The sequence below is a fragment of the Vicia villosa genome, unplaced genomic scaffold, assembly GCF_029867415.1.
Source record: "Vicia villosa cultivar HV-30 ecotype Madison, WI unplaced genomic scaffold, Vvil1.0 ctg.000015F_1_1_5, whole genome shotgun sequence".
NCBI lineage: Eukaryota > Viridiplantae > Streptophyta > Magnoliopsida > Fabales > Fabaceae > Vicia > Vicia villosa.
Genome location: NW_026704948.1, coordinates 2170 through 74258, shown reverse-complemented (window position 1 = coordinate 74258; position 72089 = coordinate 2170). Strand labels below are relative to the sequence as shown.

The 72089-nt window shown below is 31.0% G+C and overlaps 2 protein-coding genes across 2 annotated transcripts; both read right to left on the bottom strand.

Annotated features, from left to right (window-relative positions):
- Positions 1 to 39534: 39534 nt before the first annotated feature.
- LOC131621958 (SKP1-like protein 20) lies at positions 39535 to 41397 on the bottom strand. The gene is made up of 7 exons (XM_058893023.1): positions 41338 to 41397; positions 40843 to 41034; positions 40647 to 40757; positions 40463 to 40532; positions 40188 to 40288; positions 39911 to 40029; positions 39535 to 39616 (listed from the first exon to the last, which is right to left on the bottom strand). Exons 1-7 carry the CDS (start codon positions 41395 to 41397, stop codon positions 39535 to 39537), a joined length of 735 nt encoding a protein of 244 aa, XP_058749006.1.
- Positions 41398 to 47555: 6158 nt separating this feature from the next.
- Positions 47556 to 51497, bottom strand: LOC131621956 (probable LRR receptor-like serine/threonine-protein kinase At5g37450). The gene is made up of 4 exons (XM_058893020.1): positions 50866 to 51497; positions 49843 to 50103; positions 48571 to 49443; positions 47556 to 48321 (listed from the first exon to the last, which is right to left on the bottom strand). The coding sequence occupies exons 1-4, from the start codon at positions 51296 to 51298 to the stop codon at positions 47840 to 47842; spliced, it is 2049 nt and encodes a 682-aa protein (XP_058749003.1). The 5' UTR covers positions 51299 to 51497; the 3' UTR covers positions 47556 to 47839.
- Between the last annotated feature and the right edge of the window lie 20592 nt (positions 51498 to 72089).

The following is a 72089-nucleotide window of genomic DNA, read 5'->3' as shown; positions in this document are numbered from 1 at the left end:
CTATTTCGACCGGACGGAACTATTTTGCATTCAATTAGTCGTATTCTACTGGTTTTGCTACTGTTTCATCACCATAATCCTATTGTTTCAATTATAATGCTCATCTCCTAATCACTTACTTTCCATTATCTATATCTATGTATATATTAAGCAATTGTATGAAACATGAAAATAATTAATAGACCATAATGTGAAACATAAACAAAACATTGTAACGACACGTCATGGATATAGCAGAGCAATAAAAAGAAACCAAATAGTAGCCAACAGGACAACATGAAAACGAGACGCCGACCGGCAAGGCACAAGTTCGTTCATGGCCTAAGCTGTCGAACTGCAATAATAGTCCTCAATTTCTTGCTTCCCACAGTATCCACATCATGGGCAATCCACGATATCTACTTCCAGATTCATCAATAATAAATATCGTTAACAGAAACAACAATTCAATTCTAGATTGTCTTGACCCAATTCTATTTTTTTCTTTTTCCAGCAACAATCAACACAAGATAATGCAATAAATCTATACATCCAATTTCCACATTCAATTGTTCATAAGCCCCATTATAGAAAAAGAATATCACCCTTACCTTATCAATTGAAGCAACTCAATGGGTCTCCGATTCACACTTCCGATTGGGCACAATGGATGGAAATCTTCAAGCTTTGCTCATCCTCTCCAAAACTTGCCTCTTCTCTTCAAATCTTGTCTTCTCCAAAAATGACAACTACATTTCTCATCTCTAAATCCCTAATTAATATTCCAATTGGGCTTAGTCTTTCACTTCCTTATTATTATTCTTCACAAACTAATTTAGGCCCAATAAGATAATAACTTTAATTAACCAAAATATCACTTTTATTAATATTCCACAACAATATAATAAATTCCGACTTGTAAATAATATTATTATAAATATTATTCTTCGACCATTCGACTAATATCTGACTTTTAACTTAATAAATCCAAATACGTTCCTTAAAATAATATCGACAAACCCAATTACGACATAATCCAATATTTAAATCCTTCAATAATTTAATTAACCAATACATCACTTAATAATATCCCTTCATTTGCCGACATAAATACTTATTCTCCACAAAATAATTCTCGACCGATAAATTCTGAAAATAAAATAAGGATATTTAATTAAATAAATAATTAAATAACCGGGGCGTTACAAACTCCATTGATTTACCAATTATCTGATTGTATGTTCTAATATTTGGCATCAAGAGCCTTGGTTCTGATCCATAATTCACTGTAGAAACATGAATATCATCTCCAATGATAGAGTCTCCACGAACCAATCAACCCTTGATGCGGAGAATTACGACAAATGGAGCAAGCAAATGAAATTGTTATTTGACTACCAAGATGTCCATGAAGTAATCAAGAATGACGTGAATCCTCTTATCGAATGTGCAAATGATGCAAAAATACTGCATAAAAGAAAGAAAAGAAAAAAGAATACAAAGCGTTGTTTCTAAATTTCAAAGAATTTAGTTGTCGATTTTTTCCCTAAATTATAGAGATTTATTTTGTTTTACTCGTTGAGAGATGAAAATATGTATTTTAAATGAAGAAGTATATCATTCATTGAAGGTTAAACTCAACTAATATATAATACTAAGAAAATCTATAAAACAATTAACCTTATTAAATAAATAAAAATAATAAATTAAGGTGAAAACTTATAATTACCTAAAAAAAATTAGGTTCACTTTAACTTACTTTCTATAAAAGAGTGGTCTAATAAGATATTATATTTCGTGGTTCAATTGTTTTACCCTACTTTCACCATAAATTTCAATTAAGATTAGCCAAATCATTATCGTAAAATCTATTTTAAACCTATAATACTAGGAATGTAAGATTGACGTTTGTTTAAATTATAACAATTAAACCTATTTTAAACAGCAAAACGCGTATTTTTTCGGAAATACATTTCCGAAATGTTGTTTTCAGAGATGTATTTCTGAAATATTTTTTTAAGTGAAAAAAAAGTGTTTTCGGAGTGCATTTTCGAAAGTACACTTTTTTTTAACTTTGAAGATGCATTTTTGAAATAAAGGATCATTCGGAGAAATTCTCCGCGGGTAACAAAAAAAAAAGTAAGGAGACTTTAAAGAAAAACCAACAATATTGTTAAATTTATTTATAAGACTAAAAAAATAACAAAAGGTCATGCAGCAATTTTAAAATTCAATGTTCTCAAACTATAAACAATTTGAGGAAATAATCATGAAAATTGTTGAAATTACTGTCTAATTCAAAAGCTATCATCATTTTATCACTGTTTAAATAATTATTGAATATTTGTACATACCTTCTTGATGATTAAATTTGACAATTTTCATGTAGATCTCTACAACGATCAACCTTTTCTACTGCCAAGCTTCAAATGATCGTCTAAGTGTAAGTAAAACACAATGGAAATTTATTATTTATAAGAGTTTAGAGAATTCAAAAATACATTAAAAAAAAATATAGGAGACATCGAGTTAATGAAAAATAGGTTTCTTCTTATCAAGGGAGATAGGTGCAATTATAATGAAAAGAGGATGAGAGAATGTGAAAGAGAATTGTTGAGGAGGATATTAGGATTTATTTATAATTGAGAAAAAAAAACTATATTTTATTATAAAGAGACAATGTGTACCATTAAATATGCTTTTCTTATTTTATATTAAAAAAACAAAATATCAATTATGTTTTTACTGTACATGTTTAAATAATAAAAATAGTTTCTTTATTAACATTAAATTTTGAATTTTGATTTTTTACCTTTTTTAATTTTTTAAATTTATATATTTTTAAAGAAATTATCGATTTTATATTAATATAAAATATTAGTTAAAAACAAAGTAATTATATTTCCTTTATATAATATATATAAAATATTATATACCATTATATATATAAAATCCTTATATATCACTTTATATAAGAATAGTAAAAAATTTATATAAAAATAAATATTATATATATGAATAGATATTATAATATATATATATATATATATATATATATATATATATATATATATATATATATATATATATATATATATATATATATATATATATATAATATATATATATATATATATATATATATATATATATATATATATATAATATTAATATTTATTTATTATTTTAAACTACAAAACAATATATCAGTGATGCTTTTACTTTGATTTGTTTAACTAATAAAAAAAGTCTATTTATTAATAGTAAACTTCAAATTTTGATTTTTCTTCCTTTAATTTTTAAGTAATTAGCTTCTTTTATTTTAATATAATTTATTTTTTAGCACAAATAGAATATTAATATTTATTTATTATTTTAAACTAAAAAACAATATATCAATGATGTTTTTACTTTGATTTTTTTAACTAATAAAAAAAGTTTATTTATTAATAGTTGTTACGCGAAGATTTTTCGGTGTTGCCACCTCTTGCAGTACAGTGGAACTTTTAATTTATCCTAACGAGGAGGAAGGGGGAAAATCTAAATCTACCCTGGGTGCTTAGGTGTGGAGATATCACCTAATACAGATATAGGGTCCGGGAGGTTGGTTACACAGAGGGGAGATATAAGCTTCGTAGTACTCTACGGGAGCCCTTTGCTGTTTGTGTTTGTTTGTTTGCTGCTTGATTACTAGGAAAGTTTCTCCTTTGTGATAGGAGAGAGAATGAATTGAAGAGAGACAGATGAACTGACTTTTTTTCTCTGTTTTTTTGTTTGCTCACAAAGATTCCTTGTAAATCTCATGCCTACATATCCCTAATGGAAGTCAGAGCTTTTGTAGTTCTGGGAACTAATGGGAAAATAGATTGAATTTTATGTGCCTTGTTCAAAGCTCAAGGTTGAAGCTGGAAAATGATCTATGTTTACAGAAAAGAGACAAGTTGTCATCTTTAACAGAGAGATATCTCTACTATTCCACCACAAACATTTTTTTGAAGTGATAGAAAGGAGGTTCTTTTCATAAGAGAGGGACCTTACTTTGATGAAGCAAGTATGCCAGTCACAATCTCTTGAATGAAAGAATAATTTTTTTCAACCATTATGGAAGGATAACAAGTCTGGATTTTTGAATCAACAGAACATGTCACTTACATCACCTAAATGGGAAAATGATTTGAAAATGATTGATAATTTTTGTTTGTTTGAATGTGGTGTAATAGGAGAAATGTCTCTTCTGTAGAGATGAATCATGTCTCACTTGTGTAAGATAGATCTAAATTTTTTTACTGTCTTGTACAAGGACCCAAACTTGAGGCTTAATTGGCAGTTTGAAACTGACTCTGTTGAAGATGTCTCCACTGGAGATTGTTTTGACTTAAGGGATTTGTATGTGTTCTGTACTAAGCCCAGAATTGAGGCTGACTCAGTGGGGATACTCTATTGAGTGGAGACTGGTGAATTTTGTCTGTTCTATACTAAGCCCATAATTAAAGCTGACTCAACTAGGGAATAAATTTGAAAGAATGTATGATAGTTTATTTTGGTGTCTTCTATAAAGCCCAATATTGAGCCCGGCTCTACTGGAAAAAATCCACAGGTTTGAACTCTTTGACTGTTGGAAGATAATGTTTTTCTGCCTTATACAAAACCCAAGGTTGAGGCTGATTCTTGCTGAGGAAGAATCCAGATGTTGACACAGCTGGGGAAACAGATTCAAAAATTTGAATCCTTTTGACTCTTTTGGGGAAAGATGGGTGACTGAGATTTTCCATATCTCTTAGCCCCAAGGATTGACACAGTGAGAGGGTTTTGAATACTTTAATAATGGTGATTGTGTATTTGAAGGATTTGGATTCTCACAGGAGTCTGGGTAAAGGTGACTAAAGACTTGTCCTATGCTTTTAAGAAGCCTGGGAGTTCTTGTATACCAGCTCAAGAGGAAACTGGAGGAAATGCTTATAAGAAGCATGTGGGTCCTTGCATTGTGAGCCCAAGATGAGGATGATCGAGGGTCCCTGTTATAACATAAGAGAAAGTTGTGTTGGCTTGACTAAATTGGCTCTAGGAAAATGAGGTAAGAGGTTCCACCGGGAATAATTCCTCTTGGGTGGATGTACTCTATTGTTTATCTAAGGGTTTTCAAGATGTTTCACCGGGAATAAATCATATAGTGGTAAGAATCTATGTTATCTAATTAGGAGAGGCTTCACCGAGAAGTAATCCTCAATCCTAGGTCATAGTCCTATAATATATATAGAATTTATTTGTCTTAAGGTTTTTCTATCTAAACAGTATATATTCACAATTTATATTTGCCAAGGTATTTAAAGCAGTAAATGAAAGTTGTAACAACTTACAGTATGAAGAGGCGGCCCAAGATTAATGTATGTACAGAGCCTTATTGAACATTTGAATGTTTTATTGAAAACAGTTGAGTATTTTATTGAAAAGAAAAGGTGTTGGGTCTTATAACTCAAGGAGAGGCCCAAAAGATTCTGAGATGAGAAAGAAGGAATGGGACTTATACTCAAGGAGAAGCCCAAATGATTTAAATTGAAAACATATGAGAAGTTTATTTGAAAACAGTTTGAGAGTTTGAATTGAAAACAATTTGAAGTTTTGATTGAAAATTGTTTGAAGTTTTAATTGTAAACTGTGTGAAGTTTGAAAAAGAAGAAGAGAAGATTGAGGCTTAATTATAACTCTGAAGAGAGGCCCAAATGTCTAAGATCAGTATCACCGAGAATAATGCCCCTCTTAGTACCAGAGTTTTGTTTTGAAAAAACAAATGAAAAAAATAGAAGAGAATGCTTGGGGCTTATAACTCAGAAGAGAAGCCCAAAGGTCTAAGAGCAGTTTCACCAAGAATAATGTCCCTCTTAGTACCCGAGATTTAAAAAGATGAGAAAGTTTTACAGAAAACAAAGTTCTTTAAAACAGAAAAAAAGTACAAAGGATGGGGCTTATACTCGAGGAGATGCCCAAATGTATTTGAAAATTGAAGAAAAATAAAAAGGGTTGGGTCTTACAGTCTTTAAAAATCAAGGGGCCCAATTGTTGATTACTGTTTATGAAAAACAGTTAAAGAAAGATAATATATTTAGAAAGAAATAAGAAGGGATGAGACTTACACTCTATTAGAGGTCCAAGAATTTGAAAATAAAAAGAGTTGATTTGTGATTGAGGGATGTAGGGTTTTGTTGATTGAAAACCCTGATCGTCTGTCTAATTGAGAGTTTGAAGAAAATAGTTTTAAAAGAAAAAATGAAATAATTAAGGTAAGAAACAATATTTACACTTAATTAAGATCTAAAAGATTAGGGTTTATTCACAAAATTATTTACCAATGATTAGGTTTTGAAAAACCAAAGAAAAATTATATTTTTAAAGTAATAAAAATACTAAAAAAAACTTCACTTTTAAACCTAATAAAAATGTCAAATAAATAATATTTTTGTATTTTTTTGGATATTCATAAAATATATATTTAATGAGTAATGTACAAAAAATAAATTGAAAATGATTAAATTTAATGGGTGAATCAATTATGTGGAGTTGGTAAAAAAATGAAACAAAATAGAGGTAAAAATAAGGCTTTGATCTTGCCAAGGCTTGAACCTACGCCCTTATGATCACCATCCCCAAACATAACCAACTGAGCCACGTGCACGGCTTGTTTAGCAAATGCACTCAATTTATTATATTTTAAAACATTTCAGAGAAATCAAAAAGGAAACACCATGGTGTAGCAACATGCCTTAAAATTTACGTTTAAACGAGTCGCCACCCACTATTTGTTTTATGGGCAAGTGAGAAACCCTTACAAAATAAAAGATTTGGGTAAGTAGGTTAATTAGGCAAAGGGAAGGTGTTAGGAACACTTTGCCTCCTTTGTACTCAAGGGGACCCATTTAGTCTTTAGGTTTTTTAAAGAAATGTTTTTTTATAATTGTATAATAGATTAAAAAAATAGGCCTCATATTGGCCAAAAGATAAAACCCCAAAGATTTTGATAGGGTCATTGTAAGATCCAGACAGCAATAACCAAAGGCCATAAGCCGTGTATAGCAAAAATAAAATAAAATAAGATAGGGCCATTGTCAGATCGAGACAACAATGGCCAAAGACCAAAAGTCGTGTGTAGTAGAAATAAGATAGGGCCATTGTCAGATCGAGACAACAATGGCCAAAGGCCAAAAGCCGTGTATAGTAAAAATAAGATAGGACCATTGTCAGATCGAAACAACAATGGCCAAAGGTCAAAAGGCACTTAAACCAAAATATAGCAACAATAAAATATGAGGGAAAAAAGAAGGCCTCATGTATCATCATTGGCCAAAAAAACATTTTTTAAAGGGGGGCTCATGTTAAATCATTGGCCAAAACAATGATTTTAAAATAAAAGAGGCCTCAGATATCGTCATTGGCCAAAAAGGTTTTTGAAAGCGAAAAGGGCCTCATAGAAATCATTGGCCAAAAGTTTAAAAAACATTTTTAAAAAAATGGATGCCTCATATGAAATCATTGGCCAAAAGTTTGAGTTTGAGTTGAGAGATTAGAGTTTGGAAGGGGGAAAGGGTTTGTCGGTCGTTGTCAGTTAATCAACAACAGCAGGTTAGGGTGTTAGGTGCCAAATTGTGTTTATATTTAGTTTAATTAATGGCACCTTTCGACCGTTTTTATCGGATATTCGTGCAATTCCCTGAAGTTTTAGATAATTATTTATAGTTTATAATATTAAGCTTTCATTTTATGTTAATATGTGTTTTAGTTATGATTGTGTAGGTTTTGGCCAATTTTGGGATGTTTGGAGCTTGTCTTGATCTTGACAAGAGATTCCTGGCAGAAGTATGCGCGCGTCGCGCTGGGATGTGGGCGCGTCGCGCCCTGGGCAAGATATTTTGGAGCTTCCAGACAGAGAGTTGCGCGCGTCGCGCGCATGGGCGGTTTATAATTTTAAGTGTAATGGCGCGTAGCGCGCTGGAGGGCGCGACGCGCCCTGGGCAGAATTCAGAAATGCTATATAAAGGGGTTTTCAGATATTTTGTGTTGGTTGGTTGATCTTGAGAGCTAAAGAACACTTGTGCACTGTAGCAAACAAAGAATTGAATATTGGAAGCTTTGATCGTCGATTAATCGCCTTTGATGCTTGTTGATCTTCATCCTTTACTTCTTGAGCAAGCTACCATTCTCATGGATAGCTAAATCTCTTTTGTATCAAGATAAGATGTAATCTTCCTAGCCTTTTGTAGGTTTTTCTTGTGAATATATGTGTATGAACAAGTGATGATCAATATAGATGGTTTAGTTTGTTTATTAAAGCTTTTTCTTTGGTATAAGTGTTTGAGACATCAATATTTGTATCTAGATCTAACTTTATCATCTATCAAACTATAAATTGCAGACATGGATTTAGCGTTTGATGTTTACTTAGTATCGGTTTTAAAACGTTATTTGTATTGTTTAAACGGTGGAGAAATCGTCGGTTAAACAATACGGTAAATCTAACTATATCGTTGCGGACACGGACGATATAGGCGTCGATACGTAATTATGTTGATCGTTACCATGTTCATATACGTATATTTATAAGGAGACATACAAATTTAGGTCGATGAAATCGAATCTTGATACATTTTCTTTAACTTAGAACTTTCATTAATTTACTCTTTGCTACTAAAAGAATTGAATGACCTTTTGCAAACCCAAATTTAAAGTAACATTAACTCAAGACAAAATAGGCTATAGAACGGCGGTGATATCGCAATAATCCCTGTGGATACGATAATAACGAAAAGTACACCACAATACTCTTTCAACAAAATGGCGCCGTTGCCGGGGATTGTTGTTTAGATATTGCAAGCATTGCAATAGTTTGTTTTGTATTGAGTCTTATAATTAATATCTTGTTTCTAAATTTATTTTCCTTGTGTTTGTTAATTTGCTTGGTTAGTTTTTCAGATTACAGTTTATGCGAGGACGTGTACCTGCAGATCAACTCCTTTTTGATCCTAAGATTGAGAGGACTGCTCGTAGAGAGAATAGCAAAACTCGTAGGAGGAGACAACTAGCTAGGGAAAGAAGACAGCAACAAGAGGCATCTTCTTCTTCAACTCCTGTTGAAAACTTGGTTGAGGAAGAAATGGCTGCGGATCCTCCAGCTCGAGGGCCATGTGTTAACAGCCCTCGTCTCAATGCACAATTTGCTCGTGATCAGGCCAATGGAAGAAACTCCGAAATGAAGACGGGGTTACTTCAATTATTATACCAAAATCCGTTCACAGGGGCAGATCACGAGGATCCATTTACTCATCTAACAAAGTTCTACGAGATCGCCGGAACAATTGGTGCTCCGGAAGACCAAGAAGAACAGGTGTTCAGGAGACTTTTTCCTCATTCCTTAATTGGAAAAGCTAAGGAATGGTACCTTGATCAACCTAATAATGTCATGACAAATTGGAACGAGTTAGAAGAGAAGTTCTTGGATCGGTTCTTTCCTCACAATAGGTTCATGGAAGCGAAAACTTCTATTGCGGTGTTCTCTCAAGGGTCGAATGAATCTCTCAATGAAGCATGGGAGAGGTTCAAGTCCATGGTTAGAAAGTGCAAAGGTCATGGGTTTGATGAGTTGTCTCAAATCCATATCTTTAGAAATGGACTCCAACCTCAACCAAAAACTCTTTTAGATGCTACCGCGGGTGGTTCGTTGATGTCAAAAACTGCTGCAGAAGCGATTGCTATCATTGATAGAATGGCTTTGAATGATCATCAAGGGCAACACAACCGTAGTGCATTGCAAAGAAAACCGGGAGTTCTTGAATTGAATACTAGTGATGCAATACTTGCTCAAAACAAGTTATTGACACAACAAGTAGAATTGCTCACTCAACAAATGTCAAAACTCCCTCAACAAATCAAAGAGATAAATGGGAGCCCTTCTAAAAATCAACATGTGATGTGTTGTGAATTGTGTAGGGGTGACCATCAAACAGGTTTTTGTCCTCCACCGGGTGAAGAGGTGAATTATGTGTCTAATCCTAATCAAGGATATGGTGGAAGACAACAACAACAACCTTACAACAATAACCAAGGTTACCAACAAAGAGGTAATCAAGGTTATCAACAAGGATGGAGGCCGGAAGCGGGCCCATCGAATCGTCAAAATCCTTATCAAGGCGGTTACAATCAACAACCTCAACAAACAAAGCTTTCTATCGAGGACACTCTTAGCCAATTCATGCAATTGCAAATTGCAAGCCAAAAGAGTACGGATGCCGCAATTAAGAACCTTGAAACTCAAGTCGGGCAATTGTCAAAGCAACTTGCCGATCAAAACAAAGGTCCTTTTCCGGCTACTACACAAGAAAATCCTCGTGAGCATTGTAAGTCAATTCTAACTCGTAGCGGTAGAAAAATTGATATGGGTGTAGGAGAAATAGTTGAGGAGGAAATTGTTGAGAAAGAAAAAGATAGGGTGATTGAAGTAGAAAAAAATGTTGAGGGTGATTTAGTTGAAAATGAGAAAGAGAAAGAATTAGTGGAAAAAGAAACTCTTGAGAAGGTTGTAGAAAAAGAGAGAAAAAAATTGAGTGTGAGTGAGAAGGGAAAGAAGAAGGTGGATGATTCTATACAAGTGAAGAAATTACCTTACCCTCCCGGTCCGTCAAAGAAAGAAGATGCAAAGCACTATGCTCGGTTCTTGGATATTTTTAGCAAGTTGCAAATTAATGTTCCTTTCTCCGAGGCATTAGAGCAAATGCCGATGTATGCAAAATTCATCAAAGACATCATCACTAAGAAGAGAAGATTCTTGGATCCGGAGGTAGTAACGGTGAGCTCTTGTTGTAATGCGTTAATTCAACGCACTACTCCGATAAAATCGAATGATCCTGGGCGGGTAACCTTACCGGTGTCTATTGGAAATGTTCACATAGGCAAAGGTTTGGTAGATACCGGTTCTAGCATTAATTTGATCCCATTGTCTATGGTGAGAAGATTAGGAATCAACGATTTGAAGCCGACAAGAATGACGTTATCATTAGCAGATAAATCCACAGCTCATCCTCATGGAGTTGCGGAAGACTTGCTTGTCAAGGTTGACAAATTTTGGTATCTTGTTGATTTTATTGTCATAGACATGGAAGAAGATCCTGAGATTCCATTGATCTTAGGAAGGCCTTTTATGAAGACGGCCCGAATGATGATAGATATTGATGATGGCTTAATGAAATTAAGGTACCAAGATGAAGAATTATGTCTTGATCTCTTTGAAGCCATCAAGCATCCTAATGATGAGGATGATTGTTTTAGAATCGATGCTACCGAAAGAGCTATTATGAAAGTGGAGAATCAAATGCACTTGTCAAATCCTCTTGAGAAGACTTTAATGGAAGCTCTCGAAGTTCTCACCAAAGATCAAGAGAAGGAAATCGAAGATTGCTTGAGAAATTTAGAGGCTTGTGAGGAGATGAATCCATTTGAAACTCAAATTGAAGAGTTGAAGGATGAACCTAAATTTGAAGAGCAAAAGGTTGAGTTGAACGTGTTACCGTCTCACTTGAAATACGTGTTTCTCGGTGACAATTCTACTAAGCCGGTTATCATTAATAGTGGTTTGTCTAACAAGGAAGAGCATCGATTGAAGGAAGTGTTGACAAAGAATCAAGAAGCAATAGGATGGGTTTTATCCGATTTGAAGGGTATTAGTCCAGCCTATTGTATGCATAAGATTATGTTAGAAGATGATTTTCGGCCCGTGGCACAACCTCAAAGGCGATTGAATCCAACCATGAAAGAAGTTGTTAGAAAAGAGGTTGTGAAGTTATTAGAGGCGGGTATGATTTATCCCATCTCCGATAGCGAATGGGTGAGCCCGGTGCATGTGGTTCCTAAGAAGGGTGGATTGACAGTTGTGAGAAATGAGAAAAACGAGTTGATTCCTTCGAGAGCGGTGACCGGGTGGCGAATGTGTATTGATTATAGGAGGTTGAACCAAGCAACAAGAAAAGATCACTTTCCATTACCTTTTATGGATCAAATGTTAGAGAGGTTAGCCGGAAGAAATTTCTATTGTTTCTTGGATGGTTATTCGGGATACAATCAAATATCAGTGAATCCGGCGGACCACGAGAAAACTGCTTTTACATGTCCTTTTGGCGTTTTTGCATACCGAAGAATGCCATTTGGACTATGTAATGCTCCTGCAACATTTCAAAGGTGCATGCAAGCTATCTTCTCAGATTTGATCGAAAAAAGCATTGAGGTGTTCATGGATGATTTTTCTGTGTACGGGTCATCATTTGACTTGTGCTTGAAGAACCTTGATGTGGTGATGGAGAGATGCATTGAAACAAATTTGGTTCTCAACTGGGAGAAATGCACTTTCATGGTGACGGATGGGATTGTTCTTGGCCACAAGGTTTCTTCAAAGGGGCTTGAGGTCGATCCGGCAAAAATTGAAGTTATTGAAAAGCTTCCCCCTCCGGTGAATGTTAAAGGCATAAGGAGCTTCTTGGGACATGCTGGGTTCTATAGAAGATTCATCAAGGATTTCTCCAAGGTCGCAAAGCCTTTGAGTAATTTGCTCAACAAAGGTATGGAATTTAATTTTGATGAATCATGTCTAAAAGCTTTCCTAGAACTTAAAGCAAATTTGACCACCACACCCATAATTGTCGCTCCTAATTGGTCGCTTGAGTTTGAACTCATGTGCGATGCGAGTGACTATGCGGTTGGTGCGGTCTTAGGCCAAAGGAAGAACAAACAATTCCATGCTATACATTATGCGAGCAAAGTTTTAAATGAGGCACAGGTTAACTATGCCACTACCGAAAAAGAATTGCTCGCAATTGTATTTGCATTGGAAAAGTTTCGCTCTTACCTTATTGGTTCTAAAGTTGTGTGTTATACTGATCATGCCGCAATCAAATATCTTCTTACCAAGCCTGATTCAAAACAAAGGCTTATTCGGTGGATTCTTTTGCTTCAAGAATTTGATCTTGAAGTGAAAGATAAGAAAGGTACAGAAAATTTGATTGCGGATCATTTGTCTCGGTTAGTGAATACCGAGGTGACAAACAATGAAAAAGAGGTGAGGGAAGAATTCCCAGATGAAAAACTGTACATGGTACAAGAAGTTAGACCCTGGTTCGCAGATATGGCTAATCACAAAGCATCTGGCTGGATACCGGAGGATCTAACTTGGAATCAAAGAAAAAAGTTTTTAAACGATGCTAATTTTTATGTTTGGGACGATCCTCACTTGTTTAAGTTGAGTAGTGACAATCTTTTGAGAAGATGTGTCGCGGATGAGGAGGCAAAAAGCATTTTGTGGCATTGCCACAATTCGCCTTATGGTGGTCATTTTAATGGTTTGCGTACGGCCACAAAAGTCCTTCAATCGGGATTTTGGTGGCCTACTTTGTTCAAAGATGCTTACCACCATGTTGCCTCATGCGACAGTTGTCAAAGAACTGGTGGAATAGGGAAAAGAGAGGAAATGCCCCTCCAAAGTATTGTAGAAGTTGAGGTATTCGATTGTTGGGGCATTGATTTTGTTGGACCATTCCCTTCCTCAATGTCAAATGAATACATCTTGGTAGCTGTTGATTATGTGTCTAAGTGGGTGGAAGCGATTGCTTCACCCAAAGCAGATGGTAAGACCGTGATAAAGTTTTTGAAGAAAAATATATTTTCGCGGTTTGGCTCGCCAAGAGTATTAATTAGTGATGGTGGATCTCATTTTTGTAATGCTCCGCTTGAAAAAGTGTTGGAGCAATATGGAGTAAAGCACAAGGTAGCTACTCCATATCATCCACAAACTAATGGGCAAGTTGAGAGGACCAATAGAGAGATTAAGAGAATTCTTGAGAAAACTGTGTCTAGCTCTAGGAAGGATTGGTCAATGAAGTTAGATGAAACCTTGTGGGCGTATCGGACCGCTTTCAAAGCACCGATCGGTCTTACACCATTCCAAATGGTGTATGGTAAAAGTTGCCACCTTCCCGTAGAACTAGAGCATAAGGCATATTGGGCCTTGAAGCTTTTGAATTTTGACCACAAGTTGTGTGGAGAGAGAAGAAAAATCCAACTTAATGAGTTGGAAGAGATGAGATTGCATGCCTATAAGTCCAATTCAATTTACAAGGAAAAGACCAAATTCTATCATGATAGTAAGGTTAGAATGAAGGACTTTAAGGTAGGGCAATTAGTTTTACTCTTCAATTCTCGGTTAAGACTTTTCCCGGGAAAGTTGAAGTCTAAATGGTCCGGACCGTTTTTGGTCAAAGAAGTGAGAAGCCAAGGGGCTATTGTGATAGAGGACCAAAAATCAAACCAAGAGTGGGTAGTAAATGGTCAGAGGTTGAAGGTGTATCGGGGAAGCGATTTTAATCGTGAAACTTGCGTTTTATCGTTTGGCGATCCTTGATTGCCTTTGACCGTCGAGCTGACCGACGTTAAACAAAGCGCTCTTGGGAGGCACCCCAAGTTGTATATATTCACTTGTATTTGTGTTATTTATGCAGGTGGGATTTTTAGGTTGTCGTCGAGCCAGAAGCGATCTACCGGTATTTTTGGGCGTGCTGAAACAATGCAGTTTTTCTGCTGTTTCTGGTGTAGCGCGCGTCGCACCCATTTGCGCGCGTCGCGCGCTTTGTGAGTTCTAAGACCCCTTCCTGGCAGAGATGAGGGCGCGTCGCGCCGGTTCTCCGCGCGTCGCGCGCTGTACATATTTTTGAAAAAATAAAAAATAATAATAATAATTTTGGTTTGGGCCTACCCATGCTGGGCCCGACCCGGTTTCGTGGCTGAAGAGGTTCTTAGGGTTGTTGGAGGTTTTGCCTCCATTCTTCCCTTTCTCCTCTTTGTTCAAAGAAAAGAAAAACATCTCACACACTCTAGTTCTTAATCTCTTGCATTTTCCTCACTATTCTCGTCTCTCTATTGTCATCATCATCAAAGGTATGTTCTCTCTTCCCTTCTATTTCCATTAGTTTAAGTTTTAGAAGTTTAGGTTTTTAGATTTAGGAATTTTGAAAAAAAAAACTAGGGTAGAAGACATCTTTTGCTGCATCTTTTGCCTGCTGGAACCCTTAGAAGGGAGGAGAAGCAAGTTCTTCTCTTCTGTTTTGCAGAAAAATGAAGCTTTTTTCTGGGTTTCGCAGAGCGCGCGTCGCGCCCTGTTCAGCGCGCGCCGCGCCCTGGGTTCAATTTTGAAATTTTTTTTTATGTTGTCTGTGCTGTTGTATAGGTCTGTTTGATGATTGATGATGACTGTGGCTTGAATTGTGCTGTTAATTTTGAGCATGTGCTAGCTTTATTTCAATTGTTGTGTGTTTTGTTTGAATTGCAATTGTGCAGGAATGGCACCCTTTTTAAAGAGAAAGAAGACTGGTTCTGGTGAGGGATCTTCCTCACAAGCTGGCAGGTTTGATCGGACGAAGTTTCTAGGTCCGGAGCAAGAGGCGAGGTACCATGAGCTTGAAAGCCGCGTTGTGTGGAGTGAACGAACTGTGGTTCCTATTGACCACGGCCTCTTCCAAAGGGCGTGGAATGCTTTGTCTGAAACATGCTGGGACAAGTTGTTCACTCCACCACAATTCTATCAGGTGGAGATTGTCAGAGAGTTTTATGCAAATGCCTTGCCTCCGAGCAGTTGGTCAGGTACTGAAGCTTACCCGTTTAAAACATGGGTGAGAGGTAAGGCCATTGATTTTAGCAAAGAGGCTATTTTTGATTTTCTGGATAACCCTCTTGCTTTGGTAGAAGAGTGTCAGTACCATCCCAGGTTGAATAGAGGAAATTGGGATGCAGACAGCATTAGGGACAGGATTTGCAGGACTGGTTTCACCTATACTCTGACTAAAGCTGGGCTGCCAAAGACTTTTACTCGTAGTCAGTTGACGGAGGAGGCTCAGTTGGTGACTTCGGTGGTCCTTTACAACATTAGGCCACGGAGTCACACTTCTTCCCTCACCATTGATACGGCAGGTTTGGTTCAGGGTATTCTGAATGGTGATAACATTGATGTGTCCAGGATTGTGGCGAATGAGCTGAAAAGAGTCGCCCTGAATGGGACTCTTCATGGAGATGGGGTGAAATGTAAGTTGATTTTTCCTGGTTTAATAATGGGTTTGTGCAGGAAGGCTGGTGTCCGGTTCCCAACTGGTGGGATGATCCCCATGGATGGTGTTATAGATGATATTTTTGCTAACAGGTACTGTTTGCCTGGAGGTCGTCCTTTTGGTGTTGCTGCTGGTGCATCTGACCTTCCCGATGCTTCTCAAGCTGTTCCGGTTGCTGCTGCACCGCCTGCTGGTCCACAGTATGGTGATGCAAGTGATTGGAACTATCAGATGCATATGGCGCATCAGAGAGCGTTTTTGTTTTTGCAGGATTCTATCCGGCAGCTTTCTCTGCAGCAGCCTGTTGGTTCCAGGGATGATTTATCTGCCTATGCTTCATGGCCTGAGGGCAGGCCAGATCCTGAGGAGGGGATGGAGCAGGATGATCCGGAGACTTCCGATGAGGAGTAGTTTTGTTTTACTGTTTTATGTTTTATTGTTTTTAGTTTTATGTTAGAACAATTTTTAGTTACTTTGTTTTTAATGTTTATAGTTTTGTTCCATCCTTTTGGATGAGGTACTTTGAAAGGCTAAGTTTACGCCTTTGGATAGTTAACACCTGTTTGGTGTGGTTTTTATTTTATATAAGTTCAGTTTATTTTATTTTTGCATTTATTTATTTTTAAGTAGTTTATTTTAGTTTAGTGTTTATATTTTAGAAATAATGGTTTGATAAGTTGTCCTGATGATTAATTAGCTGGAACACGAATTTTTGTTGCCACGATGAATTTGGATGATGCAACACAATTTGAGTGGTGATGATATAAGTTGAAAACTGTACGCGCAAGGTACATCCTTTATCATTTTTTTTATCAAGTACCTTCGATTCTGATGCTTTTAATTGTACAAATTAGTTGTCATTAATTTCTGTGGATAAAATTAGTTCAATTGTGAATCACTTTAGCCTAGCTGTAGTTGTGAGGAGACTTTCCACTGTGTATATATATAAATTGTGCTGGATACCAGCAATGTGCGTTTTAACTCGTTTTTATTATGATTAATCTTGCATTGTTATTAAATTGTGTTAAGCATGAAAGTGATCAAGGCGTTTTGTTCTGCACTATGAGAAAAACTTCCAATCCAAATATAACCTACCCGGTGAGTGTGTGAGTATTTGCTAACCACTTTGAGCCGTTTTCCAAGATTCTTATCGGTTAAGCTTATGTTGTATATAGATCTCTATACCGATTTTTGATAGAATCTTGATGACTTTCTTTTCTTTCTACCTTGAACTGTTGCCATTTGATATGGTAAGGATTGATCCCTTTTTGCCTTAGAATAGGGAGCATTCTTAGTGATGTCTTGGTAATATACAAGTTGGGGAGAATGAAATAAAGGTGTACATTGGTGAGGATATATCAAAAGATAGTGCTCAAGGGGTATATATATTTATGTATATAATAAAAAAAAAATAATAATAATAGAGAAAAAAAAAAGAAAGAAAGAAAAGAATTCTGTGACCCTTGAGCAAGTAATGAATAATGTGGTAAACTTGGTTGTTTAGGTTGTGATAATTGAATTTGAATGCTCTCTTAGGTTTTGACATTTTCGATTCAATGGCCGTGAGATATGAGACACTTCCTTGTTAACCAAGCCAAGCTACAACCCGAAAGTCCTTAGTGATTCATGCTTATACACTTTTTATATATCTTATGCTTAGATGAGTTTATAATTAATTCGGTATGTTTGCGTCATTGTCTGGTGAGTGTTAGGATCCTCCATTTTTGTTCTCTCAGTAGAGAAATACGTAGGTGTGATTCATTCTTGAACTTCTTTTGCTTTGTGGAATTTCTGACATAGAATTTGTATATAGGATTAGCATTGCTATCATGGTATTTTGATGAAAACTGGTAAGGATTGATCTTTGTGTACTTTTGGAATTTGAACCATTCAATTGTTCTTGTTTCTACCTTGTTGTTTCATTTGTGATATTTTGTGTTCCCGGTAATTTATCATTGTTTTGTTTGAGGACAAACAAGAGTTTAAGTTAGGGAGAGTTGTTAGGTGCCAAATTGTGTTTATATTTAGTTTAATTAATGGCACCTTTCGACCGTTTTTATCGGATATTCGTGCAATTCCCTGAAGTTTTAGATAATTATTTATAGTTTATAATATTAAGCTTTCATTTTATGTTAATATGTGTTTTAGTTATGATTGTGTAGGTTTTGGCCAATTTTGGGATGTTTGGAGCTTGTCTTGATCTTGACAAGAGATTCCTGGCAGAAGTATGCGCGCGTCGCGCTGGGATGTGGGCGCGTCGCGCCCTGGGCAAGATATTTTGGAGCTTCCAGACAGAGAGTTGCGCGCGTCGCGCGCATGGGCGGTTTATAATTTTAAGTGTAATGGCGCGTAGCGCGCTGGAGGGCGCGACGCGCCCTGGGCAGAATTCAGAAATGCTATATAAAGGGGTTTTCAGATATTTTGTGTTGGTTGGTTGATCTTGAGAGCTAAAGAACACTTGTGCACTGTAGCAAACAAAGAATTGAAGATTGGAAGCTTTGATCGTCGATTAATCGCCTTTGATGCTTGTTGATCTTCATCCTTTACTTCTTGAGCAAGCTACCATTCTCATGGATAGCTAAATCTCTTTTGTATCAAGATAAGATGTAATCTTCCTAGCCTTTTGTAGGTTTTTCTTGTGAATATATGTGTATGAACAAGTGATGATCAATATAGATGGTTTAGTTTGTTTATTAAAGCTTTTTCTTTGGTATAAGTGTTTGAGACATCAATATTTGTATCTAGATCTAACTTTATCATCTATCAAACTATAAATTGCAGACATGGATTTAGCGTTTGATGTTTACTTAGTATCGGTTTTAAAACGTTATTTGTATTGTTTAAACGGTGGAGAAATCGTCGGTTAAACAATACGGTAAATCTAACTATATCGTTGCGGACACGGACGATATAGGCGTCGATACGTAATTATGTTGATCGTTACCATGTTCATATACGTATATTTATAAGGAGACATACAAATTTAGGTCGATGAAATCGAATCTTGATACATTTTCTTTAACTTAGAACTTTCATTAATTTACTCTTTGCTACTAAAAGAATTGAATGACCTTTTGCAAACCCAAATTTAAAGTAACATTAACTCAAGACAAAATAGGCTATAGAACGGCGGTGATATCGCAATAATCCCTGTGGATACGATAATAACGAAAAGTACACCACAATACTCTTTCAACATAGGGTTGTTCAAGAAAACCCTAAGACAAGCCCTCAAAGGGAGAAGAGAAGCGTAGGAAAATTAAAAAAAAAAGTGTGTGTTGGGAATGTATGAAAATTGTACGTGAAGTGAAAAATAAAAGTCCTCCAATAGGATTGTCAAAGGTCCTATTTATAATGTGAAATTTAGGTTAAAAATCCCAAAAGGGAAATAACCCAACCCAAAAGGCCCAATTTGACATTTTTAAAATTGGTAATAAAAATAGGAGAAAAAGTGTGAAAATGCCACTTGTGGGGTTCGAACCCATGACTTCTTACTTGTAACCCTTATTGCTTACCAATTGTGTGATGGTATTTATTTGAAATAAAACCCAATTGAAAGCATATGAAAGGCGAGTAAATATTTGTTATTTAAAAAATATATAAATAATTTACAAGTGAACTATTATATTTTTTAAACAAATTATTAAAAAATCCAAAAATATTGTAAATAAACCGAAAATTTATAAAATCCAAGTTTAAAAATGATTTTGAATTTTGAAATGGGGCCTCATATTTTATGAATAATAAGCCCAATAAAATACACACTTTTATTTAATGTATACCCCCATTTTATAATCTTGGTCAAACTTATATACATATATATTTAAATACATACGTATTTTAAATGATGTGCCAATAAGAAGGGACAGGTCTGAGTGGGTCAAATTTGGGGTATGACACATGGTCGACTTAACCTTGAGCTTTTGGATTTTTAAATTTTTGAACTCTCTCATTTCTCAACCAAATTCTATTATCCAAACATGAAACTTGTTCTAAATTGTCTCACGATTTCAAAAATGTAACTAACATAAATTTATATTAACTATGGCTCTCTAATTTCTCAGAAAATACTAAGAACCCTAAAAATTTAAAATAAAATTAAAAGATGATAATGATGAATAAATGAATGATAATAGAGGGATTTTGATCCTCTCATGATGCTGAACAAGATGGTATCGAGTTTTATTGAAAAGGATACGAGAATCATGGAGTTTGAGTTTGAACTACTAACCTCAGGAATTGGAAATCGAAGGCTATGATAAAGGGCTCCCAACAGTGTTTTGAAGATTGGAATAACTTCTTGGGACCTCAAGGATTCTAAAGGAGTGCTTACTTCACCTTGAATATCTCTGAATGTCTCTACTTGATTCCTCTTGCAAGAGCTTGAAGTGAAAATGGAGGATGATGATTCAGCTGTTACAGAAGTGTTGCAGGAATCTGGATATATAGCTTCCTTAGACCTCAAGGAATATGTTGAGGTGCTCCAATTGGTTTGACACCCTCATAATCCTTCTACCCGACTCCACTTGCTCAAGCTCCAAGTTAAAAGTGGATATGGTGATCCTGCACTTACAGAGCTGGAAAGAGGACTTGGATCACTTCTATATAGCACATATGAAGTGTTAGAATGCTTACTTTCAAGGGAGAAGCTCTGGTTTGAAGAACTCACTTCTTCTTTCCAAGAGATCTTTTGAAAACCATAAGCCAAAGAGAGAAATGCAGAAAGCAAGAACTTAAGTTACTCTGGGTTGATTTTGAATGAAAATGAGCCCTCTATTTATAGGCAATTGGACTAAGGTAGTAGAAGAGTGATGCAAGCATAGTGAGGTCACTTTGAATGAAACTTAGGAATGAAGAAATATGGAATATCTTGAAATGCAATGATGGCTTTTTTGGTTCCAATTGATCCAAGCCCTAGCCATTGATTTAATCTGATCTTGAAGATCATTTCTGATGTTTAGAGGCATCCTAATTGGCTTTGGAAAGATTCCTTTGATGATTCACCAATTTTTCATAAATTTCATTTTGTAATCATTACATAATCACATGTTTTTTTTGAAAATTCTTGTACTTGGTGTAATTGATGCAATGACATATTTGATTCCATTTGATCTCTTATGATATCACATGAATAAAGATGCACCAATTGGTAGTGGTACTTGCACAAAATTGGCAAAATGCAAAGTTGGTCATGCCTTAAAATCTAACTTAAAGGGCCTTACTTCCACCATGCATAACTCTTTGCTCAAATTGATTTAAGAGATTATTTAGGACTCTTTTGAAATCTTGGATGACGTACTTCAATTCACTTGTTTGGTGTTTCCTCAAAATCATTAGGGAACTTGGTGAAAATTGGCCATGATGTTAAGAAAAAAACAAGGGTTAAACACTTAGAAATTTTCTAAGTGTTTTTGGAAGGAACTTCATGAACCCATATCTCTTAAATGGTTGATCTTTTGAGGAAATGTTGTATGTGACAAAGTTGTTTATTGGATCAAGATTTACAACTTTTATGTTTGAAGTTTTTTTTGCAGTTTGTACTTGAAAATGAAGTTACTTGCCCATGAAGTTATGACAAAAACACTCGAAAACACTTGGAATTTTTCTAAGTCTTTGAAATTTTCGACTTTGACTTTTGTTGACTTTTTTATTCTTGATTGATTTTCTTGATTTTTCTTGGTCAAATGGCTTTAATAATCATATGTTGATGATTTTGATCTTCAAAAGCCCATAGTTGACCAAATTTCTAAAAAGTCAAAGGTGATCTCCAACAGTTGACTTTTCCAAATGAACTGTATTCTTGGAGATTTCTAATGAATCAAGATCTCCTCTTTGGATGAGTGATGTGAGTGGATTATATCGAAGCATTAGAGGTTCTTGAGCTATTATTTGAGCCATGGGATCTTATTCTGGTCAAAAGTCAACTCTCCAAGTGAATTAGGTCAAAAACCCTAATTATGGACCAGATGAAATTGAGAGTTGTTGAACTTGTATTGAAGTGTATCTTTTATTAGATATTGATGTAGGAATCATTTGAAGATGGGTGAGCTCTTTGGATCATGCTTTGAAGCTTTATGAATCTTCCCAAGTGAAAGCTCTGATTTCAATCCCTTATAGGCTCAAAACCCTAATCTAGTGCTTTTGATGGACTTGATGTAACGCCCGGAAATTTATTTATTCGCTTAATTTAGACATTTGTGATGTTTATTGAATTTTTTGCGTTTTGGGGCGATTTAGTCGGTATTAGTTCGGGATAGCGGATCGACATTTAATCAGAAATTTTAATATTTTTAGTATTAGAAATATTAATAAGCTAATATGTAGCGTTTTGGGAATTTTCTGAGTATTTGAGATTAGACCGTAAATATGAGTTATTGAGTATTAACCCGGTATATTAAATAATTAGATATTATTTTTTTATGGAATAATAGTGGAATATTATTAGAAGTAGTAATTTGACTTATTTATTTTATGTTAAGGAGAATTTTGGGCCTATTTTATTTAAGTGGGGAATAGAAATATGGTGTTAGTATGTTAAGCCCAAATATGAAATTAAATGGAAAATAGGTTTTAGTTGAGTGTCAAAAACCAGAAGAAAAAAAATAGAGAGAAAGTCATTTGGGAGAAAGAAAGAAAACTAGGGTTTTAAAGGGAAGAAGGAGGTCAAAGGAGAGGTTCCATTCAAGTGCTATTTTTCTCAAATTTCTCCAAGAATCCATTAGAGCTGCACTCAATCATCCAAGGTAAAGGTGGAATTCTCTTCCTATAATGGGGCTTATGAAACCTTATATGTTGGGAATTAGGGTATGAAGTTGTCGTTAATTGTTTCTTTGTTATTGCTGTAATTGTTTTTGCTGTATTGGGTTTGAAAAAGAAAAATGATAAAACTGTTGATGTTGCCGTATTGTATTAAATTTAAAACAAGAATTTAAAACTGTTGCTGTACTGTTATTGCCGGCACAAGCCATTTGGCGGTCGGCACTTGTGTAGACGGACGACAAGTGCTGTTTTGGTTTCTTTTATTATTATAATAGTATGTATAAGTATTTTATTATTATAATAGTATGTATAAGTATGAAACACTTTTACCTGCTATTTCTAAACATGATTGCCCTGCTATGCCTCATTATTTTATATGGGAACACTTCTAATTAATTTTATATGACATTCATATGGGTAGTATGTATATGTATGAAACACCCACCTTGCCATATGAGCTCATTTAGTTGGTTCGGCTACTTTATATTTGCTTGCTGTAAGTACTATTTTTCATGTATTTATAAATCAAGATATATATAATGGTGTAAATGATAGAAATAGATCATAATGATATGGAATATACTTAGAAACAGTAGGATAGGATGTGTGTAATATAGGATTAATAAAATGCAAAACAGTCTTGTTTGATCGAAATAGCCGAATTAAGCGGTATAATTAGTTGTCCGGAATTTGATGAAAATTTACGTGATAGCTAAGCTTAATTAGTACATGAACGTGGTGGTGTTCTTTTGTCTAAATTGTGATATTAATCGGTCGATTAAATTAATAGTTGAATTAATTTTTTTATAACCCTATTTAATTGGAATAAACTTGAACTTATATTAACTATTCGTTTTAGCGGTAAATTACGGTATCTTGTGAATTTGACCATGAATGTGATTGCTGTGAATATCTTTGTGATTCTTTTGCTAATGGTATCGTCCGTTAATTTGATGAATTGTCGGAATTGTTCTGTTGTTGTGTGAAGTTGTTGTATTATGTGTGAAGTGTAGTACCTTTAATAATCGGTAATATATTGTGATATGGGCGTGTGCCTTGTGATGAATATTTTTGTGAAGTAAATGATGATGATGGTGTTGTGTGATGTTTGGTCCATCGAGTCGCATACATTTGCATATATATTGTGACGGCCTGGATTGGCAAAATAGTGACGAAGGCTTATGCCTTGTGCCTCTGAATTGGGCAATTGGTGACGGGGGTTGAAGCTCCGATTGGTACCACATGCATATACATGAGTCATGTCTCATGTGTCTTATGTGATTTATACATTGTGACGTTTTGTGAATATATTGTGATTGTATCTTTGTGACTTGTTATATGACGGAAGTATGTGAATTGTGAATTAATGACTTTGTGAATAGTATGATGATATCGTACTTCTTATGAATGTGATTAACCGCATATGTCTAATTTCCAATATATAGTTTATCATGTGCCCGATTGTATGAATTGATATCTCAACCTTTCTTTGTTTCCCTGTTGCCTTTATATTGGTAACATGCAGGTGATTCGCATTGAGAGGAGGTTAGTCGAGTTGGTCTTGAGTCGTTGTCGTTCTGATACGTAGCACTCGGGGGGGCGAACGTGTTGATTTACTTGCTTTTGAATTATTATGTTTTGGAAAATACTTGAGTTGTCTTTTGAAGATTGCCACTTTAATTGTGTTAATTGTTGAATTATGATGCTATGAATCTTTGAACTAATTGTTGAGTTTCCGTTGCACTTCTATGGAAGTTAATTCATGTTAATGACTATTATTTGATGTTTTCAGTCCTTCCGTATTTGTGAATGCTATGTATCCGCTTTATGCGACGAGGTGAATTGTTTTTGAGAATGATTATGTGATACCTCAATTGTTTGTTTGTGAATTTTTATACTCTGATTTTGTTAAATTTCGTGGGTAGAATTGGGGTGTTACACTTGAAGCTTGATGCCTTGAGATTGGGGATCATGAAACATTTTGAGCCCTATGATTTTGTTGAGGATCAATTCAACCATTGATTGATTCTTTGCCTGAATTTCCTGGCTTGAAACCCTAATCTGAGTACCTGGTGAATAAGTGACTGCTCTGGATATCTGTTTTGAGTTGATGGAGTGGTTGAAAAGTTTATATGAAGTGACATCTCAGAGGGGGGTCAAAAATTTGGGTATGACAAGAATAAAATTCAAATTTTGGATTTATATAAATTCTTAATTTCCAAAAAAAAACAAATTTTGAAATTTTGCCTTTAATTTTAAAGTAACTAGCTTCTTTTATTTTAATATAATTTAATTTTTAGCACAAATATATATATAATTTTTTTAATGGTATATTATATATACTATTAATATTTTTTATTAAATATTTTTCTTTACCAATTTTTTTATTTTTAAATAACTTGACGTGTTTCTTTACAACCAAAAGAAAAATAGCTGTATATATAAGGATATATATAGTATATATTTGTTTCAATGGTATATTATATATAAGAATATATATTTTTCATTAAATATTTTTCTTTACCCATTTTTAATGATAATTTTTTTATTTTTAAATATCTTGACTTATTTCTTTACCAAAATTATATATATATATATATATATATATATATATATATATATATATATATATATATATATATATATATATATATATATATATATATATATATATATATATATATATATATATATATATATATATATATATATATATATATATATATGGGAGCATATCAAGTGAGAGTATTTTATAATGAGAGATGAGAGAAACAAATATTAATCATTAGATTCATCAAGAGAGAGAATGTTAATGCATTAATGTGCTTATTAATTTCTCTCTCTTGATAAATCCAATGGTTAGTATTTATTCCTCTCATCTCTCATTTTAAAATGCTCTCACTTGATATGCTCCTATATATATATATATATATATATATATATATATATATATATATATATATATATATATATATATATATATATATATATATAAGGAAGACGGTCCAAGAGTATGAACAATCGTAGAGGAGAGGATAGGTTAAAAGGGGTGCAGTTACCGTGCATAGATAAAAATCTATGCACCGTGCATAGATTATTATGGACCCTTGGATCATTGGATCAAATTTTAGACATCAATTATTATTACTCAATACTTAATACTCACCACTCAATAGTCAATACTGGATTAAAAACATGATCCAATGGCTTATATAGGCTTATGCATGGTGCATAAGGAAAATCCTTATGCATATTAGCCAAAGCCGGCTAAAAAAGGTATTAAGACAACCATTGCAATAGCAAATAATTTGTTTATTTTCAACTTTTCTTGTATTGCTCCACCTCTAAATTCTTTATTAATTAAGATTAGAAAATTTCTTCACCCACCTCCTAAACTTCTTGCTCACCCCTGGTGAATTTACCACACTACCCCTTGTTTCGAAAGTTCATTTCCGAAAAGGTACTTTTTTTGTTAAAAATTGTGTTTTCGAAAATGTATCTCTGAAAACGTGTTTTTTTTAATATAAAATATTGATTTCGGAGATGCATCTCCGAAATAAAGTTACTTTTCAGAAAATGTGGTGTTTTCGGAAGTTCATCTCCGAACGCACCCCCCTTGGAGGAATTCGGAAATGAACTTCCGAAATATTCCAAGAACAAATTGGTCTTGGAATGTTTCGGATATACACTTCCGAAATAATTAATAATTATTAAAAAAATTAAAATCAAGGTGAATCAATACAATTAATAGGTATAAAATCAAGGTGAATCAATAAAATGAAGGTGAATCAATAAAATCAAGGTAAATCAAAACATCCTAAACTATTTGAAAGTTAAAAATTATTTTACTAACTTATATAAATCAAAAACATTTTAATTCCATAAGTAAATTTTGAATTATATAGAATTAAATATAAAATTTATTCATTAAATAAAATTAAGACAAAATCTTTTTTTAATTTTTTTAAACTAAATAAAAAATTATCTCATTTTTATTTATGAATCATAATAGAAATATATAAATATATAATAATTATTATTAATTTTGTAAGTGAAATATATAAATATATAATAATTAAAATATAAATATATAATAATTATTATAAATTAAAACACTCATTTTTTTTAATTTTTATAATTATTATATAAATATATAAATATATTTATAATTAATATATAATAATTATTATATAAATATATAAATATATAATAATTTTTATAAATATATAATAATTATTATAATTATTATATAAATATATAAATTAAAACACTCATTTTTTTAATTTTTTTTGTAAATACATAATGATTATTATAAATATATAAATATATAAATAAAAAATTATAACTCATTTTGTAAGTGAAATTATTTTAATTTTTTTAATTAAAATTATTTTAAATTTTAAAATATGAATCAGAATAGAAATATATAATAATTATTATTCATAACTAATAAATTATATCAAAATATATAATTATTATTATTATTTATTACTCATAAATTATATCAAATTTATAATATATAAATTAATTCATATCCTAAAATTAATTTTTGGAATTTTTAGATTTTTTTGTTTTTTCGGAGATGCATCTCCGAATTAATCAAAATCTCAATTTTTGAGATTTTTTCGGAAATGCACTTCCGAAGTCTGAAAAAATTTAGAAAAAAAATATATTTCAGAAATGCATGTCCGAAGCAGGGGTAAAATGGGATTTTCGCTGGGGGTGACCCCCATAGGGAGGTGGGTAAAGAAAAAACCTTAAGATTATTACATGTAGTTTGAACATGCGTTTATAAATTATGGAATTCTCATGGTATTCACTTTTGTGATTCAATTTTTTGTTACTAGGCTTAACGTCATTGTTGTTATTTTTGTAAAGGAGATATTGATTGGAAATATTAAATCATTACAACTTACAAGTTATTTTTTCTCTAAGGAGAATTGTTCCTCGATTGTTCGTTTGGTTTTGACATGGAGTAATTTTATATTGGTGTATCTATGGAAGTATTTTTAAATTGGAAAAAATGTGTGTTTAAATATGATTTCTTTGATTTTATACGCTTCCGTAGATGCATCTACAGAAGAAATCAAATTTTTTTTTAAATATGAGGTGTTTCCAAAGATCGATCTATAAAAGTTGGGGGCAAAAATGAAAATTCCTATAGTGTGTAAGAAATCCATGAGATTGGAAGACAAATTTTCTACTAAGGTATATTAAAAGGAATGTAAACCAACTCACCCATATTTGAGATAGACCTTAAAATTATTTATTACTACTATTATTGAATTCAAAAAGTATTAAAGGTGATTGAGTAGATATCAGGAAAAAATTAATTGTAATACTCTCAAATGAAATTATAGTCATAACTATTTTATAAAAAAGTAAGTTCTTGTAAGTGAGAGGATTTGGGTCTACCAAAAGTGACAAAACTCTGGCAAGTCAAGTTTCAAATTTTAAAAAGAAAATTTATATTATCGTCAATTACATCATACAAAAGACTATTAGAGAACAAATTGTAATATCATATAATTTACCGCACGCAAATAGTTATGTTTTGATTTAAATACCTTCTATAATTTTGAGGTATCTCTAAACATGTAAAAATTAGAATGGTAAAAAATAAAAAACTTTTATAGAATGTAATTTTTCCATCAAGGTAAATAATTTTTTTAAAATGGAAGTAAATTAAAATACGTCTATATATATATATATATATATATATATATATATATATATATATATATATATATATATATATATATATATATATATATATATATATATATATATATATATATATATATATATATATATATATATATATATATATAAAAGTAAAAATAATAATAAATCATATAATTTTTTAGTAATTTATGCTTTTTACATTAACATACATACTACTATTTTACATTGATAATCAGTCATAATCATTAAACTGTTAATTATTTGGTGAAATTTTAACTATTTATAACGTAACACATACACTTTCATACGATATTTTTGACTAATTAATTTTTACTTTGATAGTTTAGGAAAATAACACCAAATAAAAACCTGAAACTATGCTAATATTTCAAATATTTAGTGGAACTCACATTTTGTGTAAAAAGTTAAACATGTGAGTAAAAAGTATGATTTCAATATTTGGTTTATTCAATGAAAGACGATTGTTAAATTTTTTTTGTCTAAAATAAAAATATTAAAAAAAACAAAAGGTCATCCAACAATTTTAAAATTAAATTTTCTCCAACTTTAAATCAATTAAGAAAATAATCATGAAAATTATTTTATCACTGTTTAAAATATTGAACTTTTTTACGTTCCTTCTTGATGACTGAATTAGACAATTTTTCTGCGGATCTATACAAAAATAAACTTTCTTACTTCCCAGCTTCAAATGATCACCTAAGCATCAAATAAAAGACAATGAAAATTAATAATTTTTAAGAATTTAGAAAAGACAAATATAAAGAGAAAAGAAAGAAGACAATAAATTAAGAAAAAAAATAGATTTCTTCTTACCAATGGAGAATTGTGCAACTATAATGAAAAAATTGAGAGAGTTTGAGAGTGAATTTTGAGGGAGGTAATAAGGATTTATAGGAAATTGAAAAAAAAAAATCATTTAAGACAAATTTACCATTAATTTCTTAACTTTTTACAATAGAAAAAGAAATATATCATTTATATTTCTATTTTGAATTGCTTAACTATTGAAAATAATTTACTTATTAATACATTTAAAATTTGGACTTTTTATCTTTTAAAATTATTTTACAAAATTTATATTTCATTTAAACTAATTACTATTTTTATCATAATTTGATATCTTATTTTACAACCAAATAAGGAAATAAGGATATATAAGGATCTAAGGATTAATAAATGAACATATATAAAGATATTTTCTTATATTATAATAGTTTTAGTTATCCTTATAAATTCTTATATCCGTTATCCCTATATCCTTATATTATAACTTAGTCATCCCTATTTTTATCACAAACTGGATTTCTTTTTTATTGCGGAACAGACGATTGATCTAAACCGAACTCCGCAATGGTATTGGCATCAACTTAATGTAACAGGCTTCTGTGTTTATCATAACCCGAATAATCTTCCAATCATTTGGGGTTTATGGAATTTCAATTGGAATTGTAGGCATCACTGGCGCAGCCCCAAGATAACTATGTCGCCCCTAGGATGTTCGTGGGAGATTTTAACATAATCTATGGAATCACATCCGTTGTTATTCTTCTTTTCGACATTTCTCGTATCATCATATAATTCTCATTAATCAGGAAGGACGAAACCATATTTAATAGTCATTACTCATTCAAATTCGACAAGACTTGGTCTTCCCATGAAGATTGTTTCACGGTGATTGCGTGCAATTGGAACAAACCTGTGGAAGGAAATATGATGCATCAAATTATATCTTAGATTCAAAGGTTGCAGGGAGAACTAAAACGATTAAGCAAGACAAATTTGAAAATATGGATATGCAAGTGGAAAGAGCTTTAGATGAGACCCATCTTATTCAAACTCTTATGGACATTGCTGATTTTGATGATTATCTACATAATATGAACATTCATGCGCAAACTAATCAATTTTGATCGACAAAGACTGGACATAGAAGATTCGATGAGGGTGACCATAAGACTGCTTATTTTCATAGAATTACAAAAGTCATAAGCTTTAAGAGGATTATAGATGTTATAAGAGATAGCAATGTGATCCTCTCACACACGAGACAAAAGTCACTCGGTTCTTAGTGCTTTTATATTGTTGAGTTGCACGAGACATCGCCTACGAGACAATATGATTGTTCTCTCAACTCTGCGCTAGACATGACCTGGTTGTGAGCGATACGTGATGATATTGAAATATGATTTAGATTGCGTACAATTGATCAGTAGACTTAAGTATATGATGGGTAGTTGAAATTCAATCCCCACGAGTTCTCTTTTCTTCAAAGAATGTTTTCTTTTTATGTTCATATTTTGCTTTCCGCACTTTAAGCTTTAAACCATTCAACCCAAGCTCAGAAACGCGGAAAGTTTTGAACGGCATTCTTTCCCTCGCACCAATCCCTGTGGAGACCATAAAACTCGGAATATTTCCAAATCTTTTGCTTGACGCTTTATTGCGTCAACACATAGTCAAAAAATATAATAATTTTGTTTATATTTCCTTTTTTTAATCCAATATTCTTTAAAAAAATTAAATCTTCATTATTTTATGGATGAGAGACAAATTCACCAAAGGTTAAAAGAAAAAAAATCATCTATTTCAATAAGGTTATTCACACCGTCTTAGTAAAATTTAATGAAATAACTTAATGATTAGAGAAATAAAATACAAAATTAAAAAGGTATTCTTCAAAAAATAGAGAGTTTTATCTTAGATCTTAATTTTCACGATGATAATTGATGCTCCCTTCAAGGTCTTAAGTTCAAATCTGGCTAGACACAAATTGCCTATTGAAAAAAAAAACGATGATAATTGATTACATAAAATTTGAGTCGTTCAAATGTAAAATTTTAGTATAAATTTTTTAAGATTGATACTTTATTTTTTATTTTATTTTAATATTTTAAATATTAATTTTAAAATAAAAAATGCAATGCATGCTCTAAAATTTTATAAGGGTCCGCTCTTTCATTTGGCGGAGGCTCTACAAGTTATATTTTTTTTATATAATATTTTGTTATATAGCTTGAAATTGAGGTATATATTGGGTATTATCTTTAAAAAAGGTGGTATAACACTAAAATAATTGTATGTTAGTAGCAAATATATTAACAAACCATATAATATTACTTTCTCATACCTAGATTTAATGATTTGCTAGATCACTGGCATGCTATTAAAATATAATCATATTAAGGATGGGATATGAATGACAGACGACCTTTAAACCTTAAGGTGAAAATTATGAGTGGAGAGTGATTCTCTTTAAATTTTCAGGTGATCAGTTTGAATGAGAAAATAGTGGTCTTTCTTAAAGAAAATTTATAATGTCAAAACTAAAGAAAAATGTTAAAGTTCATATTCAAAGATTGAAGTTTTTCACATGGGCCAAACCTAAAGGAAAAACAAAACACTATGACCATTTTTTTATCCACCCCAAAAATTTTTAGATATAAAATTTCTAAAACGCTCTTATATTTTGGAAGTGCATCTCTGAAGTCATCAAAAATAGTAATTTCGAAGATGCATCTTCGAAATCATTTTTTTATTTAAAAATAAAGTGTTTTCGGAGATGCATCTCTGAAAATATCTTCGTTTTGCAGTTTAAACAAAACAGCCTCCCTCCTTTTCATTTTATCCTAAAACACAAAATTTCCAAAAATTTCTCCATTTCTTCCTACTACTACATTTAATTTGACATCTAAAATTGCTCTACAACATTCAACGACTACTTAAAAGGTTACATTCAAAACTTCTAATTTGTAAGTTTTACAACCTTAAACTCTGGGATTGAAATTCATAGTAGGGTTGTTAGAAATTAGCAAAATGTTATAAGGTTTAGTTATTATACGTCAATGTGTGTGTTTAATTAGGAAAAAATGGATTTTGAAGCATTCATGGAAGAAATGGGTTTCTGCAAAAAAATGGTATTCGGAGGTTGTTTCCTAAGTACATTTCCGAAAACACCTCTATGAGGCGGGTCAGTGATGCGGTCGTTGCGGTGGTGTATAGGGGGCAGAGGAGGTCTCAGGGAGTTAGGGTTAGGCATACTCAGTAGCAGTTGCCTATTTATATTTTATTCTTGACTTTTTTATATTCGGGTTGTATTATATTGACACTTAGCACTTACTCGTACAACTATTTTTCGTATTTATAATATTGCTATTTTATTCATATTTACGTGTTATATTTTATTCGTATTTATTCAATTCTATTTTGTTGATTAATGTAAAATATGGGATTAATCCTTGATTTGAATAAAAAGAAAAACTCAAAGCATATTTCGGAGATGCATCTCCGAAATAATGGAAAATGTGAAAATGGGTGTTTTCGGATATGTATTTTCGAAAACACCCAAAAATTAGTGTTTTCAGATATACATCTCCGAATTTTGAGAAAATAGGAGAAAAAATGACTTCAGAGATGCATCTCCAAAGTCAAGGATATTATAAAGTTTCCTGCAGTAATTCTCACCCTAGGGGTGGATAAAGAAATGGTATGGACTTTTTTTTTTCGACGGTCTTGGACTCAGAAATAGAAGGATTAATCAATAGTATTTATGTACATATTTTAAGAAAATTCTTGTTTTATTATGTATTAGTAGATTAATGCTATTGCTTATAAGAAGATAAAGCATATTTTCACTTGAGAATAAGTCTTTTTTAAATTGGGGATAATGATAAAGAATATTATGAGCCTAAACAATTAGAGGTTTCATACTTAATACATTGTCTTTGTTCCATGTGATGACACTTAGGGTGTGTTTGGTTGTGGTGAGAAATTGAAAAGAGAGAAATAAGAAAGAGAGTATAAGAAGAGAGAAAGATGAGAAAAATATAGTAGATTTGAGATATTGTTTGGTTTAAGAGACAAAGAAGAGAAATAGAAGAGAGAGAAGTGTTGATAAAATTTGAAAGTACCAAAATATCTTTTTATTAAAAAAATTCATTTAGTTCACTTTTTATTTTATATTTATTAATTTCAGTTAATTAATTAAATTATTTAACTTAGTCTATGTATTAGATAATTTAAAAATATAATCAAATTAATTAAACTATTTTAGATCATTTATTTTATTTAAAAAATAATTAATTTATTAAGAGTTAAATTAGTTTTAATCACGTACAGAGGATATAGAAAAGTAATACATCAATTTAGGTGGAAAAAAAAAGTCATTAATTTACGTTGAAAAAAATAAAGTAGAAATGTGTACTCTTTATGAATAACAAAGCAAAGGAAGGATAAGGATATGTATGGAAAGTGGAAAAAAATTAGATGCTACAAAAAATCTTCGCTTATTAGAGGAGAAAGGAAAAAGTAGTGGGTTCCAGCATGATTCTATCTCTCTTCTCTATTTCTTAGCATACCAAGCAGGAGAAGTTTATTATTTCTCTTAAACTTCTCTCTCCTTTATTTCTCTCTTCTCTATTTCACTCATACCAAACATAGCCTTGACCTTGTTGCATGTTAATGAAAATTTAACTTGCATGATTTTAAAAGGGCGAGTAACAATATTAATATTATTAGATGAGATACATTAGTCCTCCGCTACAAAATAAAAAAGAGTTTCGTGATGATTTATTTTTGGTTTTATAGAGATTTTAACCGGTGAAACACCAGATATTTAAACTAGTCAATCAAGCTTAGTTTGATAAACTTTTTGATCTCTTGCATTTGTAAATAAGATAATCAATGTGCGGACGCTCTAGAAAACTTAAGGTTGTTTGCCTGATTTCACTTGGTGGTCACCCTCCTATTGTAATTAGAGAAGGCCTTGTTAAAAATAGGCTTGGTCTTTCTCACTATAGCTTCTTGTAGGTGTTGGTTTAGCCCCCTCCTCCTTTTGTATATCACTTTTTGTTTCAATATATTTTGGTTTTGGATCTCATTGAGTGTACCATTAAAAAAACAGCCGCAAACCCGTGGATGCGGCGATTTTTCGGATTGTTGCAAAATCATGTAAGACGAGCCTGTTTTGTGATGGTTTGAAAAATCGTCACCTCAATTATTGTAACATATTGAGGCGGTAATAAAATTACCTCCAAAATATAATTATGGCAATTGTTATCATTATTAACTTTTTTTACATTTTGTTTTTAAGATTTATGACGAGGGTAGCTAATTATCTAAAATATGAAATTTTCACAGTTCAAATGTTTCGTAACAGTTTAAACTTATGTTAAATTTTAATTTTAATATTTTTGAAGATAGTTTTAACTCTTGATAAAATTGTTGGCTTTTTTAAATATTTATAAATTATCAAAAGTTACAATCAAATAAATAAATAATTTCATAAAACTAACTAACATTCAAAATATTATATATTTAAAAAGGTAAATATTCATATATCAAACTAAAATAAAATTATTAATACATTTTTAAAATGAAAAATATATAACTATAAATTATGAAATCTAATTCATATTATATTTCATTCAAATATAACAAAATTTATACCATACACTAAAACAGTAAAATTCAACCAATATTTAGTAAGAAGTCTTTCACGCATTCACTCTTGTGTTTCAAATAAGCCATTAGTAGGTTTGTTTATTCTACTACATGGAAAATCATCTAGCATACATATTAGTTTTTCCTTCCAACCATCACCAAAAACATGTAAGTTCCACTTTTCACACCGAACTACACCATTATCTACAATTCTTATATTTTATTTATTACTCTCAACAATACTTGATGGCCCGACAAATTAACTGGTATGTGCATCAATCTAAATTGATCAAAACATCATTTCAGCACACACCAAAACGTATGAAAATTTAGTTCAACATCAAAAATTGCAACAAAAAAAAAAACAAAACTCGGGATGTGAGACAAGATTTATACACAATCCATATTATAGAGGAAAATGTGAAAGCTTGGAGTATCCAATAGCCTATTTTTAAAAGTCTTATTAGAAAATAAAATATGGAGAAATTAATATGAATTACAACTATATATACTAGCATCATAAAGAAATTTACTTGAGGTGTGTAAAGATTTGCAATAGTGAGACCAACGAATATATCACTCTTAAATTTTGAAGATTATAACTTCTCCTCTTAATTTTTTGGATTATGGCGTGGGTATACAAAAGGGTTAAAAAAAATTTTACTTTGTTTGGGTTTTTAAGGATCTTAGAGTAATCATCAGCAAAGAAAGATTCTTTAACAATATTTTGAAATTCTTTGTATTATTTCTGTTTTGGAGGTCCCTTTGCTTGTAAAACATTGAAAGCACTGCAACAGAAAATACACTATTGAAGATAACTAATTAATTGCCTAAATGACATGAAAGATGATGCTAAAGAAACATAGGAAACATAATAGAAATATAGAAGTTGAGGAAAAATGAAATGACCGAAATCAAAAATCAATATCTAATAAGACTACTTGAGTTATGTGCAATTGGTGCGTGCAATCTTCATGAACCTCTTTATACACTTCCATCCACATCAATTTGAACAATAAATTAATATGGCATCATAATCAATGGTCTAAGTTTTTGTTGATGGTGTAATTCTTTTTGTCGAAGTAGGAATTCGATAGAGTCTATATTAGCGGTATTCGACGGAGAATAGAATACAATAAGTAGTTATTGAAATGCATGTAGTGGTCGAAATGTATAGTTGTTGAAGGAGCTAGCCTCGAAGGAATTAAACTTAGCATTTTTGCATGTTTTAGCTGAGTTAGTTAGTTAGTTAGTTAGAGATATTTTGGTGTACAAGTAATCTCAGCTATAAATAAGAGAGGTGATTCATACCCTTAATGCGTGGAAAAAAATTGAGTAAAATTTCCGTTTGAAAGTAGAGAGAAACTCTGCAGAATCTTCTTTTTCTTCTCATTTTCTCTCAAACCCTAATTTCTCTTTTCTTCCCCAATTCATCTTTATTTCTTCTAAAAATTTCTATGAAGCGTGAATCATCTTGCAACCAAAGTATGGTTGATTCATTCGAGTGAAGAATGAAGAATAAAAGGTGCAATCAATTAGAAAGATTAATTCTTGTTCATTAAGATTGATTCGAATCAACTCCTAAATTGGGGTTTAATTCCAACATCTTGATTGTTGGGTTTCAAGTGTTAAAGCCTCACATCAAATAGGAATGGGGGAAAAGTTGGGTTTATAAAAGAGGTGATTCATACCCTTATTACCTTAAGATTTTGGGGATATATGGTGTCAATATCTATTGTAACCATGAACGTTTTGCCCATTGACACTTATGGGCCTTGCTCCTTGGACTTCCTCAACTAGTGGTATCTGAGTACTAGTTGAATCGATTGGGGAGTGGAAGTGGATCCTAGTTTGGATCAAGACTAATGATGTGGGTGACTCATAATTGTGGGGGGGATTGTTGAGTTTCAATTATTCAAGTCTCATATCAACTAAGAATTGATGAAATGTTTGATTTATAAGATAGGTGGCCCATACCCCCCATTACCTTCAAGTTTTTGGTGGATATGTGGTGTCAAGGTCTCTTGTATGTGTAGGGTGTTAGTAATAATTTGTATGTGTAGGGTATTAGAAATAATTTTAGAAAATAAAAGACTTAGAGTTATATTTTGGGGATAGGGATTAATCAAGAGTGAGGTGTTTATTTAAGCTATCTATAATAGCATGGAGTATGTGTGGGTAAGGTGGTGGAGAGAAATGAAATTTATGAAAAGTGTTGAAAATTTTTGAATATTTTTATTTTTCGTAGCCTTCACACTAAAGCACAATATTGTAAAACTATGTGAAATGAGTTGACACAATTTAGAATGATGAAAAAAAATCCAAATTTAATGTTTTGATTGAATAAAACATAGGTTAAATATACGATACCTCCTTGAAATGTAGGCGAGTTTTGCTTTATCCCCTACAATATTTTATTGAATTCCCCCCTAACCGTATAATTTGAACACTGAATTTGGAAGGCGTAAATAAATAAAAATATATATTACAGAGGGATAACTTGTGCACCTAGAGTGCAAAAGGCATAGACTTTTAACATTTCAAGGGGGATTTAAAAAAATAATTTATAGGGGAAAACCGAATCTCGCCTACATTGCAGGGGATATTGTATATTTAACCCTAAAGACATTAATACAGATTTAGAGATTTGTATTTTCTACTTATTATTACCTCAGTCCTAAATATAGGATCCCTTTTACAAAATCACTCGAATTAAGAAAGCTATGTCGTGGCGCGAAAAATACCTAAGTATAAGGAACACTCGAAAAATAACAGAGTCGCCACCGAACTTTATTTATTCTAAAAGGAAAGAAAAAATATAAATAAAACCCGCGAAAGAAATGATAAGAAGGTCATCGCAACCAAATTAGAGTTCGGGAGTCGGTTATACAGGGAGAAGGTATTAGCACCCTTCACATATATTGTACTCAACGGGACATATTTAGTTAGCCTCGTATCAAATGTTTGCTTATGCTTACGTTATTTTCTACTCATTATGCGAGAGAGAAAGGAAAATGTTATTGGTATTTCATTAATGGGCCTGACGAGACTTTGAATCTTGCTCCTATGTATCTCCAAGTGCGATGGAAAACTCAAGGCTATGTAGTTCTTAGTGAACTTACTTGTTTTTGTTTTAGGTGACAAGAACGAGAGTCTAGACCAACACGGACGAGTGTTGAGTAGAGGGTTCGCGCTTGGGCGAAAAAGGGGATTTGAAAAAGGAATCGCACTTAAACGAGAAGGTAAATAAGCTCACACTTGGGCGAAAGGTGAAAATGCTCGCACTTGGACAAAAGATTTTTTGCTTTTTCTAAAAGTTGGCCAATAATTTTCTTAAAAGGGTGAAAAAAGAAAAAGGTTGTGTGACGAGACGTTGGATCTCGCTCATATGTATCCTCAGGTACAATGAGAAACTCAAGACATACGTAGTTCTAGGAAACTACACTAGATTGGTTAGGTTTGAAAAATGGCTTGATAATGATCAAATGTTTTGACTTTTTGAAAAATGGTTTAGTTTGAATTTAGTTTTCAAAATGGGCTTGATAATTATCAAGAGTTTGACTTTGTTTGGTTTTAAAAGTTGCACATATATAGGCAAAAAAAGTAAAATAACAATCGCACATGGGTGAGAAATAGTTGATTGATTAATTTTTTTTTAAGTGAATGATTGCACTTGGGCGAGAAAATGAAATTTAATCGATGGTGCATTTTAAATTGAATTACGAAAAAGACTTACTGTTGGACCAGGGATTGAAAATGAAAATGATTTGATAAGTATGAATTAAGGTGAGTAATCAATAAGTTCAGTTCAATTAAATGTATACAATGGTTCAAATTAAGTGAAAAGAAAATTTATGATATTAATCAAATTGCTTTTGGTATTTTTGAAAAAGGATTATTTTAGTTGTTTTTGGTTTTTTACTAATTAACAAAAGCAAAATAAATATACATGACAAATACTCACACCTCAACCGAAACCCTAAATCCACTATTTTTGTATCAGATGAAAGTAGTATTAAATTCGCAAGTAGTTGATATTGTTTTTACATGTTTAATTTGTGTGTGTGTGTGTGTGTGTATGTGTGTGTGTGTGTGAGAGAGAGAGAGAGAGAGAGAGAGAGAGAGAGAGAGAGAGAGAGAGAGAGAGAGAGAGAGAGAGAGAGAGAGATCATGTTAGCATTTATTGTTGATAACAAAAAATTATGTAAAATAAATTAGGATGTGTTGGTAAAAATAATTAACACGTTTAAAATTTAAACAGAGTCTTATAGAAAAGAACAAAATATTTCCCCAAAAAAGTGTAATACAATAACTCTAGAAATAATACAATAAAACTACATTAAAAATAAAGATAACTAACTAGCTTCAATTACATTTTTCAATTTGAGTGATTAAATTATGCTCAAACAAGCGCATTCAAGTTATAAATGAAGAAACATCAATCTCTGAGTAACTATCATTTTATTTGTAAGATTCTCTTTGTAAAACATGTTGAACCATTTGATATCATAGATAAGGGTGTTAATCATTTGGTTTGTCCTAAAGGTAATATTTTTATCCTTTCAGACCAATTTAAATTTAATAGCCTGGTAAAATATTCCACCTCCCTGTATATATAAAAACATAATAATTAATAAATATATAATAAATAAAAAAATTAACAATTAAATAACCATGTATTTCCTTACAAAATTAAATAAATATCTGTTTTAAATGTTATATATATATATATATATATATATATATATATATATAAGGAATCTTTTTCGCCTTTTTAGGCGATCACACATGTTGGATGCTCAAAAATATTAATTTTAAAGTAGAAACATAGTTATATGGACATTCATTTATTCGATCTTATTAAAAAATAATTAAAGAACTAAAAGAAGAATGTAACTAACCTGTCAATTTCCTTCTTCACTAAAGGATCTAAATCATCTTCAGAATCTTCTTTAGAGTGTTTCATTAATGGATCGAAATCATCTTCAGAATCTGCTTCATTGTATTTACTTGAAGAGGTCTTTAATGCATTACATGAACATTGAAGATGAATACAAACAAAAATTCTAGGTAAGACCATGAAAAATGTTGATCTTAAAATGCATTAAAATGAGGATACCTCACATGCAAACATTCTCATAAGTTATTCTGAAATATAATATATGGTAAGAGTCTAACCTTATTATTGTTATTATTTTCTATTGTATCTTTTGAAGAAATATCTTTTGTTTTTCCCTCCTTTCTCCTAATCTTCTTTTTCTTCTTAATTGTTGAAGTACCTATCATATATGTCAATTTATTTGTATCTTTATGATAGAGAAAATAAAAAATAAAAATTATAAAAGTTTTATAATCTCTAAGGAGACTTTAATACAAAAAAAATAGGAATGAAAAAATGGAAGAAAAAAATAGGCTATAAAAAAGTGATTTCTAAGGAAAACATTAAATATTACCACAATCTGGCCCATTAATATATTTAAGTAAATCATTAATCGAGCGTTCATCTTTTGGTTTCTCCACAACCTTAACATCATGAAACACAAGAAGTTTTATTATATAATTTTCATTAAACAATTGTAAGAGAATATATTAATTCAATTCTTTAGAAACGTATGTAATTGAAAAGATAGAACATGCCTTCAATGTCTTTCTCACTCGTAGTTCTTGATTCTTTATTTCAGAAAATTTCTTGAAAAGTAGGATCCGTGAATAACCAGTCATATTTTTTATATTATCAAAATTTTCCTCCTATCAAAATGTCCAATAAAAATTTAAGAAACATCATAGTTTTATTTAAGGGTCACATAACTAGATATAGGTCATATCCACATACCTCGTCAAGGTCATCATTTAGATGAAATAGTTTAGAAACTTCTTTAGGAGTTTTTCCTTTAGTTTGTTGAGCAAGTTCTTTGCAAGTCAAGTCAACCAATGGTGTTATTTCCAGACTTACAGCAGCAGTTCCTAACTCAATCAAAGTCTTTACATCTTTTGAAATAAAAGTCTCGGCAAAAGCTTTGCAGTCCTATAATTGTAACAATCACGTGAAAATACTTGTAGTGTAAAATATTTTAACTAGAATATCTCTAATTATTAGAAATTAACAAAAAGTTAACAAAAAGTTAACAAAAAATATATATATTTATTCGTAATTTTGAAATTTCAAATGTTTAGTGACATAATTAAATTTGAGTTTAATTTTTTTTCGCTTGTCCAATAATTTGAATTAAACTTTTTTTTAGGAAATAAATTAGGAGGACTGAAAAATTATAAATTTCTTCTCAAAACAAGAAAAAATTGAATCATGAGAGTTAACAATATTCCATACCTTTTCGGGGCGTCCTATTATTTGATAAGATCGACAATAATCAAGTATTAAACCAAACATCGTAGATGTAACACAAGGTGGAAGAGATACTGCAGAGACTTTAGAAAACCCCTTATAATTTTGAACAATTTCTCGACAAATGATTGGGCAACACTTAGCCACCGACTTCTCTATTTGTTGAAATAAACCATCCTTAGTTTGAATCCATACATATGATTCCATCTAAGAAATATAACCAAAAAAAAGTTAGTAAGCTAAAAATTTATGCAATCATGTGCATCTAAATTTACATGCATATCTTAGATTTGAAATAATTTAGTCGTCAATTTCTTCTCTAAATTATAGAGATTTATTTCGCTTTACTTGTTGTGAGATGAGAACATGTATTTTAAATGAAGAAGTGTATATGCATTGAAGGTTAAACTCAACCAATATATAATACTACTAAAAGACAATCAATAAAATAAAAATTAACATATTAAATAAATATAAGTAATAAATTAAGGTGGAAACTTATAATTACCTAACAAATTTGGTTCACTTTACCTTACTTTATATTAAAAGAGTGGTGTAATATGATATCATACCTCATGGTTCAATTATATACCATAAATTTCATTCAAGATTGGCCAAATCATAATAGCAAAATCTATTCTAAACATATGTTACTGGAAAATTTAAGATTGAGGGTTGTTTAATTTATAACGATTACGTTCCTAAGTAAAAGGTTGAAAATGAAATTAAATATTATCAACATTCAAAATAAAATTTTATTGTTTAACAATCAATCAAACAAAACAATAATAAATCCTATATAAGTCGTTGACAATCAATCAAACAAAGCAATAATATATCACATATTAGTCATTAGTAACACATTTTATATTTTTTACATTGAGAATCAATCATAATCATTAAAAACTTTAAATTATTTGATGAAATTTTAATTTTTTATAATGTCACACATACAGTTTCATTTGATATTTTTGACTAACTATGTTAATATTTCAAATATTTATTGTAACATGCATTTAGTTGACTAAATAATCCTAAACTAAAATTTAGAACACTCCAACGAAATTATATTTTATTGAGTATTTTTTTACAATACTTCAAAAATATAATAATCAATTTACTTTTCCAGAATTACATGTAACTAATTCAAAAATATTAAATATTTTGTGTTAAAAGTAAAACATGTGAGAGAAAGGATGATTTCAATATTTAGATTATTAAATGAAATAAGATTGATAAAAAAAATTCTGACAAAAATAAAATAAAATAAAAACAAAAGGTCATTAAACAATTTTAAAGTTCAATGTTCTCAAACTTAATCATGAAAATTATTGGAATTCTTTTTTATAAGCAAGCGTAGGGAGTACAAGAAGTAGTCGACCCAATACAAAGAAGAAAATAAAAATAAGACAAAACTATAAATGAATTGGACATCCAAACATCTATCGACACCCAAGTTAAAGTTTTTGCTACAAAAATAATGTCCTGTTTTATCACTGTTTAAAATATTGATTATTTTTACATACCTTTTTGATGATTAAATTTGAGAATTTTTCTTGTCGTAGATTTCTTGTAGATCTCTACGACAATTAACTTTTCTTACTCCCAAGCTTCAAATGATCACCTAAGTGTCAAGTAAAACACATTGAAAATTTATTATTTTGAAGAGTTTAGAGAACTCAAAAATACATTAAAAAAATAGGAGACATTGAACTAATGAAAAATAGATTTCTTCTTACCGGAGGAAGATTGGTGCAACTATAACAAGGATGATAGAACGGGAAAGAGAATTGTTGATGGATGATATTAGGATTTATTTATAAATGAGAAAAAGTTATATTTTATAATAAAAGGATAATATACCAATAAATATGTTTTTATTATTTTAAATTTAAAAAACAAATTATCAATTATGTTTTTACTTTACATGTAAAATAATTAAAATAGTTTCTTTATTAACATGAAATTTCAAATTTTGATTTTTTACCTTTTATAATTTTAAATTAATTTAAATATTAGGTAAAAACATATATATATATATATATATATATATATATATATATATATATATATATATATATATATATATATATATATATATATATATATATATATATATATAATGATATATTATATTTAAATTATATGATTAATTGAATATTCTATATAAGGATATATAAAATAAAAGAATGAATATATATATATATACATATATATATATATATATATATATATATATATATATATATATATATATATATATATATATATATATATATATATATATATATATATATATATATATATATATATATATATATATATATATATAACATATATTTTTATTTACCTTTTTCAATTATATAAATATATAAGAATATATATATTTTTATTTACCTTTACAGTATATATTTTTATATACTATAAAGAATATATTCTTATATATAGTACATAAAAATATATTCTTTATATACTTATAAAAATATATCTTTATATGCTTTATATTTTTATGTATATAAAAATATATTTTTATAAGTATATAAAGGATATATTTTTATATACTATATGTAAGAAAGAAATATTTTTATAAGTATATAAAGGATATATTTTTATATACTATATATATATATATATATATATATATATATATATATATATATATATATATATATATATATATATATATATATATATATATATATATATATATATATATATATATATATATATATATATATATATATATATTCTTATATATAGTATATAAAAATATATTATATATATATATTATAAAATATACATATATATTTATATATATATATATAAAAGAATTTACTTTTATTTACTTTTTTAAATTATATATATATATATATATATATATATATAATATTAAAAAAGATAAAGTATATTCTTTTATATATATATATATATATATATATATATATATATATATATATATATATATATATATATATATATATATATATATATATGTATGTATAATATATTTTTTATATAGTATATATATAAAAGAATACATTATATATACTATATATAAGAATATATACAAAAGAATACAATTAGAATACATTATATATACTATATATAAGAATATATATAAAAGAATACAATTTTATTTTATATATGTATATATAGAGAGAGAGGGGGGGAGGATTATTCTTATTCCATGAGTAAATCATTAAGATTTACTCCACATCTTGACCATTAATTCTATTTAATTTAATGGCTAAAAATAATAAGTAATTAAATATGGAGAGTAAAAATAATACTCCTTAATTTTAACCATTAGATTGAGAAGAATCAATGGTCAAGATGTGGAGTAAGTCTTGATAACTTACTCTTAGAGTAAAAATATCCCTCCTTTATATATATATATATATATATATATATATATATATATATATATATATATATATATATAAATGAATCACGACCATTAAATTTTGATTTTGTTGATTTTAATGGACTGGATTGGTTTCTCTTTCTATGTTGATTTAAAATAAATACTAAGGATTATAGAAAGAGGATTATACTAAGGATTAAATACTGATTATAGAAAGAGGATTATACTAAGGATTAAATACTAAGGATTTAACCCTCCATATTTCTTATCTTAGATAGAAATTTTGTGTAGTTTTGTGACACGTTCGACATTCATATATTATTGTTGCAATTGGCTCTCATACGCTGGTTGATGGTTGTGGAGACATTCATTCATATTCAATTTTTCAAAATGAAATATGTGTTTCACATTCTTAATCTCTATTGAACAATCATATCTCTATTCTTAAGCTTACGGAGGATAATAATTGTGCATTTTTTATTTTATAATTATCCTTGTAATTTTCATGATCTTGCAATAGAAACATGGAGGGTTATATTATCTCTTTGATGCATGAACCGGTCAGAAGATGTTGTTTTTTGCACTTAAATCTTAGTCATAGTCTTGTTCTGTCTCCCAAATATATCTTCAACAGAAACATCTTGGTCGTCCTTTTTATCTATTAAAAGAAGTGTATGTCATGCTAATGAATATTATTAGATATTATATGATGTGCTTCATTCATTTTGTGTGTTAAAAAATTAGTATAAATGTATCGAATTGTGTTACAATATTTTTAAACTTAAAAAATTATTATTATTTTATAATTTGAAACACAACCCCCGAACTCAACTCAATCCCAGGGGTGGCCCTGAGCATGGGCTCGTGGGGCGGGAGCCCAGGGCCCCATTATTTTAGGGGCACCAAATTTTTTTTCTCATCCCTATATATATTAAAAGAGAATTTTCTATTATAAAAATACTTTGCTTGATATTTTTTTTTTTAAAAAGTACTGATTAACAAAATTATAGGGCCACTACAAAGTTAACATTAATAAAAGAATGTAATTTCTCATAAATAAAATATAAAGAAGAATAAAATCAATTAATTCTTCTAAAATAATATCAATTAATTTATCTATAATTTTAGCAACTACAAAGTTTGATTGAGGCACTAAAATTAAAATAATGATATAAAAAATACTTTATATTATTGATCCCCAAATTAAGAGTGAAGCACTACTTCAACTAGTTGAACAAGATAATGATCTCAAAATTAAGAGTGAAGCCGAATCTTTAGCAACTCATGGAATTAGAAACTTTGAATTTTCAGTAGCTGTGATTATTTGGTAGCTGAATCTTGAGTCTGCTGAAGAGTCTTTACGAAATCATGATTTCTTATATATTGTAGATCAAACAATATGCTCACTTGATAGAAGATTTAAGCAGTATAGCACATGTGAAAATATTTTTTTTGGATTTTTGATTAGTATTAAAAGGCTTAGATCATTAATAATTTTGTTTGAAGAACCGAAACTTATTTGAGAAGTGTTAACAGTTGAATCAAAATTAAGCTATATAATATTGAGTTCTTTGAAGACTTTTAATTGCTTTCCTAATGCATGCATATATTATAGAGGAATATTGACTACTCCTGTCAGTGTTGCATCTGCTGAAAGAAGTTTTTCTAAATTAAAATTATTAAAATATTATTTGAGATCTACTATGTCACAAGATAGATTAAATAGTTATGTGTTAATTTCAATTGAAAATAATTTTTTGAAGAACTTTGATTATGAACAAATTATTAACGATTTTGCAACAAAAAATGCTAAGAGGATGATATTTAAATAATTTTAAAGGCTTGGTCAATTTTTTTATAGGAAAAAAAGACCGGATCAAGAAGAAGAAGAAGAAGAAGAAGAATATGTCTCTTTATTGTGGTTTATATTTTGATGTAGTATAAATATTGAGTCAAAGATCCATATTTCTATTCTTTTTGGACAATGTCAAATGAAAATGTGTTTTTTATGTAATTATTTCTTTTATCTTTATGTATTTATTGTTTAAAAAAATTATAGGAGCACTACTTTTTTGATTCGCCCAAGGCACCAAAATTCAAAGGACCGGCCCTGCTCAATCCAACCCATAAATGAATGGGTCGGTTTGAATTAATTTTGATAATGAAATTGCAGTTTTGACGGCGAATCCAACTCATTGAAGTTTGAATGGGTTGGGTACCGGATTATGTTATGTGATGTTGATAAATATTATTAGATATTATATGATGTGCTTCATCCATTTTGTGTGTTAGAAATTAGTATAAATGTATTGAATTGTGTTACAATATTTTTAAATTGAAAAAATTATTATTATTTTTTAATTTGAAACACAACTTCCGAACTCAACTCAATCTAACCCATAAATAAACGGGTCAGGTTGGGTTTGATAATGAAATTGCAGGTTGGACGGCGAATCCAACCCATTGAAATTTAAACGACTTGGGTAACGGATTAGGCCAAATCCGGTCCAACCCAACCCATGTACACCCCTAATCTCAAATATATGAAGATAGAAAGCTTTGTATAGTATCTTCCTCCAAAAGAGAAGCAAAATCACACTGAATCTCAAGAAATAAATTACTCAAGACATCATAAGTATAAAATAGGCCTTACCTTATAAAATTATGCATAAAGGCTTCATAAATTGAAATTTCAAGATAGCAAATCTAATACAGAAAAAAAAAATGAAGAGGGAGAGGAGGAGGAGGAGGAGGAGATAGAAGAGTGCTTTTACTTGTTTGCTCTACTTGGTTGATTGCAAAAGAGAGATTCATAATAATATGCATAAATCATCACAACTAGTAAAAATAAACAATAAATTAAAGATCTAACTGATGTTAAGAGTTTTCATCATTGGAAGAAAAGAAAAAAGTGGGAAACAAAATTCCCTTCCCTAAGCTACACAACCTAGCTACTATCCAACACATTCACAAAAGCTAGTCCTTTAGTTAAGGACATAGAACAATGTCATGTTCATACATTAGAAAATCATCACCATCACAAACACTTTCTTCATAAGTTACCAAACAACATAAAACTTAGGTGTTAGTGATGGTCAAGAGTGTTTTAGACTAAAACTTAAATCAAAGACAACTACTACAATTGGCAAGTTCTTGAACAATAGCTTCCATAGTTGGCCTCTCAAAGGGAGAGTCATGGGAGCAAAGCAATGCCATTCTTGCGAGTTTAGCCGCCTCGTATTCGAAGAATCTTCCGTGGAGATTCTGGTCAATGAATTCTTGGAATTTGAAGGATTCTGCGGCGAGGCGCATTGAGCTAGTTATCTTATGCTTCCCAGTGAGTACCTGGAAAAGAAGGATCCCAAATGCGTAGACGTCGCTTTTTTCGGTGAATCGGCCTGTGGTAGTGTATTCTGGAGCTAAGTAACCTTTTGCAGCACTACCCTTAAGTGAAGAAAAGACAATGTCGTTGGTGAGAAGCTTATATAGACCAGAATCGGATAGTACTGGATTCTGTCGCTGATCGATGAGCACTTTCTCGGCTGAGATGTTTTGGTGAACAAGAGCTGGTTTGTTTGCTTTGTAAGCATGCAAATATGATATGCCTGATTCACAAATCAAGATTTTTTAGTATACATACACCTATGAAACACAGACACTGAAAACACAACACCAACTCTGACACGACACCGATAATAATTTGAAAAAAAAAACGAATAAATGAAACGTAATCACAAGTGAGTGTCGGTTTCAAACACCAACGCTGACCACTTTTTTTCAGAGGTGTCGGTGCTATAGAGGTATACACATCAAGATTGAAAATCATTCTAATAAGAGAGGAGAGAAGAAGTTACCTTTAGCAATTCCTTTTACGATCGAAACTCTAGTTGACCATTCAAGGACTTCACCCTCACCTTCCTTAACATCAAGGTAACCCGATAAGTTTCCATTTGAAACAAAATCGTAAATCAAGAAGCATTCCCCTCGTCCCCTCGAACAACAAAATCCTCTCAACTTCACCAAATTATCATTCCTCAACGACGTCAAAATGTTCAACCCCTTCAAAAATTCAGATTCATCTGATTTGCAACTAGTTTTACTAATGCTCTTAACAGCAACAATAGATCCATCTCTTAGAACTCCTTTATATGTTGCACTAAAGTTACTCTTACCCAACAGATTCAACTCTGAGAAATACTGAGTCGCGGATTCCACTTCCTCCAAGTTGAACCGGAAACTCGAGAACATATCTTGCTTATCTCCGTTGAAATGTCTACTATCAGCCAAAGGGTCCCATCCATTAGCATACTCAAGACTGACCAAAGGAGATCCATTTTTCCGATAAATACTTCTGGTTTGATCGGTGCTTAGACGGCTTTCAGTGATATCAAAGGCACTACCAAGCTTTTGCTTCCGCCGGCGATACATTGTGAAAGCTAGAATGCCTACTGCTGACACTGCAATTGTCGCCAGAACTAGGCCAACGGTAATAGACACTGTTTTCTTGGATTTTGACGAGCTTTGGCACCGAGTTGTGTTGCAAGGCAACTTTATATTTGCAGTTTCTGGGATTTCTTTAGGCTTAACATCAACTCCTGCTCCATAAGGTTCAGGCCTGTTTGGATTGGCATGATCTGAGGCATTGCAAGCTTTCAAGGATGAAAATCCATCTCCACATAGTCCCAAATTGTATTCATACACAAATTTATCATCTAGTCTCTTCAAAGCTTCAATAAAACAAGGAAAAAATGTCAGCGGTATTTATGTTACACAAATTAAATGATTAACGTACGATAAAAAAAAACAAAAGCGACTAATCCGGTATAATTAAATATCGAGTAGACAGACATTTTGAGTAGAAAGTCATTTTATTCCTTGAATGTGAGTTGTTATAACCAAGATTTTAAAAAAATATCTGTTACCGCGAAACAAAACAGTATCGGAAGGTGTCGATACTGATACTGCTATTCATCATTTTTATGATGAAAAAATGAAAGCAACAACTTGGTTATAACAGTTACCTCTTCAATGCATCTTTCTATTAGTCAAATACAGCACCAAACATTAATGAAGAAATAAAAACAACCGGTAAAATAGCATCAATCGAATAGTAGCAAATTTCTTACCGGGAGGTACATTTCCAGAAAGAGTATTGTTGTGAACATCAAGAACTTGAAGAAAAGGAGCATCAGCAAGTCTTGTTGGAATTGAACCAAAAAGATTATTAGAGCTCAAATCTAGCCTCATCAACATTCCTAAGCCACCTAAACTAGCAGGGATAGCTCCAGCTAATTTGTTCGACTGAAGAGCAAGAACACTAAGTTTCTTCAAATCGCCGAGCTGAGTAGGAATGCTTCCTGTTAGTTGGTTATAACAAAGCTGCAAAACTACAAAACAAAATGCATTTGCAAAAATAAGTATACTCCCAAATCAGAAACAAAAACCTTAAAATCAGTAGAAAAAAAAGAGCAATTTTTTAGTGGAGACTTGAATCTCATAGAACAAAAATAGAGAGAATGATAACAAAAAAAGTACATGGATTTTGAAGTAATTTTTTAGATAGTGATAGTGATATATTCAGATTTCTTATGAAATAGATTTCAGAAAATGTTCATTTATACAGAAATAGTGTAAATCATTCATTTCAAGAAAATACTATATACTACTTGAATATAGTTTAGAAAAGAAAAACAAAAGGAACAAGAAATTACCAAAACCTAAAAGTATAGCTACCCTCTTAACTCATTTGTTCATACCTACCTCTTGCAATTAAAGCACAAGCCATTAAGTAGTTTTAAATTGGATTTCAAGTTTCATAAAGTGTCTTCTAGAGCAGATTTCTCTTCAAAAACAAACCATAACTAGTGGTTGCAAAAAGTAATATATGCAATAATTTCCTTTCTTTTCCTTTCCTTTCTCAAAAGTATCTATTTTGGGAAATTGTAGTTCAAGAGAAAACACCATTAGATGTTGGCACTGGAAAGGGAGATAGAAAGTCAATCATATGAAGAGAAAAAAATAGCACAAAGAAAAAACAAAATATTAATACAAACATAGTAAAAAAAACAAACTTTCAAAACATTAAGCAAAACCCAGATGCAGAAAACAAAAAAGTTCCAAACTTTACAACAAAAACAGAATTAACTCACCTTGTAGACTCTCCATTTTGCCAAACTCAGAAGGGATTTCACCAGACAAATGATTCACATTCAAGTACAAATCACTAAGCTCAGTCAAGTTAGCAATTTCTCTAGGTATCTCACCATATAGAGAGTTGTAATGCAAGTAAAGTCCTGTCAAGTGCTTGAGATCACCAATGGCTGGTGATAGTTTACCAGAAAGCCCTTTTCCTTGCAATGAAACATTTGCTACTTGACCTTTTTCATTACAAGCAACACCTTCAAAAGATTCATCACAAGGGTTACCATTTGTTGACCATGAAGACAGAAAATGCCCTTCTGGATCTAAACTGTGTTTCAAATCCATAAGTGCTTTCAGCTCAGCATTTCCACATACACCTTTTGAGCTTAAAACTAGAAACATTGAAGAAAAAACTAGTAACATAAATACTGAACACCCCATTTTAAAGTACTTGGATGAAAATGGTTGTGTGGATTCAAGTTTAGAAAAAAAACTTGTTTTTTCTTAACTCAAATTTGTGTTCAGTGTTTGTGCTTAGAATGAGTTATCTTTCTGAAAAAGCTTAAGAAGTGATGGTGGAGGAAGTGACAAAAGTTTGTAGAGAAGTGGAAAAGTCAGAAATTAAAGAGAGCATAGAAAAATAAATATTAGAATAAATAATCACATAAAAATGATTATTATAAAGAAAAAATGTGAAAGCTGAAAAGTGGTGTACATGAAGAAGGGCATGCAATATGTGATGGAATATTGACCGTTGGATTAGTTGTACTTTTTGATTGTTTTTGAGTTACATCTTGTTCAACTAGTTCAAAGCATTGGGATGCTACTTGTGAAGTGTGACATTTGTCTTCTAATGTTTATGTATGTTTTTCTCTTTCACTTTTTTTACTTTTTACTACTATTTTCTAAATTTTGTATATATTTTTAAAATATACAAAAGTTTAATGGGGTTGTATTTAATGTAAAAATTTGATTGATGTATATAAACATCATTGCTTTTATTTTATGAGTGAGTGCGGTAAAAGCAAGGTGGAGTGTGCCATGCCAATATGATATGGGAGCATTATTATGGAGACAAGATCAAGAGATTATGCCACTACTATAGTAAAGATCAAGAGATTATGCCACTACTATAGTAGCTAGGAAAAGGGGTGATAATAATTGTCTCCATTTCAATTCAAGCTTTTTTTTTTTACAAAACCAAAATGAATTATTTTGTAGATCTTGTTATTTTTTGCCATTAATTCTTCTAAAAGCACAAATTAAGAAATTAAAAAGTACTATAAATTAATTATTAGATGATATAATATTTAAAATTTTAAAAGTTAAATACGTAATTTTTAAGACAAATAATTCATATTTAACTTATATTTTTACCGCATAAATTAGCATTTTCTTATTTATATTATTTATTACAATATTTAAAGGCAGCAAGAAGTTCATATAAAAAAAAATTATGAGACTGAACGAGTATAAAAATAATAATGCATTAATAAAAACATATTATATTTGAAATTTGAATAATATAATTTTTACAATGATAAATTATTGCATTTCTACTAACATTGATATGCTAGAGTATATGGAATTCGACTAAATCGCATAAGTCGTTGGACTTTACTCCATCCGGTCTTATATATAAGCAATTTTATAAATAAATAAAAAATTCATCCTTTAAGAAAAATGTCTAAATGCATTAAGTCGAACACTCTTTCTATTTTTACTCCTACTTTTTGTTTTAGAAATCGTTAAAAACATACAAATGTGGAAAAAAAATAGAGTTATATTTGGAATAATAACATTGAATGTAATAATTATAGTTGATTTTTGCTTATATTTAAGACCAAAAAAATTTATTTTTTTGTTGCTTATATTCGAGACCAGAGGAAGTACTACTCAATGCATGGTGTCTCCTTTCATGACAAGTCCATGGGAGGTCGGAATTATCTTTTTAAAATATAGTTATAAGATGTAGATCACGAAATCTAAGTTTTTTTATGAAAAGATAGTAGAAGAGTTGTGAAGATTATTACAAGAGACTCTGATTATCAAAATTTTGGGGAAGATAATTGGTTGCTTTGTGGAAGATAATAAGGATGGCTAATTGTATACATTCTCGATACCCCCAAAAAATATCTACAATAGGTAGAGTAAAAACTTCCAAAATGGATACGAAAATGGGCACATGTAATTAGTCACTAAAATAAGTGTGTATGGACGTGGGTACGTGTAGGGGTGGCAAAACGGGCCCGGCCCGCGGGGAAAGCCCGTTTTACCCGCACTTTTTTGTGGGGCGGGGCAAGGTTTTAGGCCCGCTCTCTTTAATGTGCCCGCCCCGTTTTTTTGTGGGCTTTTGCGGGCATTTGATTTTTCATAGAATTTTACTATTTTTAGGCCTAAAAAGCCGAAGGCCCGCGGGCTTTTCCCGCCCCGCCCTCACTTTTTTGCGGGGCGGGGCAAGGTTTTAGACCCGCACTCTTAAAAAAGCCCGCACCGCCCCGCCCCGTTTTTTCGCGGGCTTTTGCGGGGCGGGCTTAAACGGGGCGGGCATGCCCGTTTGCCACCCCTAGGTACGTGTGTTGCAATTAATAATAATTAATTACCATGGGTGTGCTCTAAAATGATAAGAAAATATGCAAGTGAACACTATTTTTTAAAATAAAAAATAGGCAACACTCATGAAGTGTTGTAGTAGGCAGTTTGAATTTTGAATTCGGAAATAGGTGACGCTTCTAAACTGTTGTTGTAGGCGAAACAATGTACTCAAAAGTGTCATGCACGTCAATGTTGAAGTTGATCAAGAAGGTTGAACATAAAAATTAAAGTGAAGATTTGAGAGAAGTGAACATAACCAAGATGCTCATTGCAATTCATACTATACTACTTTAAATTGCTCATAATTTCATCTCTCATTCATCTAAAACCTTCTTGAATCATCATACATGATCATCTAAAATCTCTCTACATCTAATTCTTGTGAGAAGTGTTTTGTACACAAAGTTGTGTGAGAACATTGTGATATTTTTTTGTCTTCATGTTGATTATATGATTGATCATTAGCAACGAGATGAATGAAATTTTAGAAACCAAGAGGTTTATAACTTATACATTCAAGATAAAAGATCATGGACTAGTTGACACTCCTTCTACGATCAAAGTAAAGCGAAATAGTGGGGGTTATAAACTTAGTCAAACACATTGTTGAAAAAACCTCCACATTCAAGATGAAAGATCTTGGAAAAATTGTAACTCTTTTAGGAATTAAAGAAAATCAAAATAGTGGGGTCATGAATTTAGCCAAACACATTATATTGAGAAAGTACCTGATAAGTTCAAACACTTACGTTTGAAGGAAGTAAGCACTCAATTTGATCCTAGTGTCAAAATTCAAAAAAATAATGTAAGATTTGTGGCTCAATTGAAATATACAAGTGCAATTGGTTGACTAGTGTATTTGATGCAATGTACTAGACCTGTCATAGAATTTGTAGTTAGTAAAACGAGTATATTTATTATAAATCCAAATGGTGAGCATTGAAAGACCGTCACAAGGGTTTTTTATTATTTTTTAAAAACTAAAAACATTTACCTCAATTATGGTAGGTTTCTTACCATATTAGAAGGGTCTACTGATGCGAGTTGGATATCGAGTGTTGGAGATCATAAATTTACAATTGAGTGGATATTCACATTAGTCGGAGGTGAAATTTTTGGAAGAACAAGAAACAAACATGTATTACTATTTCGACGATGGAATCAGAGTTTATGGCTCTTACTTCTGCTAGTCAAGAGGTTGAATGGTTAAGGGACCTTCTATTGGAAGTTTCATTGGAAAAGACAGTGTTTCAAAGGTGTTGATACAATTTGATAGTCAAGCCACTTTAGTTAGAGCATTCAGCGAAGTGTATAATGGAAAGTTTAGGCACATATGACTTAGACATTCTTTTGTAAGAAAATCGATTGAGGATGCAATCATTTCACTCACATATATAGGGTTGAGCTATATTTGGCTGATCTATTTACTAAACCACTAGACAGAGATTTAGTAAAGATTACTTCAAGAGGTATGAGATCGAAACTCCTTGAATAAGACTTCCAATAACGGTAGCAACCCAATATGTAGTTAAGAAAATCTTAACCTAAGATTTAACAGGTACCAACTAGTCGTTGAATTCTATGTTTGTGAAACATTATGTGACAATGTTGACTATTGCATATTGGGGATTGAGTTTTCTAACTCTTAATGAAGTTCAATGTCGAGAATATGCATATAAATAAAGATAGATACAGTATGAACTTCACCTATGTGAATTTCGAGATGATGTTGTCTCAAAATAAGAATTGGAGTTTCTCTCACGAAAAATTCATAAAACAGGAAAAACACATTGCCATAAATAGTATTAGGCGAGAGATGTAGACGGAGAACCATAAAAAAGTATGTGTAGGATAGCATCGGTATAATCACATGGAATAACGGTTCAAAGTATTGCTACTTAATGTTCCGATTAGGCTTTGTATTGTCCTTATTAAGGTTAAGTTCAAATCGAAAGATACTTAACCGTATTAACATTCTTTGTTTCCCTTTTTCTGAAATTGATCTTGTCGTTATTAGAATACGTGAGGATTGTTGTAACTAATAATAACTAGAATATAACCCGCACATTGCGCAGATTTGTTTAATCTATTTTTTTTATTTTATGTAATTGAAATAATTAAAATGATTTTTTAGATATGACTTTATTGATGTAAAATAAAATTTTCTCTAAAAAAATATAATTGTTTAGTATAAATGATTTTTTAGATATGATTTTACTAGTCTAAAATAAAAATGACTATTAAAGTATAAATTTTATTATTTTAATGTTAAAAAATTGATACTTAAAATAATATATTTTTGCAGAATGAGTTCAAAATTAATTTTAAAACAATATCTTTCAAAAAAAATAATATTATAATAAGAATAAAATGTTGTAATGAGTTGAATTTTGAACATGCTTTTTATATTTAAGAAAATGATATATGCATTATATTATATTTTAATATTTGCAAAGCAATTTTAATATTAAATCTTAAAATTATTAATTGAATTGTCATAAGAGTATTCTTTATTTTATTGTAAATAGTATGATGAAAGAGTGGTATAACAATTTGTTTTTAAATAAAGAAAGAAGCTAAAATTATTTTAGACATATTATATGTAAGAGATGTGTAAAATCTCTTTTACATTAATTTTTACTACTTCAAAAATAATTGAAAGGAAAATAGAAATATTATTTTATAAGTTTTATGAGAATATGTAAATATTTATTAGGTTAATATATTTTTTATTTTTTAAATTCATAATTAAAAATTAATTCTAATAAAAATATAAATATTACTTTATAAGTTTTATAACACTATGTAAATAGTTATTAGATAAACATATTTTTTGTATTTTCAAGATTCGAACTCGTGACCTCAAGTACAATCTTTATGTGATTTTGACTTTTAAAAAGTGAAGATACAGTTTAGAAAATTCCACATAAGATTATGAGTGATGTGGCAAAATTGATTTATGTGACAAATTTGATTTCGTGTTGCAAATATGTTGGGAGTCTATTTTAATATTTATAACAGATTAATCGCCACATGTGTGTTCTAAAATAACAAGAAAATAGGCAAGTGAAGATTATTTTTTGAAATCAAAAATAGGAAACACTTGTGAAGTATTGTAGTAAACAATTTGTATTTTGAATTCGAAAATAGGCAGCACTTTTGAATTGTTGTTGCAGGCAAAATAGTGCATCATTTGGTAAAAGTGTTATTGTAGGCGAAACACTACAATATTTGATAAAAAGTGTTGTTGAAAGTGTGAGTTTCATCAAGGTTGCAACTTTTTGAACAACACTACTTTGGCCTATAAATTGAGCATTCTAGATTCATAAAAACATATTAGAAAAGTCTATCCTCTTCACACAAAATAATGGATTTCATCTTCCCTACATTCGAGTTTTCATTGGTCTTATGCAAACTTGAGTATAGACTGAATTATCCTGAGTATTTATGCGTACAAACTCTACAACAATTTGAGAATGCTTAGAATACTATAAGTAAAGTAATTCATTTACGATTCTAGTCTCGATTCATTTAATTTCGAATTACTTTTCCTAACAACGGGTACCTTAGTACTCATCCCGCCCCATTCTCACACAAGATATATTTATATATTTTTACTTTATTATTATATACACATATATGCTTATTAATTTTATTATATACATTTTTATTAAACGTGTACGCATTTTAATATAAATGTTTGTTTATTTCTCAAATCAACAATAATATCTTTGAATTTTTTAAATGTTGTTAAAAAATTAAAATGGCATGATAAATTATAATTGATCGATAATTTTTTATTATAAATTAATATTGACATGGATACTTAGGTACCATACGATACGAGTACAAATATAAATATTGATGTGCACGCAGGTATGGATTTGGGTACGGTGATTTTTTTAAACCGTGGGTATGAGGACGAGTACTTTAGTATCATACTCAAACCCTTTCCATTGTCACCCCTATGTGTTAATCAGAAAATCTCTTGTGATGGTGTATGAGCAGTTGATTTTTCTTTCTTTAGTGTTTGTTAGCTGATCTTGTAGAAATGTCTTTTATTAGAGTATTGCCTTTTTTAGTCTTTCTTTCTCTCATATAACAAAAAATAGTTGTTGCATTTTTTTTTTTAAAATAACTTATTTATATTTTTAAAAATGGTTAACTATTTTTTTTTGTTCTATAATTTTTTTTCATTTATGATTTTAATCTGTTCAGTTTTATAAAATATAATGTCTTCTAATTTTTTTTAAATTTTAAATATTTCTGTTATTAAATTTGAGTTGTATTTTTTTTAATATGATATATGTTATATTGGGTATGAAATTTATTTTTAGAGTTTTGCAATTTTATCATTTTATAGTATTTTAGGTTTGTCAAAAATTTACATAAAGATATTTAAACCCTCTTAATAGGTATCATTCCATATTAGGAGATAGACTTTAAGAGAATCGTGTACTTTTTTTAGACTTATTTCATATCGTTCAATTAGTGATGAAAGAAACGCCAAGATTTCGTCATTAAGTTGATTTATTGAAGTTAATTCAAAGTTATCTAAAATGAATTGAAATGTATATCAACCATATTTTTAGAGAGGGAAATTCTTGTGTGGACATCTCAACAAGAAAATCATGTGTTTTTCTAAACAGTTCCATGTCATTTAGTTAGTAGCAAAGGAAATACCAAGAGTTTATCTAATTCGAAGTTATGTGGTTAATAATTGAGGGGTTAATAGTAATTCACCCCTATAATGTTAGCGAATTTTGTTTTTCTCCCTCCTTATCTTTTGGCAACGTTTTTTTCAAAAAAATCGTTGCTAAAACCTGCCTTTAGCAACGAGGGTAAACCGAAACACGCTCATATTACAGGGGATAAACTACTATTAACCCATAATTTATTAACCCATAATTGAGACATATTTATGAACGACATTCTTGGAGAAGAAAACTTTTGTACAAATAATCTTATCAAATTAGGTATTAATTATATGAAATCTTTTGTGATGAAGGTGCATGGACAATTGAATTTTTTTTCGAGCATTGTTGGGAGATATTTGTACGAATGTCTTTTATTAATTTTTTTATCTCATGTATAAAAAAACAAAATTTGTATATCTTTAAAAAAAAGAATTTTTTTATTTAAGAAAATAAAATTTAACTACATTTTATATTCCTTATTTTGCACACATTCATGATTAATTTAGTCTTTCTCATTTTTTACATTAAAAAACATGATTTCCTAATTATTTAAATTTTATAAATATTTTAACCACTAAATTTAAGTTGTATTTTTGGTAATGTGTTATATTTAATATTGGGCATGTAGAATCTCACTTGTAGAGTTTTACATTTTTACTTTTTAAAATAAAGGTGAATTATTGAATAAAAAAACAAAAAACGAAAAAGATAGGGACATAAAATCTAACCCATCAAACATCCAGCAAAAACGATAGTTTGGCATGCCCAAATTATCGCTAATGTTTTTTCAAAAGTACAAATAGAAAGTGAATCTCACTAGATATCATAATCAACAGCAAAAATACGCATTGACTAATATATTTGCACATGCATTTCTCTCTCTGAAAATGTGAGATATCTTGAATCTAAAAGAACATGCACGGATGACCAACATTGAGTCTGTTTCAAGTAAAAAAATTCTCTGATTCCTCTTGTTAACATATTCGTAACAAGTATGATTTCATACAATTCAACCTGAAAGGAGATGCAAACTTCAATCTTAGCTGAGAAATCTTCCAATAATGTTCCTAAATATAAGAGAGTATATCAACTAAACATAGATATGTGATATTTGGATAGTTAGTTAGGTAGTTAGTGAGATAGCTAGGGAAGTTAGAATATGTAACTAAATTCAAGTTAAGGCGTGTAACTAACTTCATGATCATCATGTATAAATGTAAACCTTAAGTCATCTCAAATGTAATGAACAAATATTATCAAAGCAAGAAGATATTGCACAAACCCTTTTTCTTATTCATTGATGTTCATTCCATATGGTATCGTAGGCCTAGAAGGGGCCTATTCCGCTGCATATTCATCCTCTTCATTTTCCTGGTTGAAGATCTAATCTCCATAGAAGTTTCATCTCTCTAGTTTCAAACTCTCTAAAAAATAAGTTATACATTAAGTTTCAAAGAAGCTTTAATGACAGAATTATATAGCTTTGTGATTGCACCTTCCTATTAGATATTTTGTATGATATCAAACTATGATATTTTATTGGACGGTATCATCTGAGTCTTAATGTACATTTTAATATTAGGGAACTTAGACTGCATTTAGAAAATTTTTTATGCATCGAAAATCATGTTTTAAATGAAAATTGGGCTTATGTGTCAACATATACATGCTATGAGTCCACGCATGTGGATAAATATTAAAGCTTGTAGGCTATACTTGCACGAGTCGACACATATGACTTACATGTCGACGCATACTGCTCATTTTTAAAGCATGTAGCTTTTGTTTCTCATGTGTCGATACATGACTTGATATAGGTAGACACATGCATTAATATGAGTCGACATATGACTCGTATGTGTCGACACATGCAGCAGAATTTTTGAAAATTTGCATTCTTTTATAAACTTCTAATTTCTCCTTTTGCCTCCAACTTGCACACATATAAATACCTCATACATTCATCATCTCTAACAATGGTACTGGTGAACTAAGTACCATTGTCAGAGATAATTACTCCTAATCATCCAAACTTACACATCATTTGTTACCAATAAAATGATGAACCATCTTTGCAGTGATCTTGGAGACAACCTTTACATCCATACATTTAATGAGACAACCTACCCAATGATCAAGAACTTTAGTTGGTTAGGTGCCATTGGAAAAGAACCTAAGATGTTTATGCCTCATTGATAAAATGGTTAGGGCGACATGATGGAATAATGGATTTTTGCGGGTGCATGGTGTAGATTAGTGTGCCTTTGGAATTTTTCATATCTCCTGATGAATGCATCATCGTCTTTCATTAAGTTGGTCCAATAGTAGTCGTCGTGAGTAACTTGTGGGCTAATACTCGCCTGCCAATAAGGGTACCACATGTCCCTCGATGAACTTCTACGAGGACTATGGTAACTTCATGTTCTCTTAGGCATCTTAACATAGGAGAGTATCTCCTTATTTTGTAAAGCCTTCTAGAAATCATCGTATAATTTTATGTATGATTTTAAATCATTTTTTCAGCCTCAACTCATGGGAACTCGTTTGCCTGTAGGTAGCGCATGATAGGTGTCATCCAGCTGGTCTCCTGAGCGACTTTAAGATTTTGGGTTTCACCCACTTCGATGTTGAGGGCGGCAAGAGTTTCTTAAATTATAGTGTGGTCATACCCTGTCTTTTTTATGCGAGCAACATTAGAGAGAAGGCCAGCCCTGAAGTTATGCTCCTTAGTCATATACGTTATTTTAAAAGTTTTAAAGCGTTCAGATAAGTCGTGTACCTTTTTCAAATATTTGATAAATCAGTGTTCTTTTGTCTGATATTTCCCGGGGTCCTGATTGGCCACCAATTAGGAGTCACTTTTGGTCTTTAGACTCAAAACACCCATCTCAAGAGCGAGAACTATGTTAGGGGTGAGGAATTCATACTCGGATTTATTATTGCTAGCCTCAAATTTAAACTTAAAGGCTTATTGATCAATAGGTCGTTACACCTTTTAATACTATCCCATCACCACTTCCTTTTTAGTTCGAAGCAGTTTCTATAGACAATATCCATGTGTAAGGGCTCCCCTCTCCTACTGGAGAGATGAACTTTGCCAAAAAAAGCGAGTACCTACAATTTTATACTCCCTCTGGATATGTAGTAGATATCATATTCAGATAATTCGAAAACCCAAGATACCATTCTTACTGCTAAATCTAGCTTATTTAGAATTTTTCGAATGAGGTAATTGTTTTTTACCATTATTCAGTGTCCTTGGAAGTAGGGCCTAAGCTTTAACGCGACTATCACGATTGTCATAACCAACCTTTCTGTCTTCTGATACCGGGCCTTTACGCCCTTAAACAACTTGCTCATAAATTAGTCAAGTCACTCAACTTTGTCCATCTCTTGAACGAGCACATAACTCATGAAATGTTTACATATCTACTCATATTTTTCAACTAAATACCCAAATAAAACAATTTTCCAACTAAAAGCCCAATACACCCAACTTTGAAACAAAAAAAAGGGTGTGCCAAAGAAATTGGCCAATGCTCTTAATTTTAATAAGGTGCGTCAACTGCATCGGCGCCACTGTGTTTTTTAGTTATATCTACGATTATGCGGATTTTCTTGCAAAATATATGTATTATTTACTTAGATAAAACTTTTCACATAAAAATTCCTAGAAAATGTGAAATCAATGTGAAATGTAAATAAAACTAGAAAAACACAGTGGCATCGATACAATTGGAGGGTCCAATTAAAATTAAAAGCACAAACCAATTGCTTTGGTACACTTTTTTGTTTGAAATTAGCTTATATTGTGATTTCAGTTGGAAAATTGGCCAGCTTTGGGAATTTGGTTGAAAATCTTGGGTACAATGGTAAATATTTTTAGAACTTATCGCCTGGTCAGTGACAGACAAGTAAAGGTAGAAGGGAGAACCAACTATTGGGCGTGTTAAAATGGATGTGATGCCAGAAGACCTTTAAATTTACAAATGCCTCATCGCACTCGCTTCCCTATTCGAACTTCTCTATTTTCTTTAAAGTTGCAAAGGAACGAAAAACCTTGTCACTTGCATAAGAAAGGAAACGAGCGAGAGCAATTAAGCGTCTTGTTGATGATGATTTGGTACTTATATGAGTTTGCCTCTATGTCTCTATTGGTTAACATAAAACCTTAAAACTTACCTCATTGCATGTTGAATGAGTACTCAGCGGGATTTAGGCGCATGTTGTAGTTCTTGGATATCTTCCAGATCTGCAGTGTGGCTTTTCCCCTCTGATGTATTCACTATTATATCATTGATGTAAACTTTTAGGTTGTGTCCTATCTACTTTGAGAATATTGCACCCATGAGCCTTTGATAAGTGGCGCATGTGTTCTTTAGCCCAAAAAACACGACGTTGTAATAGTAATTACCATGGTTGGACATGAATGAAGACTTGGACGCATTTGCGACATCCACCTAGGATCCCAACTTGCGACATCCACCTCTCGTGTGTCTTGCTCTAGGGAAGCATTTGCGATGATATACTCCTTTATCATCTCTAAACTATTTTGATAACACTCTTAGAAGACTTCTTGGTCTCCCTCGACCACTCAAACTCGTTCATTGGGTAGCGGATACTTCAGGCTCAAATGAAAAGTAGACAACACCACTCCTAACAAGTTAAGGGGGGCCTCCCCATGATGGTGTTGTATGGGGACAAGCCGTCCACTATAAGATATTTTACTTTGTTCGTTCTTGCACTTGCATCTGATTCAAATGTAGTTTCAAGTGTTATGTCACCTTACACTTGTACTAGTTTGCCTAATAGATCCACCATAGAGCCTTTGAATGCTTGGAAGTCCCTTGGGGCAAGTTGAGGCCCTCAAAAAGTTCCTAACAATAAGAAATATGTCGAACTCTCATGGTCGTTAGTACTCACTCCATATCCCAATCATCATATTGCACTGCGATGACCATGTGATCATTATTGTGAGGGAGAATATGTTAATGAAATCTTTTTCGGAGAATGTGAATTTGGACCCTGATGCCTTTCTTTGAGTTTCATTGGCGTTGGTGGGTATGATGTTTTTCGTTAAGACTCGCCTAACATATTTTCTACAAGAATGACTGGATTCTCCTTTACCGTCGAGCCCTCTAACAATAATGGTGACATTAAATTTCAAACCTCATTCTTGCATCATATGGAGGAATGTGACAAAAACGAGAGGTGATTGATGATGAGCGTGACCGGTTTCATTTTTACTAAGATCCCATGGTGGACGCCAATTATACTTTTTAAAATTACAATACGTGACAACCTATATGAGTTGTAGGATTGTCAGAGGTTTTAAGGTTGTCGTGGTGATAGAACTATCTCACGCAAGGAGGTGAAAAACTCCATATACTAGTGTTTTTAGGTGATGTTGATGTTGTTTTCTCTCAACTTCAGGGTCATAGTATTTATAATTATAAGAATTCATGAAACTTGGATCCTAGGCTCCAACGAAGTATTACTCATTCTCTAGAGCTTGGAAAAGTATAGTTATTTCCGTGTATTTTATTAAAACTACTGGTGAAGGTTAACACGGTGAAGCAAATTAATTGGTCTATTATGGTGAACTAAAAATGACTTATTATTATAATATTGACTCAAATAAATATTTTATTTATAAATACCCAAAATATATAGATAATTAAATATTGACTCAAATAAATATTTTATTTATAAATTATAAATATTAATTTATAAAAAATTAATAAAAAATTAATATTAATAATAAATAAAATTTTAAAATATAAAGTTAAAAAACCTAACATCATTTTTATCTCAGAAAAGATATAGTATAATAAAGAACATGGCGGAAAAGTAAATCCTACTTTTTATTAATATTAAAAGAATTGTTTAATCATGTTTATTTTTGCTTTGTTTGACTAAACTTTCTAATACTATAAAACTAGTTTCTTTTCTTCCAAAATGTTTATAATAATTTAAAAAAGCAATAAAATATAATATATTTTTTTGTCAAATCATAAGTATTTCTTAATAGTTTTATATCTTCTATTTTTAGTCATTTTAAATATCAAAAAATATTCTGACAAATTATTATTATTTATTTATTTCAGTTCATATAATTACTCTAATAAAGATATTTTAATAAATAAACATAGCATATCTATTTATTTTCTTAAAATTATGTACAAATTAATAGGATAATATAAAATAAAATGGTTGGAGTTCTACATATAATTTGTGTAATTTTTTAAAGAAATTGAATAATAATAATAATAATAATATATATTTTTATAAGATTGCTATCAAAACCAAATAAAATGCCAAAGTGTGTATGTGCCTCTAACTACTTGATTAATATGTCATCCGTAATCAATCTTGTCTATTGAATTCGTTTAATGTTAAATTAATAATTATTTTAATAGTTCATCCTGATAGAAAAATAATTCAACTTCACCATTTTATCCTTCAACTAAGTGCATGTTTGGTTTGGCTTTTGAAAAGGCCAAAAGCAATTTTAGAGGTGTAGAATCAATTCTGTGTGATTTTAAGATGTTTGGTTTGACAAAAGTAGAATTGATTCTGTCTCCAGAATTGATTCTACTTGAAGCTAGAATTTGTAGCTTCTGTCTCCAGAATTGATTCTGGATGATTTTTACATTTATTATTCAACTCACTTTTACAAAAATATATTCAAACATAAATTAATTCTGTTAAACTCAATTCTGCTAGAATCAATTCTACCAAACTCAATTCTACTAGAATCAATTCTGTCCACCGCCAATCCAAACACACCCTAAAACTACTATAAAATAACTTATTGTTTAAATTTAAAAGAATTTTTTTAACAAAGCAGGAGAGAGGTAGTATATTTAAGGCCATAATTATAATTTTGTCCTTTTATTTACGAAATTAATCATAATATTGATTTTGGGTCAATGTGATTTCATCAAGGACACAGTGCAACTGCATGTATCAAGAAATAATATCTGTCAGAAAATAACGGACGTGATTTAATTGTCTGGTTTTGTGGGTCCCAATACTGGCAATAAGCCACGCAGGCTGTTAGGAGAAAAAACCACGCGCCATCGACGCGTGCATGACACTGTCGCATATATTCCCTCGTTTTGTCATGTCTTTGAAATTCAAATCGACAGGAATATATTCCCAAACATGTCCTTGCACTATCTCTCCAAATATCAAAATATTAATTTCAACTCGAAATAAAAATCAAATAATTTCTCACATAAATTTGCTGACAAAATTTGATCAACAATAGTTCCATATATAACAGTTTTTTTTAGTTACTAAAATGTTTTAAAATATTTATGGGAAGGAGAAAACTGGGAATTAGTTGATTTAATTCAATATTTAAATATTTACCCGAAAAAGTAAGTTTTGGTAAAAGTACTTTTTTACTGCTTTTTATGGAGCTTTTTTTATCTAAGGAGGAGGTTGTTGACTCTGACACCTAGTGACACCCCATCACAGTTATTGCATTGCCCAACACACAATGTTTCCATTAATTTGCTCTATTATAAAATTAATATTCTTTTGGGACAAAATATAAGAAACTAAATTTGAAATCAAGCTTATATTATTGTATTTCTTTAGAGTGTGCCGACCGTTAGACTCGCAATTTAAATAAATTTTATGTAATATTGAGGATATTCATTTGAATATAGGATTATTTTTTTTATGGTGTGTTTAAATGTATAATCAAATTTGAGTTTAGATATATATTTGATCTTTGTAAATTTTGTTTTTTGTTTTTATTCTTTTTTTAATTTTGTAAAATATATATTATTTTGCTTTTGATCATTGTTATTTTATTTAAATTATTATAGAATTTATTTATATTAAAATAATTGTAAAATGATTTATATTTGAAAGGATTAATTTTAATATTATATACATATTACATAGATTAAGGTAATATAAATTAATTTTATAAAAATTAAAAAAAATAAATACTAGTAGAATCAAAATTACGTTTTTATGTTATGAATAGAAATCATAAATAGGTGGAGATTGCAGAAATAGAAAGGCTTAGAGTGAGAGCAAGTGATGTTGAGAACAAAAACATTAAATATATGTCTTGTCACTAGAATGTTTTACAAGATCTTTCTCGCATGTAGCCCTGGATCTCCAAAGTAGGGTGTGACACTGCACTTCAGGGTATTCAAGTGTACTCCAGTTTTATTGTGATTGTTGGACAAAAGACTCCAAATATAAGAAGGAAGGTGAATTGTGAAAAATTTAAAATCTTTGATTAGAAACAAAATCTTTGAGAAAATCAAAATTCAAAATCATTTGTAAAAAAAAAAGCAACAAAAAAAAAAAGAAAGATGACAAAATAGCGAAAAAATAAGTGAAATGGATGAACCCACAAAATCTAAAATTTTCAAATCCAAAAATTAAGTGAAATTTAATGGATGAACTGGAAATGGATCCAGAAATTTTCCTAAGAACCACCATAATGGATAAATAAAGTGGTACCATTATAATGAACCACCATAATGAAATGTTAGTTGTAACTTTAATCTGCACCAATGAGGATGATGAAGAATTCGAGGGTTTGCTCTGATTGCCATGCAACAATGAAACTCATCTCCAAGTATGAGAAGAGATAAATAAGTGATTGGATATTTTCTAACAACAAAAAAAGTTCATGAGTTTGATCCAAAAAATGAAGATTGCATTGGATGCTGCAACAGGATTCGAATATCATTCATAGTTTCATATTTTTATAGTTGAAAAATGGAATTGTTTCTACAAAGTTAGATGTGTATGCATTTGGTGTGTTGTTGAAGGAGGTAATAAATTCTTCATTGCAAGGAAATTTTGATTGTGCCTTCAAAAACATGTTTGAATTTTCTGAGTTTTCTTGAAACTGAATAGATTGGGAAAGAAGATGAAGATCAATGATTAAAATTTAGAAAAATATTGTAGTGGTAGTTTCTTCTGTCGCTAAATCAGTCACAAAATTTGTTTAAGCTACATGACATTCCACATTAGTGCCACATAAATTTAGATATTGACTTTGACTAACAAAATGAACGAAAATAACTAACGTGATCCAGTTTGTAGAGTTAATGGATTAAAATGGTCTTTTTAATAGTTAAAGGACCAAATTGGATCCGAGTCAAAGATTATGGGCGAAAATTTGTATTTAGCCAAAAAAATTTAACTTTGAAATCAAGTTTGAATTTTCTCTTGTCTTCTTAGGTCCAAAGGAAAACAAGTTTATCTACTGTTTCACCATTTGACATAGTGAATAGTGATAAACAACCCATTGATTATAATTTCCCATAATTCAAGATTGAAACTTTCAATGAATATTTTTATTCTAGCTTTCCATATATCAAACCTATCACCATCAAACGATGAAGGTGTGTTTATGAAAGTCCTTATGTTACAATAAATGTTAGAAGTCATCATCCTTCTAAGACGATTAATCCTTAAACATGAGTTATGCTTTGATACCACTTATTGGACAAGCGACTCCAAACACAAGAGAGCGCATAGGGAGGGGGTGAATTGTGAAGGTTTGAAAATATTTGAGTAAATCAGAGTTTAAAATCTTTTGTAAAAGAAACAAAGAAATAAGCAATGTAATAAAGATAAAGATGGAAAAATAGAGGAAATAAAATAACTGAAAAAGTAAAAGAGGTATGGAAGAGAGAAAGACACCAACAAATTATAGAGCTTCAATCTAAATGAAGGTGCCCTAATCCTCTCCCCAAAAATTATTCTTGAGAGTTTCCATTGTCTTTAGAGCTTTTAATAGGATATGCCAATGAACCTCCTTTTAGAAGGATTTGAAGATTTTTTAATGGCTAATCTTAGAACTAAACAAAGCATTTACACGGGCTGAGCTCAACAACCTTTGTGGAGATTTTGCTGGCTGATCTTCACGAACCAAACGAGAGCTTTTGTAGCAGGCAAAAGTCACAAACCAATTGGAGATAATATAATCCCCAAACCAAACAGAAGCTTTTAATGGTTTAACTTAGAACCAAACAACTTCTTACTAAAGATACTTTACTCAAGAGATAATTCATTATTGGATAAACTACAATACATCCTTCACTCATAACAAAGGTCCTCACTTAAGCACATGGACACTCTCAAAGCAGTAAGGGAAAAGTTCAAGTGGGAAAACAAAAAGATTTATAAAAAAAGATGAGAGAGTTAGAAAGTAGGATCAAAGATTATTTTATAAGTTGTCAAAACATGATATACATTTGGAAACATTTTATGGGCTATTTAAGTGCCATAATCGTTTAGGCTGATCGATTATTACACTTCAAAATGGAGTATTTTGATTTATAGTCGTTGTCAACCATTAAGAAACTTATTCCAATTGATTGTAAGTGCCACAAATTAAAATAATTGATTATAACACTAGGACTAGTCGACTATCCTTTATTAAAAGTGTGTATAATTGATCAGACATTTCCCTAATTAATTAGCTAGGCTTTAAAAACATTTTTAGGTGGTTTTAACAAATTAATAAAGGTTATTCAAATGTTTTAAGTGTGTGTGATTTTTTCATTAGTAATTCCAGATATAACCTTATGCTTCACAAGACTTTATTCACTCAAACATACATGACTAGACAAGCTTTTACACTTCCTCTCTTTCACAACTCTGAAGATTCAAGTCTTGGCATAATCATCTCTGACTTTAGTATCACATAAGAAACTTGAATCTTTAGCTTGACGAGGCTTGAGATGTCTTCAAGTTTATTACCATCATTAGAGAGTTGAGAGACCAAAGCACCGGAGAAGCTTGAAACAAAAGTCTTCACTTGAACATCAATGGATGGTAGAGATGAATTCAAAGAGATGACTTGATGTTAGAGGTAATTCTTCTATGAACCTTAACAATATCATTTTCAAAAGGATAACTTGATAAACATCTTGGTACGGAGAGCATCTTCGATCGCTTAAGCTATTTTTAATAGATAAGAACTTCACTAGATATCGTTGGATATTAGGTGTTGTCATCATCAATATCAAACATTTAATTACGAATCTGATATCAACAAACTCCACCATTTTGGATCACCTTGACAACACATGCAAGCACATAGATCCATATTTTCCCTCTTAGAAAGAGAAGGACAGTTATTCAAATAAGTTGAAGGCTTGTAAAGATCACCTGACACAATTATGGAATGAGATCAAAGATTCTCTCAATGAGAGTACCAATATTTGTTTTCTTAATTACTTTGAATCAAGTGGAGTTGTTTTACTTTGATGTGGAGATTCTCCATGAGTTGGTAGATGCGAAAAATAAATTCATGGCGGGAAAGCTAGTTGGTGATGAGGAATAAAAAATGTTGTTATATCAGTTAATAGTTTTTATTTTGCTGCTGGTTCTCGACCTTTGTAATGATAGTTTCTTTGGATATTTTATAACTTTGATTTTATAATTGACCGACTTCCTTCCTTTCCATGACTTTAAATGATCACTCTTATTTTATGGATGAATCTATTTTACCACCCTGTGCCTAGATTATTTTTGTTTTCTTTTTTGGCATTGCATGATTTTATTCAATCATATAGTCTTTCATAATTTTATTTCAGCATATAGTCTTCAATGATTTCATTTCATCAAAACTTTTTGTATGATTTTATTTCATCAGATATGTCGCAGGAGGTGAGTGTCCATTTTGCTTTGACGTCTCTAGGGATTGTGTCCGGCCAAAGGTTGGTTCCCCTTCTATGCCCCAAGTAAAATCCTAGTTTAAGGATGACGTACTTGTTGACCAAGTGACTTCAAATACAAGAGGGGTTGAATTGTGATATTTGAAAACAATTTATAAAAACATTAATTTTTGAAAGCATTTATGTTAGTATATGTAAACAAAGAGAGAGATAACAATATAAAGATAGAAAGAAGATGAATAGGAATAGATATACATAGCAGAAAGAAATAAAAAACCGAAAATAAAGATAGAAGAGATTGCATTGGAGATTTATACAAGTTTGACTTAACAACTTGGCCTACTCCTATCCCCAAGAGTTTCCTCTTAAGAGTTCCACTAAAATCAACGTTAAGCTTTTATAGGATCACCCCAAACAACCTCAAACAATATTTAGAGTTTTTACATAGGACCAACCCACATACCTTCTAGCCATAATCAAAACTTTTACACCGGCTTAACTCAAGAACCTCCACCCAAGCTTTTTTCAGGTTTAGCTTGGAACCTTCAAATCCTTTACAATGATGTTTTTTCACAAATGAAACACACTTATTCCCATAACATGGAGTATAAGCTTTCTCCTATCTTCACAAGGGAGGCTTCATTTGGGTTGGTAGGCAGCATACCATGCTAAATACACGTCTTGATGCCTCCGCCACTTCTGGAGTTTTAATGCTTGGATTTCTAAGGGTTTTTTGGACGAAGGAATGGTTGACAACAAAGGCTCTGGTGTTGGAAAGCTTAGATAGGATGTCCACCATGGTATTCTTCTCTCTATGGAAGTGCTAGATTTCTTGAGATTTGAAATTTATCAATCTTTCTCTAGTCATGATGACCAGAGACAGGCCCAACTAGAGCTGAGGGGTGCAACTGAACCCCCTGAATTTTGAAAATTTGTATCAATAACTCTATTATTTTTCTTTTTTTTTTTTTGAATTTTTTCACTTTGCACTCTTATAATGAATTTGTTCAGCAATGAACATATAATGCCTGCAACAATGTCGTTGCTCTGAAATGATGTATGAAACACTGCTATTTTATTCATCTTTTAGTTATAAATTAACTATTTATTATTATTATTATTATTATATTATTATTTTAAAATATATATATATATATATATATATATATATATATATATATATATATATATATATATATATATATATAATTGGAAATCAAACGACAAACCCATTGACATTTCTACCACACCATCTATCTATAACTATTATGGAAGGAAAATAAAAAATAATTTACATATTACTTTATGTTGAAAAATAAAATAAAATTTAAATATTTAAATTTGTAAATAAATATTAAATAATTAATTAAATTTTTTGCACCCGGCCGTGACCCTGGTTCTTGGCTCAGCCACTTCCAATGACATAGCGCTGCAATAATAGGTCTTTAGTTTGATCTTGTCTTTTGGCTTGTGATACAAGTAGCTGTAAATATGTCTGTAACTGGATGTTTTCTGTGCCATCTCAGCTTCTAATGTGAGATGTGCGATGAAAACTTCATACTCTACCTGAATATTGATAGTGGGAAACTCAAAACATAGAGATACTTTAATCACCAAGTTGACTTCATTTTTCAATATGAGATCAAACCCACTTCCACTACTATTGGATGTCTCGTCAGTGAACAAGATTCAGGTATGAGCTGGTTAAGATGCATCCGAAGTCATTTCTACTATAAAATCAATGAACAATTGAATCTTCAACGCTTTTCTAAACTTGAAAAAGACTTCAAACTCTCTACATAACATTAAACACTATCTAACACGTCCTTCAAATTATTGGATAACTATGAAGATTCTTGATTTTAAATTGTTTACACTCCTTTGTCATACCATCCAAATGTTATTTACAAACTATATATTTATGGACATTTTCTGTCTGTTCTTTGGCCTACCAGCTGCATGCTCTAAAATAATTGCATGGCTGACGTATCATTATTTTGAATTTTATATCGGTTACACTTTCAAATTTAAATAGAACTATAGTACATAGCACAGATAAAACAAAATTGTTATTGAAAATTTCACAATAAGACAAATACGAAATATTTTTAAATTTGAATCGAATAGTATACAGTGTTTTTAGAGTAATGCTACTCTTACACCCAATTCCTACATCCAATACTTACACCAAACACTGTTCACCGTATTTATACGGCGAACAGTGTTTTTAAAATAAAATAATAATATTTATAAAAAAAAAAATTATTTTTA

What these genes read in the sequence shown, in the direction of transcription:
- LOC131621958 (XM_058893023.1), bottom strand. Translation starts at nt 41,397, where the DNA reads ATGTTTGGTTTAATACTTGATTATTGTCGATCTTATCAAATAATAGGA. An exon ending in TAAATGATGACCTTGACGAG is followed by an intron (nt 40,758 to 40,842) that starts GTATGTGGATAT and finishes ACATTTTGATAG; the next exon opens with GAGGAAAATTTTGATAATAT. An exon ending in GAGTGAGAAAGACATTGAAG is followed by an intron (nt 40,533 to 40,646) that starts GCATGTTCTATC and finishes CATGATGTTAAG; the next exon opens with GTTGTGGAGAAACCAAAAGA.
- LOC131621956 (XM_058893020.1), bottom strand. Translation starts at nt 51,298, where the DNA reads ATGGGGTGTTCAGTATTTATGTTACTAGTTTTTTCTTCAATGTTTCTA. An exon ending in CAAAATGGAGAGTCTACAAG is followed by an intron (nt 50,104 to 50,865) that starts GTGAGTTAATTC and finishes TTTGTTTTGTAG; the next exon opens with TTTTGCAGCTTTGTTATAAC. An exon ending in TTCTGGAAATGTACCTCCCG is followed by an intron (nt 49,444 to 49,842) that starts GTAAGAAATTTG and finishes GTTTTATTGAAG; the next exon opens with CTTTGAAGAGACTAGATGAT.